Source organism: Pinus tabuliformis, chromosome 1_2 (assembly GCF_031772625.1).
Source record: "Pinus tabuliformis cultivar Carrire ecotype Pingquan chromosome 1_2, CPIR1, whole genome shotgun sequence".
In the NCBI taxonomy this organism is placed as follows: Eukaryota; Viridiplantae; Streptophyta; class Pinopsida; order Pinales; family Pinaceae; genus Pinus; species Pinus tabuliformis.
The window spans coordinates 1128354130-1128426218 of record NC_142298.1 but is presented as its reverse complement, the minus strand read 5'-3'; the positions used below and the strand labels follow the sequence as shown (position 1 = coordinate 1128426218).

Genomic DNA, 72089 nt, shown 5'->3' with positions numbered 1-72089 from the left:
GCAGATTCACATTATATCTTTTTGGGGGATCCTGCTGCCCCTCATTGCACTTAATTTATACATTATATTCCTTTTAGTATTAGATTAGATTTATTAACTAATAATCCCTATCAAGGTTGGCATGTTACAATTGATTATTTTGCAAATCTCAGATATAGGGAGGCTGGTTGAAAAGAACAATCTTACTGCAAGCAGATTTAAGCTTCATTTTGTGAAGCATTGTCATCTCACTCAAATTCACAATTCATTCCCCCATTTTGATCATTTTTCCTTTTTCTCCTCCCTATGCCCCCCATTATGATCTCAGATATAGGGAGGCTGGTTGAAAAGAACAATCTTACTGCAAGCAGATTTAAGCTTCATTTTGTGAAGCATTTTCATCTCACTCCAATTCACAATTCATTCCCCCATTTTGATCATTTTTCATTTTCTTCTCCCTATGCCTCCCATTATTTTTCAGCAACATTTTCCCTATTTTTCCCATTTATAGCAACATTATTCTTTATTGTCCCCGTTGCTGAAACACCAATTTCCATCCATTTTCCCGTTGCTGAAACACCAACCTTTCCCCACTTTTCCCGTTGCTAAAACACCAACCTTTCCCCACTTTTCCCATCGCTGAAACACCAACTTTTACCCATTTTCCCTGTCGCCGAAACACCATTGCTTCTCAAGGAATGATTATACATTACTTTCCATTGTGAGAACCATCCATTGCATTATTCTTATAACTTTGTTCTTTCACTACTTTCTCCTATCATTATACAAGCCTCTCATACAATTACCCTCATATTTCAAAACCATTTTCCATAACCATTGATGATCTATTAGCAACGTATACTATATTTTCTGAATATCAGTCAAAGGTAAACTTGAGGTATGTGTTTGTATGTGTAAATATTATTAAACTATAGTCAAATGAGAAGATTATGAAATTATTACCATGATCTCCATACATTTAAACTCATTATTTCAGCCGTAGTTGGGGGGAATATCAAAATCACATGCCATCATTTCACAACACGCCAATCACCATTGTCTTTTAACCCACGATTACGTCTCATCACCCCATCTCTATCCTATTATTCCACGATCTCATTTGCAAAATTTACTCTGTCTTGGGTGCGATAACTTGGTTTCTCACTGTGCATTTTATTGAAGCTGGTAACTATGGGAGGACCTGGTATTCGACATGAGCTCGGCTCGATAGCTTTATTAGAATTACACCTAGAGGTATATCAGATTTTTCAGCAGGCCGATTGGGTAGATTATTTTCAGAGGCTCCAGGAATTTGATCCACAGCAAGTCCTTGAATTTACACGTAATCTACGGGATGGCTACTCTACTATTCAAGGAGTTTGAATTCCAGTTTCAGAGTATGATATAACACAGTTTTCAGGCCTATCGGCCTCTGGTACTCATGGTTTAGTCGTAAACACATCATTTTTAACGCACAGCAGGACTTTATACTGCCAAGAGAGTAGGTTGAGCCTAAAGGCAGGGGTGTCGCACTTCATTCATTACCACCTCCATGGCCGACAGTTGTGGAATTCGTCAAGCACTATCTCACCTGCGAAGGTCGCTACCAGGTAGTTTATCAACATGATTTTGTCTTGTTAAATCATTTGAGACATGGTCGACTGTTAAATATGTCGTATTATCTACTTGGGTGTCTAAAGAATATGTCACATTATTGTATGCATGCAAAATACCCACTTCTTTTCCTCACCCATCATTGTCTTTTCTAGCTATTAATTCAGAGGGGTTTGGGTCAACAAAATCCTCCCCCTCTTAACAACCCACCCCTAGAACCCCAAGAAGCTGCTAAAATTCTTCAAACAACGGCTAAAATTCCCCAAGAAGCTGCTGAAACTCCCGAAGTTCCTCAACCAGCCCCTGAAAGTCCTCAACAAACTCCTGGAATCCCTTAGCAAGTTGAAAATCCTTCTGAACAGCAACTAGGGAGCATTCCTGATCCCTGAGAAATCCCATCACCCACATCAGCCAATCCAATTGACTCGTCCACCACATCAACTCCATCCCATAATTTAGCAGAATCATCTAGTCCCATTGTCCACATTCCTAGTGATGATTCTGATGATAATCTTCCCATTGCTAAGCTAAAAAGAAAAAGGTAGGATAAGGTTGCTTCCATACCAAAAATACGAACAAGGGCCTCAACCAAAGAAGCCACCATCCCTGATAACCCTCCCCCTCTAAAGAAACCCACTCACAAAAGGAAAACTACTGCTCTCCCTGCCTTTTTACCTCGAAGACGAATGAGGACGTCTACTGAAGCAGCAACTGTTACTACCATCCCAAATTCCCCACCTATTAGCCTAAAACCCCATACCCCACCACAATCCCAAGTCCCTAAATATTTACCTGTCTCACCCTCGAGTACTGAAATGCAAGATGCCCAGGATTTTGTGATATCATTTCTTTCAGAAAATGTAGCTGCCCCACAAGAACCAACTACTGATTCAGCAGCTGCCACACAAGAACCAGCTGCTGATCCATCAAGTTTAGATACCCAAGATGATGTACAACATGTAGCTGCGCCACAAGAACCAGCTACTGATTCAGCAGTTGCTACACAAGAACCACTTGCTTATGAACATAAAATAGACGACCTAGATGTAGCTACCCCACAAGAACCAGTTACTGATTTAGCAGTTGCTACACAAGAACCACCTGCTGATGAAAAGAAAATAGATGACCAAGACGTAGTTGCCCAACAAGAACCAGCTACTGATTCAGCAGTTGCTACACAAGAACCACCTGCTGATGAACAAAACATAGACAACCATGATATTGCACAAACCGTAGCTGTTACGCAAGAACTAGCTACTGAGTTAGCAGTTGCCACACAAGAACCATCTGCTGATATGAAAAATTTGGATGCTCAGGATGATGTAGTTGTTACAGAACCAGCTAATTATTCAGCAGTTGCCACACAACAACCACCTGCTGAGGCTGCAAATGATGTAGCTGCTACGGAACAATAGGCCATTCACTCACTAAAATCAGCTACTGAGACTGCGACTGCGACTGCTACACAAAGCCCAGTCACCTTGGCTTCCCTTCTACAAGAAAATGAGTTTCTAAAATCAAAACTCGAAGCTTACAAGCACGAATTAATAACAGCAAGGGAAGCCTATGACAGAGAGCTTAATTTGTATACTTTAGCTCATGCAACATCCGCAACTGAGAAGAGTACATAGAAAGATTGGTATAATGAATATATGTGCAGCCAATGTGGTAATATTTATCATCAAGCCATTTATAAAATAATTGAAGTTCCACTGCCTACAGCCACCCCTACATCTACTTCTATTGCAATTAAAGAGGAATGCCCTGCTGTTACACAAGAACCAGCAGGGCCTTCAAAGATTTTTGAAAAGGAGGTTAAACCACAAATACCTCGGCCTACTATGATTGTTAAAACTGAAAGTCCTATACTTCGGTCTACAAAAATTGTGTTTACTCAAACTAAACCCCGGCCTACAAAGAATGTCTTCACTCAGACCAGCAGCACTCAAGCACAAATGGATAAATGGAAAAAAGAATATGTTATGTTGCAAGAGAAGATCTTGCAAGAGCACAAATCATCGTGGCAAAATCATATATATGCAAATTGGGAAGTTTTGGAACAGTCTCATGCCTAGAACAAGGAGAATAATTAGTTAAAAACTAGATTACTCCTCATGTTTAATTTGGTTCAAAGATTACTGACCGCCAGGAAACCATCCTCCAATTACTCTCTTTTTCTTACAAAACACTTAGCGTTCTTCCAAATAAAGGCAATTAGAGATGGCAGACCTCATGAGGTATCTACACCTGAACAGTTTGTGAAAACTTTCACAGAAGCATCTCCCAGTGAACAAAATTTACTCTGTGAATTGTACCTCCATAATGAAGCCATCCCTGAGGATAGGAAGCTCAATCTGAACCCTCTGGTTGGTGACATTCAGATTAGGGCCTTTGTCTCTTTCCTTACCAATCAGCTCACGTGGCAGAATTCCTTTCTTTCAGCAAGGCACAATGAAGATAATCGTCTTCTGTGGATTCGATCTGAGCCACAAAATGCTTCCATTTTCATTGCTGAATATCATCAGTTTTTGAAGGAAGCAGGAATGAGTGAACACATCAAATAGTTACAACCAGTGGTCTTAAAAGACTACCAACATTATGTTAAATCTAAGGGAGCTCTTGCCTTACAAGCAAACAATTTATTTTGGCAGCAATCTTCTAAGGAGAGGCAGGAATATCATCCCTTTAGTCCTCTTAATGTTGAAGCAACAATTTCACGGCTACCTAACTATGTCAAATGTGTTTAGTAGTGTGCCGAGAAATGGGTAGGATATCATTTTCATTTCCATCTTCTATGGATGCCAGCACAAGAGTATAGGGTTAATTACAGGTTGTCCAAAAAGGAGGAAGTAGCAGCATGGCAGAGATTATAGAATGTTCATGGTTTCAGAGACCTCGCTGATAGCACCTTCTATACTTACTACCTAAGTAATTTGCATTGCAAGGCCCAGTACTCGGAATTAGATTCAGAGTAAAGTTGCATGAGGAGATGCAACCCTTTTAGTTGGTGGGGATGTTAGGACCTCACATTGTCCCTTTTTGACCATATATTTTGCTATTATGTCATCCTTTTCCAACCTATATTTAAAGGCCATGTTATTTCTTTAATCCATTTTTCCAAAAGGTATACAATATTTCTTCTCATTACTATATGTTTGATTTATTTTACATATAGTTACATTACCTTCATAGTTTATTGGTTGAATCGGATAGTTGATGAAACAGTTATCATTACAGTCTACATTGCTGAAATAGTCTGGAAGACTGCACGGTTATCATTACAGGTTATGTTACTATAACAGTTAGAATAATGCACAAATCCTGTTGCTGAAGCAACCATGATTTGCATTTTTGATTCAACAACAACATAAGAAGATCATCAAAGGAGCTGCTACACTGGCTGTAACGACCACACTCCAAAGTCAGCTTTACCATAACCATTGTAACAACATTTTGTTAATGGGAAAAATGATTTCCCTATTTTGGTATATTGGGTTAAAGATAGGACTTAGAATGTAATCAATTGTAATAGATGTCTCCTCTTTAAAAAGGGGAGACATCTACATTAGAAGGGGATAGACAGACTGCGGGAAGGTCTAGCTGAAGGAAAAGAACTGGAATATTTTTGTAACATGACATATTGATGGATGAATAAAACATTGTTCTGAACATTTCTCTCTAGTTCTCATTTCCTGGGGAATCTTGTGAGAAGGACAGGGCCCACCTTCATCAAAATATTCACCCATTATATTTCTGCAGTGTGTTAAGTGTGTTTCTTATCCATACCTTATTAAAAGTTCTGTTTACTGAATGTTGCTTATGCATTATCGCTGAACTTTGTTTTTCCAATTGATTGCTGCCTTATCTAGTTCATCTACAGTTAATTCATGAGTGTTTTATTGGCAATTGAGTTTACAGAGTGAGTTGGCAAGCATGGTAATCAGAAACAGGTGTTGAAGATTCCTACTTTGGGAATAGGAACCTGTTCTCTGTTACAGCATAGCTAGTGCTTTCCTTTGCATGTTGATTCCTTTTCATTAGATTACTCTTTTAATGAAATTAAGCATTCTTTGGTAATTGTCTGCAATAGATTGTTTTTTTGCTGTAACTCAGGGTGGAGCTTCAGTTTGCTTAAAGCAAGGTGTGACTAGTTTATTTATTACTACAACCTTTACTGCTTTTGAGATTGAGCACATACAGTGTGTAGTTGCCTTTGAAATAAACTGACTTCCCTGGATTGACAATTTATGTAGCACTTAGTTGTTTGAATTAATTAACAATTAAAGTGAACAACAGAAAACAATCAATGAAAGCCCCGCCATCGTAGGGAAATATGGATAGGAAATGACTGTAATGCCACTTGCCTTGGACCCTGAAGCGAAATCGGCCCCAGTGGAATTTGACTAAGTGTCAAAACTTGAGAATTCTATCCAAGTGCTTGAATGAGTCGAGCCACCAAAAGAACGACACATGAGTCAACCTCTCGCCGAAGTCGTGGCCATCAAAGAAAAAGCTAGAGGAGTTACCATTAAAGAGAAGGTCAACACTGAGGGTGAGTGTGAAGAATAGATTAATAGGCATGGAAGGAAAATAAATAGATATGTGAATGTTTTAACGATGGGTGTTTATGTAGGAAACTTATATAATGATATTATTATAGAAAATATTCATTTTGGTTTTAATAATGTATTTCACAGATTCGATTCAATTTAGTTCGTGGTCACTTCCATTAATTGAATAGGTAGAACAATCTAATCAATTGTTTCTCATATATTCATATCTAACTTGTTCAATCATTTCAAAATATAGGTACTCGAGGTTGTATACTTTTTGTTTTTTTACTTTATTTGAAATCAAATGTATTGCAGTAGTAATAATTGTAGAGAGATGCTTAATTGTTAGCACATATGATGTTTGATCTTCCACCATTTTGATAAAATAGATCTAGTACTATAAGTAAAAATCTTTTCAAATTTTGTTCGAAGGGTTGAGGGGGATTTCACCATTTTGAGTACATAGAAGTAGTATTATAAGTAATATTGTATCAAATTTTATTGGACAGTTTAAGAGTGAGAGTAATTTATTATGTTAACACTATTTTAGAAAGTGTTACAGGTTTGATTAAGCCTCACAAAATATTTTTGGGTGGGCATAAGTTAATGATATTCTCATGACACGTTTCCACAATGAATTTAAAGATGGTGTAAAAATATGAAATGTAAGAAAATGAGTTGGATTTATAAATACATGTTTTTTATTTATAAAATATGTGCTTAACTATCTGAATTTTGAGTTTTCTAACTTTTGTATGTTATATGTCATGCAAATGTTTCCATTAGTGCATTATTTGAGTATCTAAATGATGAAAATGATGAAATCTTTTTACCAAAACCAGTGGAATTGTAGAAAACATTTTGTTCTTATACAAAACTATCTTTTGAAAATTTATAGTCTTCTATATATATGCGTGTGCGTGTGAAAGTCATTATATCCTTAAATTGCAAGGCCTTCCATTAATGCAACCTAAAAGGATCTTAACATTGTTCAAACACTCCTCCTTTTTTAAGGGTTTTTGTGAAGCACAAACTAAGTGAGGGAAGGAACTATAAAGAAATAGAGGAAAGGGGAGGAGGGAGGGAGGCAGGGAGGGAGTGTAGGGGAGGGAGAGAGGGAGGTGGGAAAGAGAGAAAGGTAAATATGGAGAGAGAGACAAAGAGTGATGGGGGAGAAAGGGAGAGAGATATTGAGGGAGGGAAGGATAGATGGATGGAGATAGAGATTAAGAGGGAACAAGAGATAAAGAGCCAAAAACATATGTAAATGGAAGTAACAAGAGAGGGGGCGTGGAGAGGGGGAGGGGTGTGGAGGCTACAAGGAAAGATAGAGAGACATAGATACATATGTAAATGGAAATAGAGGGATAGAGAGTTGGGGGGGAGGGAAGGATATAGAGAGCAAGGAGAGAGAATAAAGGAGGGAGATCGAGAGATGAGAGAAAGAGAGAGAGAGAGTAGAAGAAGAGAGATATAGAGAGGGAAGAAGAGAGAGAAAATTGGAGATAGAGAGAAGGGGAGAAAGAGGGGTGGAGAGAGTGAAGGGGAAGAAAGAGAGAAACAATAAAAGATATTTCATTGTTAATTATATTGATATTTTGATGCACAACTCTACTTATCCTCCCCATACATATCAACATAAATAGTTTCCATTTTTCAAAATTATTAACATTGATCAACATATATCAAACACAATTACTCATGAGTAATTGTGTTAATAATATTAAAATTACAATTATCTTAATACAATTTCCATGAAAAAAATAATAGATTTTAAGAAAATTAAAATAAAGGTTCACAATAACATTATGTGCTCTTAAATTAGAAACGTTTTGATAAAACAACTATCACTTTCATATTTTAACATTAATGACGAAATTCGTTAAATGCTAAAAAATAGTTAAGTTTTCCTCCTTGAAATTGGAATTCATATTCAATTCAGAAACTTATAAAAGGAAAATTCCTATATTTATATTTTATAGTTTAGTACTAGTGCCGCTAAAATAAGATTTATTATATTTTAAAGATTTTAAGTTTTATTATTGAAATTCATACATAGAGAGGAGGGTAGTGTAAACTTATTAAAACCAATTCTTTTGATGCTTAATAATTCTCAGATAAGTTACATCTAATCCACACCAATTTTAAAAGTACATAATATCCTTTTTTTTCTTTTTACCAGTCTTTAGCAATAGTTTCATGCCCCGAGTTGAATGGTTTAGTTTTTTGCATTTTGGTGTATAAGATTGGAAACTTTTATTTGTTTTCATAATCTGCAAATTTTTAGCAAGTCGTATTGGAAAATCAAAATATTGTAAAAGAGGGAACAAAAAGACTTAGCAACAACGAAGAATTATCTCCAGAGATGTGATGGAGCTTTAGCTAGAGAGTAAGGAAGTTTTTATTTTTTATAAATTAATTGTGTAGTAATGTCGCTTTTGTGTTTCTTCTTTTAATCAAAGTGATGGATTGGAGTGCATGTAATCTATCGAATATTTGACTAAAATTGGAGTGTTACTTTTACCCCAAAATGGAAAATTATAGGGACTTGGATGGTGATTTGAAGCATTCAAGGATTGATAGTTTTATTCACAAGCCCAAACCTGAGATAACAAATGGTGTGCTTGGGATTTCACAAGAACTGCATAGAAATCGGTTGGTGAATTCAAGATTGTCTACTCTAGAAGATAAGTTCTATTTTATTTTATTATGATTATTATTATTATTATTTTTTATGTAGTTATAGTCACCACAGGTGAGATGTGCTACCCATTTCACTTGAATTTCCATTTTTTTCTTCTAAAAAGACTTTTAGCTTATCACAGTTCCCATATTTACAAAACTAAGACCCTGGAAATTCAAAACTAGCACATAAATGAACTTAACAAGAAAATGATTAATGAAATTAGATTGCTTATTCTGGATGATTGTCCCTCTTTCCACCACTGGAAGGGTGTCACTCTACTCCAGTTCCACCTCCTCTATTGTCATTCCCATTCCTCTTGCTCCGACATTGGATTGTATCGAAATTATTACCGAAAATGCCTTCTTCAATCCTAATAGCAAGCTAATTCTGCACATCAGTCATTGAAATCTAATAGGATGAGTCCTCTTCAAAGATTTGTATGCCCCTTTCTAATGTCTCTAAGTGACTTTAGATATCCGTCATCTACATATTCTTATTAGGAAGCAATTTTTCTCCACTCATATAAACAATTAATGATGCTTGCATTGGAGTGAGTGGTGAGATAATCTTCCCAAATCTTTTATTCCTTCGATGTACCTTTGCACCTTTAGGGGCAATTGCTAGTATTAATTGGAGATTTGTTCAAACCCCCCTGCATATGAAAATGACCTGCAACCACGAAACATAATAATATTTATTGGAGATTTGTTCAACCCCCCTTTCCTCCCCCCTCTGGCCTATATAAAGGACCTGCAACTGCATCAATTCTGGCATCATTAGGCATAGCACTAACATCACAATGTTAGTGTGAGAGCACTCACCAAAGAATGGCCACTCACAAAATTAATTTTATTTTTATCTTAAAATGAATTGTCATCTACTAACAAATATCGAAAATAAAACACCCTCCACTAGAGAATTATGTCATGTGAGAGCTCCCTCCACCAATTGAAAATTAAGAATAAGATTTATTGAAAATTAGAAAGCTATTTTTGAAATTATGGAAAAAATAGAGATATTAAACTTTTTCCGAAACTTTCGTTAAAATTGTAAAAATATAGCTAAATAATGCATAGTCAATTCACTTTGACAGCAAGACAAATGCTATAGTCTCTACAAAACAGAAATAACAAGTGCTACGTAGTAGCTAGTACCTTCGACTTAGTTTAAATATAGCTAAATTGAAATTAAAAACAATGGTATGGCAATAGTGACCATTAACCATATAAAATTTAAAAAATGAAACAAATCCTTGAGTATGTTCCAAGAAAACCCACATGTCCATGAACCTCAATTGATTACACAACATGAATGTACAATTTTCTAAAATGTGCTTTGTTCTCTAATTTGTGATATGCTATATAATAATGTGTAGATATAAGGTTTCAAACTGAATACCAATCAAACTTAACTGCAAATTTCTTTGGACCAAAAATTAAATAAAAACAAATCAATTTTTTAACCAAATATCAACTAAATTAATATGAAAAGAATAATATAACTTTAAAATCTTCTTAAATAAAATAGATATTGATTATCTACTTCACTTTTTTTTGGAGTTGTCTTTAGTGCGACTTTTTGGACTTTCTAATGTTGGAATCTGGTGGAAAAATTTGAGGTGAAATCTTGATTTGTGTTATTTAAACTAGTTTTTTGACTGTATATATGGATTCAACACCCTCGAAAACCCCTAGGGAACTTCGATTGCACATGATTACCCATCAAGCTTGTGATTTCAATAAATTCCTGTCGAATTTTAGAGAAATTACATCGGAAAAAACCCACCGTAAAAGCTTCAAAAAAGTTACACTAAAAACAACTCCCTTTTTTTTTCCTATACGAACTTTAAACTTTCAAAAAAAATGATGAACAATCTTAGTCTGGAGTTTCTCATTGGTGGACAGTTTGTTAAAAACTTTAATGAGCCTTTTACTAAAAGCTCACACTTTGAATAATAATATGAAAGATTAAACTCTTTGTAATCAATAACATTTGAGAGATTTTATTCTTTGTATATGGAAAAAAGGAAATTGAAATATAAATTAAACAATCAAATATGTATATTTAATGATATGGCTAGTGAAAAAAAACACTAAATATGTAATACCATGCCTGTGGCAGGTACAATAATATACCTAGAAAACAAGACCAACACAAAAAAAACACTAGCTTCTACTATGAAATAAAGTTTCTTATTACAAGAACTCCTAATACACTAGTTTCTTAAATATTTAAATATAAATCTATGCTCTTGACAATTATGTCCCAGTGCACTTAATTATTTTCTAAACAAATAAAATTAAATTAACTTTTACAAAACTACATTATTGATTCAAAAATATAACTAGAAAACAAGATCAAGTTTAAACACCAAGCTTTAGTTACAGAACACTCTTAAATGAAGTTTCTTATTACAAAAACTCTAATACACGTAATTTCTCTCTAAACAGACAAAAACTAAATCATAAATTCTACGTACTTTTAGAAAACTAAATATGAAAGCTACATGAACCTAGCATAATCTATATGTAGATCAAAACAAAAATAGTGGAACTGAGAATGCCCACACATCGAAGAATATCCTTGTAACTTTGCTCCCTTGTGCACAAGGTAGGAATAATAATATTAGCCTAATAGTACTTATTGAAAAAAGAAAATGAAATCTCAAAAAATAGCTTCCAGCCTTCGGCCTTTCCAATTTACTAACAATTTAGAATCACTTGATTTTTTTACTAAAGTGGCATTGCTAAAATCTTAGAACATGCACTTTAAGAAACTCTCTCATAATGGTGGAAAAAAATGCTTGAACTGACATAATTTCTTCAATATCTTACAGATAGAAGTCTACATAAAATGCAATGCTTGACAATGACAATTGGTTTTGAAATGACAATTGGCTTCATGCGGTGCTTGACAATGACATTTGGCTTCAGTTACAGAGCAAGCTCCCTAAACTTTCTAGCCTTGGCATTGGTGGACCCTGCCTCCCCTGTGACTTAAATCTAAAAGAAGTTGGGTGTGATAAAACCTTGCATGCATGCAGCAACAGACTTTCACGAACTGAAATTGGTAAATGAATCCTCAGGCAAAATCACTTTATCTAATAATTAAATAAACAATAATAGACAAATGGTTAGATGTTTTGGTCATTAGATAAGTAATTGTGTCCATGAATTTGATAGTGCATTGCAGTTTTGTTTGCTAGTTTCGCAAGTATTGAGAGATATTACATTGTAGTTTTGTTTACTAGTTTGGTGAGTATTGAGAGATAGAGATAGAGCCACACAGTGCCATCAGAAGAACTATGGACTATTTTGAATTAAATTTTATCTAATAATTAAATAAACAATAACAGACAAATATTTAGATGTTTTGGTCATTAGATACGTAATTGTGTGTATGAATTTGATAGTGCATTGCAACTTTGTTTGCTCGTTTGGAAAGTATTGAGAGATATTGAATTGCAGTTTTGTTTACTAATTTGGCAAGTTTTGAGAGATAGAGATAGAGCCACACAGTGCCAACGACCAAATATTGAGTGCGCATTCTCCACATTTTCTGTTCTACATCCCATGGCATCTTCCTCCAAATTGGCATCCACCATTATTTGCCAGCCATTCTTCCCATATTCTACCATGTCAAGCCTTCAATACTTAAAACGGAGTGTATGCTCAAACCCTGAGCTCGCTCCAAAAGAAGAGAAATTGTATTCATTTTTTTAGCATTAAGTATATTTATGTATTTTTTAGATCAATTATTCTAGCATCTTAGATTTAATTTTGAAGTGTTGCTTTTTACACACATGCAAATTGTTTTTGGATTACATGCTTTATTTCTTCATTTTCTAAGCATTGTTTTCATCAAATAGTATCTACAACATACAAATTAGTTATGATTGATTACTTGTCAAAATTGGTTTTCATTTGCTCAAGGTTTAATTAAAAGTCAATCAAAGATTAAGATAGCTTCTCTACAAACATATAACCTAAATTTTTTGGGCATAATTTCATTTTTTTGGTGGGCCTAATGGTTGATAAAATGTGTCTTCTCCTAAGAGTTCATAGGTTCAAACCTAAAGGAGGATCGTGTATGTACATCTTTCTAGAATTAATATTTAAATTATTTCAAGGTGGGGGGCCTTGTCCAACAAACAAGGGTGTCTCATACATCAATTTGGTGTCTCACTTGGTTGTGACTTTAAAATTAGATTATTATTATTATTATTATTACTATAATAATAAAAATGGTGAAAATCAAGATTTCAAACAAAAGAGAAAGTAGGTCGTGCATATAATTTTTTTTTTACCTTACCACCCCTCCCATCTTAGTAGGTAGTTGTACATAACTTAAGAATCCATATGAAATTATATGGATTCTTCTTCCTCAATTAGCGTGATCTAACCTTTCCTTCATAAAATAATTTTATAATACACCATTCTAGAGTCACTGTGAGCACCCTTCTTCTCACAATTGTAAGGTGCACAAATTAGTTGTACAAAATTATCTATGTAATTTCCCTTCTCTGTAAGTTTTATGCATGACTCTTTTGTGGAGTGACTTGTTAACAGGTGGAAAAATTCCTCCTACAACAAGGGATCATTACCCAATCAAGACCTTGCTTAGGCCTATACTTACCAGTGGACTCAGTTGCCACCTAAAGAGATTGCTCCTAAAAAGAGGCTTTTGTTTAAGCTTTCCTAAACCTTAACTGCATTTTTTATTGAAAAAAAAATAGATAATATCCTATCTTAGTTGAAATAGATGACTTTAAATGTTAATACTAAATACGAATAGTGAATTATGAAGTGAAGAAGAAATTCATTCACTAAATATTTATTAAAGCATATGTATGTTGCAACTTATAAAACATTGTTTCATACACTTAGCATATATGTGTCATCAAATGAAAGGAGATATGAAAAAAAAATTAGGTAACAAAAAAGATTTCAATTAAAAACAATAAAAAAATAAAAAACCATAAAACATTCTCAAATTATAAAAAGATAATATATAATTACATATCTAAAAATGTCTTTTAAAATATCAATGAAGAGGAAGAAACCATGATGAGTGAAGCAGAGCTAGAAATGGACCAGGAAATGGCCCAGAGTGAAATAGATCTGGAGGATCATGAACTACAGGAAATATTAGATAAGGAAAACCTAGATTTGGAAGGATTTCTACAACAGGGAACCACGGTGGGGATAGATTCATTACCTCCAGATGAATGCAATAGAATACAACAGTTGTTTCTGTTGAAAACCCAGGAAATGTGGGCAATTAGAGGAAGAAACAACGACGGGCAGGAATAAAGAGGTGTGAAAATGATGAAAGCTAATCCAGGTTTAGAAACCAGAAGTACAGGTAAGAAATGAGGAAGAAAGAAGCAGAAGGAGATTTTAATGGAGTGTGGGAAGCTGATGATAGATTCAGGTAAGATGAAAGACCTGACTAGTTACTCCTTCACAAATCTTTAATTATGAAGTTTACATCTTGGAATATAAGAGGTCTGGGTAGTAAAAGAAAGCAAAGAATGCTAAGTTTTAGAATGAAACAAGATACGCTGGATATAATCTTCATTCAAGAAACGAAGAGTTCCATTTAGAAAATAAAAGCAATCCATAGCAAATGGCTTCAAAGATTTGAGTTTTTAGAAGTTAAAGCAGATAACACAGTGGGGGGCATTCTCACTCTATGGAACCCTCAAAAAGTTAGAGTTTTAGATGTAGAGGCATCCAGAAACTACTTGTCAGTAGTCATTCAACCAGAAGGGGTGGCTGAAACCTTCCTAGTCACTAATGTTTATGGTCCTCAAAGAGTAGAGGATAAACTCAGATTGCTAGAATCCCTCACTGATCTCAGGAACAGACAAAATGGCATCCCCTGGATCTTGGGAGGGGATTTTAATATGATAAAATCTCTTTCGGAAAAGAAAGGAGGAACCAGAGTGCTAAACAAAGATTCATCAGCATTTCAAGCATTCACGGAGAACTTGAAATTGGTTGACTCAGACTCAGAGAATGGCCTATTTACTTGGAACAACAAGAGAGGAGGGGAAGCCCAGGTGGCCTCCAAGTTAGATAGGTTCTTGGTATCAGAAGAGCTTATGCTTATAAATAATGAAATTACTATTGGAAATAATACTGAGAGGGGGGGGTCGAATCAGTATTATCTAGCAATTTAACAAATCTTCTTTATTTGATCTTTGAATTATTCTTGCATATCAGTACCATAAAATAATGAGCATGAACAAAGAAAGCAGATAGTCACACCAAAGAACACAAGATGTAAGGTGGAAACCCAATGTGGGTGAAAACCACCTGCTGCAATATGTCTCTATCTTCTTTCAAATTAGAAACTCCTTTTACAATGATTTTGTACTGGTGCAGTCCTTTACCAGTACGCAGGCTGCAACCTACAGAGAGCTACAACTCTCTCTCGTTTTCCAGTCTCTCCTGGAAGGGAGCTACAACCCCCTACTTCTTTTCATACAAGGACCACTTTTCATAAATTTTCAAACTGGATCCATAAGCATCAATTGATCATCAAGTGTAAGAGAATTACCCAATCAACTGTAGTAACCAGATCAACAATAATAGGACCAAACCCAGAACACAAAAGTGGTAAACAAAGATTTTAAGAGAAGGAAGCACCCTGCTCAACTGCTAGCCTGAGTCTGGACTCACCCTGCTCAACTGCTAGCCTGAGTCCCGGACTCACCCTGCTCAACTGCTGGCCTGAGTCCCTAGACGCACCCTGCTCAACTGCTAGCCTGCGTCCCGGACGCACCCTGCTCAACTGCTAGCCTGCGTCCCTCGCACTGAGTCTATTGAACTGCCTGCGTCCCGGCGCACCTGAACCCTTCTGCGCCTGCGTCCCGGCGCACCTGAAACGTGCGTCCCGGACGCACCTGAACCCTTACTGCACCTGCGTCCCTCCGGGCATAGATGATTTCAAGACTTCAGAAGTAACCCAGACAATCAGATCCACAGATCTGAACATGCGCCAAGAGATCTCGGTCCATTAATAGATTCGCCTTGATTAGATCTAGACCAGATCTCACCTCATAAGATATTCAACAAAGACATACTCAAACCAAATGATCTCCTTTGCTTTATATAGGCAAGCTCCTCCTCAAATCAAGGAACAATACCACGAGCCGACACCTTAAAAACACAATACCGTCGGCTAGATACCAGGAGTAAATCACAAGAAACCCCCACGTGTGCTTTTCTCTGCCTTAAAAAGTGTGCACTGGGTGGACGCACCTTCTGAACGGCTGGACTACGTCCCTGGACGCGGTCTATGCATGGATTACCTGCGGGTACGCACTTTCTGAAAGGTGTACCTGCGTCCTTCTTAAATTTTTCAATAAATTAAGAGTTGATCATCAATCTTTGCTGCTGACATGAAGAACAGTGATCTACCACCTGAATGGGTTGCCATCAAGGACAACACCTGAACAATAATGCCAACAATTACAGCAAGAATTCTTCCATTTGGTGGCTCGGATCACTAGTCGATACAATTGGAAATTAAGGGTTTGGATTCTCCAAGGAACAGACCCTTCAGATTCGAAAAAATTTGGCTCACCCACCCGGACTTCTTGAGTAATATCAAAGAATGGTGGAGTGATAACTTATAGATCCAAGGATCTAAAATGTTTCTCCTTCATAAAAGACTAAAGCATATTAAGAGCAAACTCAAAGACTGGAATAGGAAGGATTTCAGAAACATTTTTGTGAATAAGAAATCTGTGGAAAGTAAAATTCAGGAACTCAACCAGAAGCTGATCCAAGAAGGCTTTAACTATGACATAAATGAACAGTCTGAAAAACTGCACCATGAGTGGGAAAACCTATGTAAACAAGAGGAAATATTCTGGAGACAAAAATCCAGAGTGCAATGGCTCAAAGAAGGAGAGCGCAATATGAGCTTTTTTCATAGATCCACCATGGCCAATAGGGCATTCAACAAAATCTCGGCAATAAGGGATAAAAAGGGAGAGACTCAGAACACTCATAAGGAAATTGAAAAAGTGCTTGTTCAGCATTTTCAAGACATTGCACGAGAAAACAATCCAGACAGGGAAGATTCCATAAAGGAAATTACAAGATATATCCCTAAGCTGGTGTCTATAGAGGACAATATCAACCTAAACATACTGGTTTCTAAAGAGGAGGTTAGCGAAGTACTCAAAGATATGCAGAATGGCAAAGCACCAGGCCCAGATGGTTTTAATGTGGATTTCTTCAAAGCTTGTTGGGATATAGTTAAACTGGATATTTTAAATGTTGTGGAGGATTCTAGGGTTAATAAAACTATCCTGAAAGCCCTCAATACCTCCTTCATCTCCCTGATTCCCAAACAGGACTCGGCTCAAACAACAGATAAGTATAGACCCATAGCTTTATGCAATGTTGTTTACAAGATTATATCCAAAGTAGTGGCTAACAGACTCAAACCCCTCCTCCCTAAACTAGTGTATGAGGAGCAATTTGGCTATGTGGAGGGCCAACAAATTCTGGATAACATTATTCAAGCTCATGAGGTGGTTCACTCTCTCAAAAGAAAAAAGCAGACGGGGATGATCATGCAACTAGATATTGCTAAAGCGTATGATAAGGTCAATTGGGGGTATATCAAGAAGATACTCACAACCTTTGGGTTTGATCACAACTGGATAAGATGGGTAATGGCTCTGGTAACTACTTCTAGCTTTTCTATCTTGGTTAATGGCTCTCCCTTAGTTATCTTCTTTACCTCTAGAGGTCTGAGACAGGGAGACCCCCTCTCTCCCTTTCTCTTAATCCTCATGATGGAAGGACTGGGTAGGGCTATCAAGCAAGCCAAAAACATGGGCAAAATTAAGGGTCTTCAAGTATCGGAGAATGGACAAACTCTTACTCACCAACAATTTGTAGATGATACCATGTTGCAAGGTATTCCCATAGTCAAAGAAGCGGCTGCCTACAAGAAAATCCTCAATGCTTTTGCAAAGGCTTCAGGTATGGAAGTTAATCTCACAAAATCAAAAATATTCTTCTTTAATACTAACATTGCTATTCAAAGGAATATCTCAAGAATCCTTGGCTTCCAAAGGGACTCCCTCCCCTCAAAATATTTGGGAGTACCTCTCACAGACAAACCAATGCTTAAAAATATTTGGGAACCTGTGCTAATTAAGTTGCAGGATAAAGTTAAAAAATGGACCTTCAGAGCCTTGAACTTGGCGGGCAGATTGGTTTTGACAAAGGCAGTTCTTCAATCCATCCCGGTTTTCATGTTATCAGCCCTTCCAGCTCCCAAAGGAGTCTTAGAAAAAATCAGAAATATTCAAAGAGATTTTCTGTGGGGTAAGGAGGAAACAAGGAAGAAATGGGCCCTGGTTTCCTGGGAAAAAATCTGCAAACCCAAAAGCCATGGGGGTCTAGGCTTAGATGATCAGGAGATTCTAAATAAAGTACTAGGAGCCAAGCTTTGGTGGTGATGGGTGAAAGAGCCAAGAGCCCTTTGGGCAAGGGTCTGGAAAGAAAAATATGCCAACCCTTGGCACACTAATAATCTCATCAGAATATCGAGAGATATAAGGGGCTCTCTCATCTGGAACAGGGCTTGGGAGAATAGAAATATAGTGCAACAACACAGTTTCTAGGAAATCAGAGATGGTGAGCAAGCACTCCTCTGGGAGGACAAATGGAAACAAGAACTGGTGTTGTTAAAGGAGGACTTCATAAGTCTCAATTAGTAACAAATTCCCAAGGATTGAACAAATTTAAAGATTTCTCGAACATTCCTTAGGGCCAGGACAAGTGGAGAAATTGGAGTAACATTGATCATAGAAATAACAGCCTCATAACAACAAAAGCAGAAGCACTGAGAAGCATTTTAAAATAGAGGATGATCATGGTCACAGAGGGGCAGGATCAATTGAGATGGGGTAACAACAACAAAGGTACCTTCAACCTCAAAGAGGCAAAGTATATTCTCCTGGGGCTGGAGTCCTGTGTTCCAGAAAAATCTTGGAGGCTACTCTGGTCTCGCCAAGGTTAGATGAAACTCAAGCTCTTTATGTGGCTGGTGCACCATAAGAAAATTTTGACTTGGGAAAATATTAGAAAAAGGGGCATCTTGGGGCCTTCTAAATGTCAACTATATGAAGAGCAAGAGGAGACTATGGAGCACATCCTCAATTGCTGCTCTTACACCACCTAGTTGTGGAATTCCTTCCCTAACATTTTCTAACAATCAGACAGGGACAGAGAGAGTATCACAAATACCCTAAATAATTGGAGGAGGAGCTTTTCGGAGAATGAGGCGCTTAATCGGGCATGGGCTTTCACACCAGGATTCATTATCTGGAATGTTTGGAAAGAAAGAAATAAGAGAATATTTAAGGATGAAAAAGCCAACCCTCAAAAGCTATATGATTTGATTCTAAAGCAGATAAGGGAAACAATCAACACCACAGTGTGCAATATCCCAGAGACTCCTCCCTCAACAATGGAGCTGAGAACACGACAATGAATACACAGAAAGATTGTTGGCAGCCTCCTTGAAAAAACTACCTGAAATTCAATGTTGATGGAGCCTCCAAAGGTAATCCCGGAGTAGCTGGGTTTGGAGGAGTTTTAAGGAATGAAGAGGGAAGAATCATATTAATCTTCCACAGCCATTTAGGTAAAGCAACCAATAACATGGTGGAACTAATGGCGATGGAGTAGGGCCTAGAGATTCTAATTAAAAATCGTAGCTCAAATGTTATTATAGAGGCAGACTCCGAAATCACCATCAACTCTGTAAAAAGAATCAGTTGTGGATCCAAACCGGAGAAAGTCTCAAATCATTGGAGACTAATCTAGGTTTATCAAAGGATTCAAGCTCACCTTCAAGGTTTGGGATCTGTTAGTTTCAATCATGTGCGCAGAAATGCTAACAAGCTTGCGGACATTCTAGCCAACCAAGGGGTGAACAATGAAGATTGCAGGATGGTGAAGAAGTGGCAGGATTTGCCCCAGAATCGTTTAAAGGTTCTTTGCTATAACCAAGCGGCAGAGGACATTCAGGTGGTCCATCGTAGTGGGAGGGTTTCTTGTAGAGGTGAAGTGTCCCCAGCCAATGATTCCTCGGCCTCTTGATTTTCCCTTTGGGTGCCATTGGTTTGTGGATGGTTTTGAGACAATTCTTTTTGCCTCTTCAGATCATTCTCCAGTTATGGTCCTTCATTAGAGTGGAAGTGGCGGGAGAGCTGTTCCTTCAGTTTCCGAATCAGTTTTCCCTGCCGGATTCGCGTGAAGAGCTTGGCTGGTTTCGTTCTTTTGGGGAAAATAGGTAAAAGAATGGCCCTGGTGGATAATGGCAGTTGGTTTATCTCTTCTTCTATAATCCTCAGTGTTTGGCATAAGTTTTCCCCAATCCAAGAAAATGCTTTAGTGAATAATCGTCGGTAGTGGAGTTGGGGGCTTCTGCATCCTAATTCCTATGGTCGGGTGAATATTCAGTAGGTGGAGCGGTATTTAGGAGTTTGCACCGCTTTCCATCAGAAAGTGGTTTCGGAGTATGGGCAACGATTCCATATAAAGAGTGACACATGGTGGTGGGACGGATTCGAAAACCACCCTCATCGCGCCTTAAAGTTTGGTGCCTTATGGCTGTGCGATATCAAGCACAACCGTCCTTTTTTTCTAAGCCATCCGACGGTCTGGATGGATCGAGCAGTTTTGTGGCGCGGAAGTGGTTTTCGCGGCCCCAACAGGCGGGAAGTGGTTTTCCCCGTTCGAGAGCGATCACAATCGTTGAGCTCCACGTGGCGGTGGGGTTAGGAGGAAAACCGCCCTCATCGCGAGTTATCTTCTGTGCTTGTTGGCCGGTTCGATATTAATATACATCGTCGGCTGGCTCTTGGGGTTTCAACGGTTCAGATCACCCGTGTAGGTTTGTGGTCCCAGGTGTATAGGCAAGCAACTCTTTAATACGTTTTTGGACCATTTTGTCTAACCCGAGAGGTTGAATCATGGTTTGAGATCTCGGGCGTTGGAGCCACCTTTTCTTGTCGACCACTTTTAGATTTTACGACTCCATGTCTAAACTCATTTATTTTTCTTCTTTAGAAAGGTTTAGTTTAATGGCAAGAAGCAAGGAAAAATTTTGCTTTAGTTTTTTTCCTTAGTCAATGACCTTGAGGGTTGTGTTGTAACTCTATGTACTATATTTCTTGATTAATGAATGAGAAGGTCTGACTCTTGCATTAGCAAAAAATAAAAATGTATTTTACTCATAATATAATTTAAACAAATAATTTTGAATGAAATAATAAATTGTAAGGAAAAGAAATAATTCATTTTCTTAATAATTATATAGCACATATTAATGGAATAACGTATAAAGGATTATATCAAACACTTCAACATTTAATTTTTAATATTATGTTGTACTCAAATACATTAAGGAAAGTAATTTCACATCAAACTGAATAAAAGATTTAATTCACATTAATGTAGTTATATAATCATTCACACATTCAAATAAAAGTTACTTTAAAATATTTCAATCTTCCATTTTTTTATTTCAAAAATGTTGAGAATGATCATATTAAACACTTCAACATCCAATTTTTAAATCTCATGTGAAGCTCAAATACATTAAAGAAACTAATTCCACACAAAACTGAATAAAAGAATAATAGATTAACTCACCCTAATGCAGTAATATAATCATTAACGCATTTGAATAAGAGTTTTTTCGAGATATTTTGATTTCCCAACTTTTATTTCAAAATTGACAAATAATAAGAAGTTTTGGATTTCCAAATTTTATAATCCTTAGGCCTTAATGGTGCATTTGTCATTGACAGAAATGTTTAGGTCTCAATTATGGAAATTCCAACCCCTCACCGTTCTTCAAAATTATATTCAAACTAATAGAAATATCAAGTCCCCATTACAAGATTTACAACCCCCTTTATAACATTAATAATTGATTTGTAGAAAAAAAAATATTATCCTATTTTTCTTCAAAAAACTCTCTAAATCGATATTAGGTTGTTTATTTTGTTGTATGAGAAGAGAGATTATTTTGCTTGTGAAGAGGGATTTCTCATTATCCCAAATGTTAAAATAATTAATCCTTTTTGTGTCCTCCTCCCTTTTCTTCTTCAAATCTATAATACATTTCTTAGACCTTATGGCATTTAGATATTTGTATAGTCCACTCTATATTTTTCTTCATTAATTGTCTTTTGGGAGGCCTTAAGAAACATTTTCATTTTGTAAAGATAAACCATAGTGAAAATGAAACTAGTGGAAACACATGAAATCAACTATCCAATTAAGTTTTATTGATAGAGAATTTTTTGTTAAATGTATAGCAATCTATAGGGTAACCAATTTATTACAATGCCAAGATATCAGTGTATGAGTCATCAAGATATCGAATATTGAGAATATCAAATTGGCTTTCATATTCACTCATCGCCTTTAATTTAGATTAAAAAAACTCATCTACATAAAGTTTTATTGGATTAGAAAGAAATTTGTTTTCATGCTTAATCATCTTCTTTATTTTTAAATGAAAATGCATCTAGACCGTATCTTTAAATTTTTGTTAAATATTAATTAACTTTGAAAAAAATAACTTTAATAATCAATAACCTTTTTTACTTTTAATAAATTTAAAATATAGCTAGATTAACAAAGTTAACTTTCATACTCAATTAACCCCTTTAACTCATCTACATAATAGTTTTTTAGTAAACTATATAAATATTTTTATATAGCGTTAATAAATTTTTAAAATATAACTAGATTTAAAAAAATTAATTTTCATACTCAATCATCCTCTTTAACTCATGTGCATGATAGTTTTTTAATACACTATATAAAAATATTTATATTACTAAACAAATAATTTTGCATTAATATCATTTGTTTCTCAAAAAAAAATAATGTGGGACAAATAGACTAAAGATGACTAGTTTCCATAATCCACACAATAATTAAAAATATAGCCAAACTTGACTTAAAAAAAATAGGCAACAATGAATTAAAATATAAAATATAAAATATAAAAAAATTATGTTTTTTTCTCGTAAAAAATAAAAAATAAAAATCTATGTTTTTTTCTCGTAAAAAATAAAAAATAAAAATCTCATTAGAATAAAAAATAAATCTATAAAATAATAAAAAAGTATGTCCCTAGCAAAAATGCCCCGTCAATATGAAACGTATCTTACTACAATCGAAAGGAAATCTATAAAATAATATAAAGTTTCTCAAATTGTGTTTTGAATTGCTTAATCATTTTAACAAATAGGTTAATATGTAAGTTTAATAGCTGGGTTCATAACACTTTGAATATTTAAATTACATCATTTTAAATGTTTATTATATTTTAATATATAAAAGTTGTAAGTGGTCAAATATTTATTGGTTTTATAGATTTTATATTTTATATATAATATAAAGTATGGTGAAATTTATTAAATTTAGATATATAAATATGCTGTAATAATTATATTTTTGAAATAAAATTATTATTATTATTTTGAAATTAAATTAATTATATATATATATATAATTATATATATATCTCTATATATATAATTTACTCTCTAAGTTTAATTTTGGATCAAATTAGTTTATCATCTAAAATATTACAATTTTGTTTATTAATTTTTATATTAGATTTAATTTGAAAAAAAAATATTACTTGCTATATAAAATATTAAAATTTTCATTTTTTATGGTTTAATATCATAATTAAGGGTAAGTATTCTCGAAATAGTATTACTTAATCATATTTTTTATTTTTAATTGAAAACTCATCCACATAATATGTTTAAGCTCTTGTGGGATTTGAAAGTAATTGGCTTTCATGCTCAATCATCTCATTTATCTTTAATTCAAATCTTATCCACACAATAGGTTTAAAGTCTCGCTAGACTTGAAAGGAATTGGTTTCCATGCTCAATCATCCCATTTATCTTTAGTTGAAACTTCATCCACACAATAGGTTGAATTGGTTTTCATACTTAATCATCTTCTTTATCTTCAATTGAAATCTCATGATACAATAAGTTTAAAGTCTTGTCAAACTTGGAATGAATTTGCTTTCATGCTCAATCTTCTCCTTTGTCTTTGATTGAAATCTCATAACACAATAGGTTTAGAGTCTCACTAGACTTGGAAGGAATTGACTTTCATGCTCAATCATCTCCTTTATCTTTAATTGAAACTCTAGTCACATAATAGGTTTAAAGTCTCATTGAACTTTGAAGGAATTGACTTTCATAATTAATCATCTCCTTTAACTTGGATAGAAAGCTCATGTTTCAATTCTTCTTAAACTTGAAAGGAATTAACTTTTATACTTATACATCTTCTTTATCTTTAATTGAAAGGCTATCTATACAATATTTTACAAATTTTATTAGATTTCATCCAACTTATAAAAAAAAAAAAGAAATCATAATTAATCACCTTCTTTACCTTTAATAAAACCACATCACACAATAAATTTAAAATTTAACTAAATTAACTTTCATAAATTAGTCCCTTTTATCTTTAATAAAAATCTCATCCACACAATAGTTTAAAATCTCTTGGCTGGACTAAAACGGAATCATAACAATAAATTAAAATTATGACTAGACTTAGAAAGGAAATCCATAAAATAGTACAAAGGAAATCCATAAAATAATACAAAAGTTTGTGACTAGTGTTTAAGAACACCCATATCAATATGAAAAGTTATCAATAAGTTAAAATCTCACTAGAATTGAAAGGAAATCCAAAAAATAGTACAAAGAAAATCCATAAAATAATACAAAAAATTGTTACTCATGTTTAAGAACACCCATATCAATATGAAAAGTTTTGCGCATTTTGCGCATTTTGAATTGTTATATTCAAGGCTTCATAACACTTTAAATGTTTAAATTATCTAGTTCGATGTTTATTATGTTTTTAAAATTAATTAGTATATAAAAGTTTTAAGTATTTAGATAAATGGTTAAATATTTATTAATTTTATATATAATTTGAAATATTATTAAATTTAAAGATTTAAATATATAAATATGTAATAATTATATGGAGTAGTTTTTGTAACAAAATAATTATTGTTATTATTTTAAAATTAAAATTAAAAGAAATTTATTGTTTCTAATATTTAACATATAAAAACTTCTCAATGAGGATTGGAAGCATGAATGGATAGGGTGTTGGGGACAAGCTTGTCACCCCACCGCCTCAAGCAACATTCATGCACATGCATGTGAATGAATTTAACGTGGATGAAGGTGGTGGTTTCTATATTTGGTCTAGATTTTGCTACCAATTAGCTAAGGCAGAGGGTTAATAGTGATGAGTTATTACTCTCTCCAACGTAGGAAGGTCTATGACCGTAAATTTATATTTTTGTTGAGAATCCATTATCCCACAGTTCTAGTGATTTTTCTCACCTCAACCTTAGTTTTAGATCAATCTGAAGACATTTATGGAGCTTTGGTAGCGTCGTTTATCTCTTTGAGAATTTGTAGGATTGTCCTTCTTAAGGTGGAGTCTTCTCAGAGTGGGTAGAACTAGCGCTTCATGACGGTGGTCTTTCATCTGCTTGTTGGTGGGTTGGTTGGGACTTTTCTTTTCTATTCCATTGTTATTTTGGAGTATGTAGAGGTTCACTTCAGTTTCATCCTTCGGCCAAGGTAAGCGACTTTACTGGTGGTACCTTTTTGTGTTCTCTATCTCGATCCCCCTTACTTTTGGAAGCTCAAGTATGTATTTTTTCATGGATAAATGTTTTATTGCTGTCACATTATGTGGCCAAGAAGGGTAGAATAATTTTATTTCCTGAAGCTTTGTTTGGTAATATTTCTCCTTCCCACTAGCACTATTCGCTGCTCGCTCTTTATCTGTAGACATGTTCTCAATTTTTTAACTTTAGTGTATCACTCTTTATATTCTTGCCCTATTATTTCTCTTATATTCGTATCACTCCCCTAGTGTCTATATAATATGAGTACCCAACCTCGACATTGCATGTGTAGTCCTGAAGGTGGATGAAGCAGACGCAAAGGTGAAGGTGGTCATAGAGTTTGGGAAATTTTCAACCTTTTATGCACTTTGGGAAATCCAAGAAAACTATTTTTAATTGAAAAACATGAACCAATAGTTTTGGACTATTGTATCAACTGAAGCCTTCCTTGACTATTGTATAAAATCATGCTAACACCAACACAAAGGAAAATTACAAGGCTCTACTCTCTCTCTCATCCCAACCTGTTACTCTCATATGTAGCCAATCTACTCATTATAGAATATTCCAGTCTCTCATCTATCCTTCAAACAACCATAACATTCTCTTACACTACCCTACAAAACAAAAGGAATATCTTCTCTTTCTTCACTCTAAAATCCCATAGGGGTCTTCTTCTTTTCCAGTGTTCTTCAATGCATACAAAAAGAGTCTAACTATTGAATGTATTTTTGGAATAACCTAGGACAGAGAATACTCGGCCTTAAAATAGTAAATGAGAAACAATAATAGGAATACAACTTTGAAGCTTTTTTCTTAATTTATATTGGATATTTCAACTATGGTTTATCTCTCAAACAATCACATTTTCTCTCAGGTGAATTTCCAATAGAAAGTTTCATTAATATTTATGTGTACTTACTAGCCATGATACACAAGAATTTCTTGCCATTTGTAGCCATTGTTGTCACTCACTGCACTATGAGTTTTCAGTTGATAAAAGTTGCCAAAGATGCAGTGAATTTTGAGGCCATATTCTAGGCCACAAGAGCAGTTAAATCCAAATTGTAACCTTTCCATTTCATAGTTCCTGGAACGAGCTTTCCAACGGTATAAGGAAGTTCAAAAATGGATTTCTAGATCAAAAGATATGGCTTGTTAAGGTTCATAGGGTCTATTTCCTTTTAAAGGGAAGGAGAGAAGGATATCGGAGGTTCGGTGTTCATCGCAATCACAAATTGACGGATTCTCCGAAGTAGTGACAGGGCATGCAGTGAAATCGGCGATCAGCTGATTGCCGATCTCACAAATTGACTATCGACGGGTCCAGAGCTCAGTGAATCGGTGATCGGCGGTGGGCAGTCCCGCATCTCGTAGGTCTCACATATTGGAAAATTGGCGATCAGTAGGCCCAATGGTCCATCCTTTAAGGAATTGTGGGGAAGCGCTGATATAATGTTAAATCGTTGAGGAGGGCCGAAAACCTTTAACGAAGAAAATCAACGCAAAAACAGGGACATGCGAGCCTTTTTCTCTCTCCTCTAGGGGGCCACGTGGCAGAATATCATTGGTCCTCATGGATCCACATGGCAGCGACATCGTCCTGACATGGCAGTACAGAAGACACGTGGCATGCAGATTTGGCATTTTCAGGGGTCCTTTGGGGGCATTTATGGGTGACACGTGTCACCACTCATAGGGTGACACATGGCAATGATGACATCACCCATCGCAATCGCATATCAACAATTGCACAAGTCAAGTCCCTCATCCGTCATAGTCCCTCTAGGCTTGCGATTGCGATATCTAGGGTGATCCTCCCGGATGTGATATTTCATGGGTTCTGTCTTATAAGGATTTCGCGTCCGGACAAGTCGGCCAACGCTATGAAAGAATGTAAAGAGGTTTCTTCTCTCGATTTCGGTATGCAATGCTTTTGGTGGGCTCGACCCCATAGATCGGTGATCACAAGAGTCTAGAGGAAATATAAAGGGAAAGCATAGAAAATTGTCAATATGTTGGATTTTATATAACAAAGAAAAAATCCCTTCCGCAAGTAGTTCAATGGCTCTAGCACCCTCGGGTTAAGCACATTGTTCTAGCCCCTAGTCATATGAAGAAATCATGGAAAGGGGCTAAGGAGGATCGAGACTCGCCTATTTTGCAACATTTCTTTAGCGAAAGGCCAACATTGGAAAGTCCTCCATATTTCCACCAAGAGAGCATCACCAGGAAGATTAGGGCATTGATAGTACAATGCCGGGCTTTAAAATCCTGATGGGTCAGAAACTGTGGCTTTAAGGGAAACAGGTGGCACATTCAAAACTGACATGGGCTGATTTAGAAAATCCCATTGTGACACGAAATCAGGGTCGACCTTGACAGGAATGAAAAGAGGCTTGGTAGCTCAGGAGGATTCAATTTTCAGGCATGGTGTCCCATAATAGAGAGAGGCGACGTACTGCCCAAGGATCCTTTATTTTAGTACTACGACATGAAGTCGATGGTGCCCACTCCCAACTTTAAATAATGAATGGCTCGAGCAGTAAAGGAAGAAATGACGGGAGCCAGCTAAGCAGCACAAGAGACCATAAAATGAGCCCACTGAAACCTGAAGCAGAAGAAATTACAGATATGGGAACTAAGATAGTTTATTAATGCTTGTTTATGACTGTTTACTTATTTGATGTTGTGCAATTTACCTCCTTTCAATGAGTCCATTAATTCTGTAATATTTTTGGGCCACAGAGCCATCCCCAGCTAAGACAACTAGTCAATTTGTCAGCTGAGACTTGACTGAAGATATTTTTTAATGTAATGAATGTTCAATGCTCCTCCTCTATTGATAAATAGAAGGAAGCAAGACTTAACAAAGGTTCAGAAATTCTAAAGAAAAAGCTACATGTAATTTTCAGACTGCATGGCTTTGAAATACAGACTTTTCAGAATATCAAGCAAATGGTGGTGATTCCCCATTCAAGTATTACAATATGTTATCCCTCTGTCAAAACCCATTTTATGTTCATGTTTATTCTCTAAATTCGTGCAATCATAGCTGCTAGAAATATTTCAAGATTCCTCACGTATTCATTTGTATCGATATGTTAGTGTAAGTGTTTGTAACTATATCACATATTCATTTGTATCGACATTGTTAATGCATCTACCTATATGGATTATTGAAATTATATCTTTAAATCTGCGCTACATGAATCATATCATTCAGCCCCTCCTTCATCCATTATATCTACTTGTAACTCAAATAAGTGTAGGAATTCTTAAAGCTGCAAGCTCTATGTGTTGAGCATAGAATTCTTGATGATGTTAGCCCCATATGATGAGTTTCTCATTCTCCTTATCCTCGATCATTGCTCTACAAAATATTATTAGATTGCAAGTCCTTGAACTACTTAACCTCCATTGTTTTATGCATATTTTTGAGATTTGTATATGTGAAGAAGTACTAGAAGATCATGTCTTACTACTTTAGGTGAATGAACCAACCCATTATAGATACATATAGAATATAAGTGAGGTATCCCTTTACTGAGAATCATTTGAGACACTCTAAATTTAGATGTTCCCAAGCACTGGTCTTGTAAGCAATCCGAGGCTGTCTCTGGGAGCTACAAAATCTTCTGGCGCCATTGTCGGGGAACGTATTGAAGGATTTTTCCCCTGGGATACGACAAGTTGAGCACTCTTTGCGTAGGTGAACAAAGAGGTTCCAATTTCATTCATCATCACCTTAGCGACTCCACAAACCCCCATTATTATATATCATCTTGGCTTTTAAAAGGCCTCACACTCGCTTAGATACATCTCAGTAGAAATCCCCATTCGTATCTAACTTGAAGATTAAATTTTAGGAATGTCTGGAAAGAGAAAACTTCCCCTGCCTATGCTACCATCTCACTAGCCTTTGAAGCTTCCTCATCCAGCTCTCAGCCTGTTGTTACTCACTACTCAGGATTTGTTCCTAAGGCCCTGACATACCCTACAATCAGTCTAGCCAGTCCTACCACTGTGTTTTTGGGCCAAGTTTCTCAGGCTAGTATCAATCCCCCTCCATTAATCCAGATGGCTCTTCCAGGTTTCTTGTTAAATAAATATGCACCTATTAATTTACCTCAACCTCTAAGTGCAATGCCTCAATACGACTTAAAGAATCTGCCTAGGTTCAATGGGGAAGATGATAACACGACAGAGAGACACATTCAAACCTTCACTGCCTTTGCTGAGAACCTAACCGTGGAATAGTTGGATGTGGTCATGATACTTTTTGTACAATCCCTTGATGGAGAGGCTAGAAAGTGGTTCAAAGCCCTACCCAATGCCTCCATCACTACCTCGGAGAAATTTGAAAACTCTTTCACACAGAAATGGGGTGAAAAGAGAAACCATGAGTACCTCCTCACAGAGTTTAATGCCATAAAGAAGAAGCCAAAAGAGGATATTTCATAATTTATAAGAAGGTTCAATAAGCAATACAATAACTTGCCAGCTAAGATAAAGCCTCCTCTAGTTGTTGCTTGAGTAGCTTTTTTGGGCGCCTTTGAATCTGAATTTAAACTCAAAAAAGTTCAGGAGAATCAAATTTACCATTTGAGATAAATTGCAAAAACAAGTTGGTTACATGAAAATGGTACATTTCATGGAGCAAGGTCAAAGTGATGGAGCAGCATACCTGAGCCAAATCAACACTTATAGCTCCTACTTCAGCATTTCAAGTTCTTCAAAAGATAAACTTGAGGTAAAAACTTTCATAAGACTTTTTAATTTATTAAAAATTTAGGAAAATGTGAAAAATAACCACTTCAATTACCATTCATGCAATTCATCTTCTCTATCATTGACCCGGCCCTCATCAACCTTTTTCATCTTTGAATTAACCACTCAACCATATTTTCATTTATTGGTCTATCCCTCATACCAAATTCATGCCCTTTCTAGAAGCCTCATCATCAAGAAATAGTGTGCAATATATTCAAAAGTCATCATGCAAATATTATGAGTATGAAAGCTTGGCATGGCAGTGATCCATAGTAGAAGTCATCATGAATGTCTTGAAGTCCCCGAGTTTGAAATCTAATATCAATCTACTAACTTTTGTAAATTTGAATATGATGTGCTTAAGAGCTAGGTTCAAGACAAATTTCAAGTGTTTGGAGCAAAGGTTGATTGAAGACATGCTTGTGAAGGAATGGAAGCATTAGTTGGTGGTAATCACTTTTATTGTGCATAAATGATAGAGGAGTTGTCTTTAGTGCGACTTTTTGGCAGCTTTTCTAGTGGATTTTTCCGATCTAATTTCTCTAAAATCTGGTAGGAATTCATTGAAATCACAAGATTGATGGGCAAACCCTGCATAATAGAAGTGCCCTAGGGGTTTTTCATGGTGCTAAATCCATATATACAGTCAAAAAACTAGTTTAAATAACACAAATCAATATTTCACATCAAAATTTTCACCAGATTCCGGCATCGGAAACTCCAAAAAGTCGCACTATAGACAACTCCAATGATAGACCTCAATGCCTTATTTGGTGATGTTTTGATCCATTGTCTATATATTTAAAAAATAAAATATATGCATGCACTCCTTTCTTAGATCATTTGTTAAAAAAAAAATTGAGGTCATTGAAATCTGCTATGTTTTGACTCCTCTACTAGGTAAGAGATGGATTTAGCGAAGGTATGTGTTGAAATTGTAGCTCATAAAGTTTTTAATAGAAAAAGAGATGTTCAAAGTACTCTGAAGTTTGCACAAACAATATGCCTATAAAATGGAGTATCCTAGAGAGAAAGAGAGAGAAAGAAACAAATATGAGTTCATACCCAAAGATCAAAGACAATGTTGTTTTCACCTTTGTATAAATTGCTGCACATTTTTCTCTTCTATGGGTATGATATCACAAGGATGCTACCTTGCAATGATATATGCAACAAACAAGAGCAAGAGTTCAACACAAGGTAAACAAAAGGGAAACAAGTTCTTTAAATATCATAAAGCAAATGCAACAGGAGTTTAGCAACAACACAAAAATGCTTTCTCTTCTTTACATATTCAGCACATATTCATCAAGGCTCATGCATAGTACATTGATACCCTATTTCAACATGCATACAAAAGGATTTGAGGAACACCTCCAAAAGTATGGTAATAAACATGATTCACATTGAAAAGAATTGAGTTAAGCCTTGAATGTGTGGTTATTACTCCAAGTTACCACAATGATTCAATCATTTCATCAACCTTTTATTCCTCTTGGAATCTCTTCTATGGTTTCATTGTCCCTTGGTTGAAAAATCTTGTATGGTGGAGATGGTTTTATTGGTTCGACTCCATTTCTTGGACATTTTATGGTCTAATTGTAGCACAATTGGGTGACATGGATTCTAAGATGAATACAATAGAAGAAAAATGAAAAAATAGTATATTTTGGGAGAAGCTACTTCTTGGGAGTTGTATTTTACATGGTGTGCATTCATATTTCATTTTCTTTGATGTTTCATTTTCCATTGAAACATTCAACTTTCAGATTTAGGCATCAAAGAAAGGGGTGCTGAAAATTAGCTTTATTCCATGGAGATGAGACTTGGTGTGGATCCATGTTCTGATGAAGTTGGAAAGGAGAAAAGACAGGTGATATAAGAAGAACTTCATCGATAATATTAACCAACATCTTTTAAAGAAACACTCTTCAAGAAAGAAATAGGAAAACCTTGTATAGATAACGAAAATAGGTATATGACTTCATTTTTGAGACTCAACTTGCATGAGGGCATGCAAATATCTCGGTGTGGGGGAGATGTTGAGTCATTGATTTGTCATCATTTTCGCTTGTCTTTAACATTCATTAGGTCATTATTTCCAACCATCCATTGCACCATTTCACTCACTACCATTTTTACCATAATTCTTCATGATGTGTATCTATATGTCTAAGTGGTTAATTAACATAGTTTTCCTTTATTTTTAGTAGATTAAGAAGAATTTTGCATGATTTTAACTAATGACAGTTTAGCAAGTTCAAGTTGTTGCAGATTTGTCAAGTTTCTGTAGCTACCTCCATGGTTGAGGTAGTAGCACCACTCTAGAATGAAATCCAACACATGGACATTGTTTCTAGAAGCTCCAATATGGATTTTGATTGGTCAAATTCCACCCAGCTCACACATGTGGACCTTCAGGCAAAGATGAAGGGAAAATTGCAGCAGTTTTGACTAGTCAACTTCAAATGCTTTTTCTGAGAAAATGCAAGCGAATCTCAGAAAAGAAAAAAAACATGGGTTTTGTTCATAACAGTCCCAATTAAGTTTTTATGACTAGGTTTCCCAAATTCGTTACCATTTGGGAGATATTTCAGGTTCTTTGGAGCCCTATTTTCAGTTGTGTTAGCAAACAATGCACTTATGTCTCAATAAACACTCAGTCAAGAAAACAGAGGTTGGAATGCACTGTGCTTCATCAAATTCGTGGCAACTAGTTGCCCATTCAGTTCTGACATTTAGCCATATGAATTTCCATGGAGTTACACTGTAATCACTATATAAACACGCCATTGAAACATAGAAGGGGATAATTTTGGATGTGACTGCAATATCGTGTTACAAACTCTGTTTTTATTACCTGAATGAAGATGCATATTAAACTTCCAATGCACAGTTAACTAATACCTGAAGTCGAGACCATTTGTTACAGAGGACCCCTGCAACAGAAGAGGTTCTGTTTTATTTTATATTTTCCAATTAGATGCTTTCATAGTTTTGATTTCGTAGATTCAATTGTTATGTTTTTATTATGATATTTCATTCTCGTTTCATTCTAGACGCTTAAATCATCTTTGTCATCTCTTTAATTAGTTTCCAATATTCCATAATATAGGTACTTTATATATTCTAGTTCGTTTCCATGGTTTTTAGCATAGAATTTTGGCTTAAATAGATGAACAATTATTTCTAGAATTGTTGTTTCATTTCTAGTATTTCCTTTTCAATTACAATAGATGTTAAGCCGATGTAAATTTATTTTCTTTTGAAGACAGATTAAATCTCTTTTTGCATAGATGTTTATCAGGGATTAGATTTTCCTTCTTTCATCTAAGCAATAAAAGATTTCTTTCAAATAGATTCTTTCTTGCAAATCGAGTAGTTTATTTTTCGTTTGTAATTTAAAGATTCTTTTTCTGAGTTTAAAATTGTAATTGCTTTCTAATGATTTCAATAATTTAACAATTTGTTTATTTTCATTAATGGAGATTTCATTCACATAAAAATTTCCAAAAGACATAAAAATATTGAAGTTTTTTTTTTTTTTAGAATTTAGTTTTTCTTCTTAATTCATTCTTAGCAAGTAAATTGGTTAAGATTTAAAAATAGATTCAACTCACTTAAATTAGAATTCAGTTTAAATCATCATGATCTTTTACATTTCATCAAAAATAACAAACAAAACATAAAACGACAATCATCATAATAAACTGAGAGTAAGAATGGATTCTAGCATATATAGTGCATTACACTTCATAAGTTTACCAACTTCAGTTGATAATTTATGCTTGCAATTTAAGAACATTAAATTGACTAAATAACTAGCACTGAAATACAAGCTCAGGAAAATCAAGATGGAGAAGGGCGGCACAATACCACAGTACTTGATCGGGTTCACCCAATGTCGGGATGAACTTGGGAGTGTTGGTGTAATAGTTGTCGAAGATGATCTGGTTGGCCTAGCACTTGTAGGCCTTCTCAAGAGTTGACACGTTAGCTACAAACCATTTAGCTTGTTTCAAGTTTAGTCTCAATAGGTTCTAAATTCAAACTTGATAAGAAGTTGTTCAAGGTGGATGATGATTGTCAAATAACTTTTTTAATAAAAAGTATTAAAAAAAAAAATTAATTATGAAAAAAAAAATCAACCTTGTAATTCTAAATGAAAAATTGTAATTTAAATATAATTAATTTAATGCATATTTGATTTTATGTAATTAAAAATAATTTATTATATAGATTAATTTAATATTAATTCATAAATTAACAAAATTGTTGTTATTATTATGGATATATATCATAATATGTTTTTATTGTCATAATGTGTTTAGTGTTTGTTTCTTGGTCATATTCAACTATAAGGCATTTTGTATTCCCAATGAGGTATCATTAGAGTATTATAAATATTATTCTTCATTAACTTCTATAGATATTTGAATTCCAAGAGCGGTTTTGGCGGGAGCGATGGAGCAACAAGCAGGTGAGTATGGGTAGGTAGTTGCATGCCTGCAGCACATTGACGCAGCTAGCTGTACCATCTGCGTACATGTCTACCTCGAGACAGGGCAGATTATAATACCCCTTCCCTGTAACAAAGGTTTTTTTACTTAGTTTTTTTTTACAGTGCCCGCTTTACCTGCACTACGGTTTGGAGTTTTGACCTTGGGTTTCAAGCCGTTTTGTCGACTTGTTGCTCCATCTCTTAGCAGTTACCACAGGCGGTTGGCGATACCTTGCCCCTGACAGCGATGGACCTCGATTTGGTGGATTACTCAGAAGAAACGTTAGCGGAGGGATTTATCTAGACCAACCAGCATTCAACTAAGCTTGGGGAGCATCCGTTTAGCAATGAATTGCATGAGGCAATCTCGGTCTCCCTTCTCTCTCAGGCCCATCTGACCACCAGGTGATCTTGTCAGACGACCCCCCTACTTGGCTGTCCCTCTCCTCTCCCTCGCCGTCTCCATCTTCCCTAGGGTTTGCGTAGGGGTGCCTTAACCCTAACCCTTCGTCCCCTACCCCTGGTCACATTTCCCACCCCCCTCTGTCTGCTTACCCCTCCGCTCCTCCTGCTCCATCTTCCACTTTGAATCCCCTGGTTTCGCCGTGCTCCTCCTCACCTCCCTCTGGCTGTTACACCACTGTTCCCCCCTTAATGGATGCACTCTTGACGACACATCCCTTCCCCTGGTAAATCCCCCTGAATCGAAGCACACCCCTGACCATCGAGGAGACTCAGTGGCCGAAGTTAGGGCTTGCAAGAAGACCAAGTGCTTCTGGAACAAAGCGGTCGATACTTTTCTCAAGCTCGAGGAGGATATCCGGCTCGGTGATACTATGGACTTCGCAGACAGGGTGCTAGTTGGAAGAGTCCGGGGACGAAATTATATAGCGGCTCGCATAAAAACATGGACTTCGGAGGTCTGGGGGCATCACCTAGCTGACCTGCCCACAGTACAAACCTTTGTGAAAGGATGGTTTTCCCTACGCTTCTCTAGACCAGACCACACGAATTGGGTACTATCGTCCTACTGGCATTTTGAGCATGCTCCAGTCCTCCTAAAGCATTGGTCTCTGTTGTTCGACCTGGACACAGAGCAGCTCGGTGTTGGTCCGATATGGGTTAGATTACCGGGACTCCCATTACACTTCTGGTCTGAAGACATTTTCAAGCGTATTGGGAACTCAATTGGCACATATATGGAATCAGATAAATCCTACTTATCCATAGGCAAGATGGCTTTCACTAGAATTCTGGTTCACATGGGCACCAAGGGAGGACTACAGGAATTCATCACCGTACAGTGGAGATCATTCACCCGGAAGCAACCACTGGACTATGAGGGCATACCCTATAGATGCTGAAGGTGCCATAAATTCAGACATGTATACAAGGATTGCCCCCTGATCACCAAGAAGGGCCAACAACCGAAGATCAATGAATAGGAAGCCCATCCCCCTCGGGACATTCCTCAACTAGCTACAGAAGTGGAAGACCAGCCACAACACGTCTCGACCGAAGTAGACATTACACATGAGAAAGAATCAAGGAAGAAGAGGGAGAAAGCTCCTCTCCGGCCTCCCTCCCCACCTATAACAAGACAACGAGCGGCTATAGGGGACGCACACTCCACGGGTATGTCAAATTATCCTCTCTCATCTGTTTTTTCATCTTTTGTTTCTCTTGGTTTGCCATCCCTATTTCAGCAAGACTAGTCTATGGATTTTTTGGGTTCTACCTTCATTTCCCCCCTCTTGCAGCCCCCTGGCTCCTCTACCAGCCGCCCATGGTTCAACACTACCCTATTTATTCCCCCCCTCCTGCTTACTCTTTCCCTTAACCTTCCCTCTCTGATGATCCCTCTCCCCCATTACCCTCCCATCCCCTTCTGGAACCCTGTTACCCCCTTCACTCCCTAATGCGTTCTTAGGGCCTCGACATCATAGGTTTTGAGGAGGTGTCTCCTCCCCCCCCCCCAAAGCCTGACGGTGTCCCTCTCATCTTTCCAAAGCCAAGCATTAGGCTAGGGAGGAGATCACATCTGGCAAACAGAAAACCATTAATTGGGCCCTTAAAGCAGAGCAAGCCCCTCCCCCTCCATGAACTGCTCTCCTTTAACTGTCATGGGATGGCTAGCCTAGATAAAAAACTAGCCCTTAAGCGCCTATTTGCCACAGAACTTGTAGACATCATTTTTCCACAAGAAACCCTTGGTCCTGCTTGCACTATTACTCACTTACTTGAATCCTGGCTATCTGGCTGGTCATTCCATTCCCTTGATGCCTCTGGCAAATCTGGGGGTTTATCCTTGGGCATATGTAATCGTACCATCAAGACTCTGAGGGTCTGGGGAGGTCGAGGATACTTGGCAGTGGATATCTACTCTCCCACTCTAGAATCGGAATTCAGGATCTATAATGTATATGGCCCCTGTCAAGACATAGCCGCTTATTTTAGATCCTTGTTTAATTCTGCCCTCCTGCAATAAGATAATATCATCTTAGGGGGAGACCTCAATTTCTCCCTGGGATATGTGGAATCTTGGGGAAATCAAGCTTAGTTGGATGCACTATCCGTCTTCTTTGAAAATCTCCTAGAGCCTCATAGCTTTATTGACATCCCCTCAGCCAAAGTGCAACCCACCTGGAGGAACAATAGAACTGGGGAAGCAAGCCTTGCCAGACGACTCGACAAATTCCTGACTAAGGAAGACTTGGTCAATAGGGGAGCCCGTATTAGACAATGGGTGAGTTCAGGTGGTCTATCGGATCATCGACCCATCTATCTTGAGTTGCAGGATGTAACAGACAAACCCAAGGCCCCATTCAAATTTAACTCCACTTGGCTACGGGATATGGATTACATCAAATTGGTGACTGATTTTTGGAAGGCAAACCCCTTAGGCTCATCTGGGAACCTCAGCCAGGACTTTGCACATAACATGAAGGAGCTGAAAGGCCTATCCAAGGCGTGGGCAATTAAGAAGAATGAAGCGGATGATCTGATCCTCAGATCATCAAAGGAAGAAATCTTATCTTTTGAGGAGGATATAGGAGGCATTGTGATAACCTAGGAGCAAAGGGATAAGCACTCCACAGCTCTGCTGAAGAGAACACATATCTTAAGAGACAGAGAAGAGAGCCGGTGACTCTAAAGTCAGGCCATATGGCTGAAGGAGGGGGGCGAAAATACAAAATTATGTCATAAACATGCCAACGGGAGAAAGGCCATTAATACCATATGGGAGCTCCAAGACTCTCAGGGATGAACCACTCAATCCTTTAGAGAACTGGCTACATTGGCATGCGCTCACTTTCAAAATATATATAGGGCTCCACCCAATGCTACCCTTGTAGAATTAATGCATATCATGTATCTCTTCCCAGGCTTCGTAGATCAAGATATGGAACAAGAACTCCTACGAGAGGTTTCACTAGAAGAGCTCGAAGCCACACTAAAGTGGCTAAAAAAAGATAAGAGTCCAGGGCTAGACAGCTGGACAGTGGAATTTTATATAGCTTTCTTTGAGGTTTTAGGAATGGACCTCCTATGGCTAATAGAGGAAAGCAGAAGAAGTGGAAGGATCCCGAGAGGCCACAAGACTACCTTTATAGCCCTCATCCCCAAAGCTGACAAGCCCACCTCTTTTGATGATTTCAAATCAATCTCCTTATGCAATTGTATATACAAGATCATAGCCAAGATTATCGCCAATTGCATTAAGCCTATTCTATCCCTCCATATATCCCGTGAACAATTTGCCTTTCTACACAACAGGCAGATACATGAGGCGATAGGCATTGCACAAGAACTCCTTCACTCTATATAGCTCAGGAAGTTGAAAGGAATGATAATGAAGATAGACGTATATAAAGCTTTTGACAGGGTTAACTGGCTATACCTCTGTATCCTTTTTACCCACCTGGGATTTCCTTTCTCCTTCATCAAGTGAATCATGAGCTGTATAACCGATGTACCTTACAATGTTCTCATAAATGGATCGGCCTCCCCCTTTTTTCACGTTGAGAGGGGACTCAGGCACTACTGTTCCTTCTTATCATGGAGGGCCTCAGTCGAATTATAAGAGAAGAACACAGACATGGAGAATCAGGGGCATCAAAATATCTGATTCAGCTACATTGACTCATCTGCTCTTTGTGGACGATGTTCTCATTTTTCTCAATGGTGGCCTTGGCGATCTCACCGCCCTCCACCTTGTTATGGGTACATTTCAAAAGGCCACCGGGATGGTGCTGAACGAATCCAAATCCACCATAACATCACCAGGTTGCTCCCAGAACGAATTACTTTTTGCCTTAAGGATATTCCCCTTTATGACTCATCGTATAGAGGAAGGTTTAAGATATCTGGGTTACTGACTGAAGCCATTTGGCTATAAAATTGTAGATTGGATTTGGCTCATTTCTAAAGTAGAAAATTGTTTAAACATCTGGTACCATAAGTATCTATCCAGAGCTGGCAGGCTAGTACTAATCAAAGTTGTTCTAGAAGCAACGCCTGTTTACTGGATGACCTTGGCCTGGATCCCCAGGGGCATTCTGAATAGGTTACAAAATATATGCTACTGCTTTCTATGGAAGGGGAAATAGATAGGAAGAATATTTTCTTGAACTAAATGGGAATCTCTGGCAATGCCTAAGCGATGGGATGGTTGGGGAATCAAGAGATTGGATACATTTTCCAAAGTACTTGCAGCAAAGTTGGGATGGTAGCTACTCAATAATTGCAGCCTTTGGACGAAGGTTGTCACTTCCAAATATATCATCCCCTCAAACCCACTTGATTGGATCAGGTAAGGTCACAGATCTAACGGGAGCATATCAATCATCTGGAAGGCGGTAACAAAGGCTATAGATCTGATAAGAAACGACTTGACATGGAGGATTCGATCTAGTTCCCTGGTGCGCATAGGAGAAGATCCCTGGGTGGGTTGTGGCAACATACACAGTCTTCCAGTTGATTTGAGACTTCATTTAGCAGAACAAGGTATTACTCATATATGTCATATTGCGGATAATGACCGATCCTCATTGACACAGCAGGCTTGGAGATTTGGAGCAGCACTAAACATTCCCCCACCCTGGCAACAAGAATGGAGACACTACATTTTTGCGTTAACGGAAGCCCATATCAAGATATTGGAAGGAGATGATAAGCTCGTTTGGGCTTTTAAAAAACATGGTTATTACGCCCCTAAGACTGGATATTTAGTTCTTTTGGATCCCCTTAAGCCGGTTGCCCCTGAGTCGTGGTGGAACCTTTTATGGAAATTAAAAGCACCCCCAAGATCGAAGTTTCTTATGTGGTCTATACTAAACAACAAAGTCCCAACAGGTGCAATCCTTATGAAAATATCTTTCTTAGGGCCATTCTGGTGCCACCTCTACAAAAACAATAATGAAGATACTGGACACCTCTTTCTGTACTATCCTCTTGCACAAGGGCTATGGAATGGCTTCCTCGCATTGCTCCCCATATCTAGCAGATGGCACGGCAACAACTTAAAGGAAGCTTAGGAAAACTGGTGGAATTAATCCAAGGGAAAGGAAAGGAACATACCGCTGGTCATAAGCTGGGCACTATGGATAGCCAAGAAGAAAATCATCTTCCAACAAAATTCCCCCCATTGGCCTTCCATTTTGAACAGAGTATCCACGGAGTACCACATGATACCTACAGAGGCCACTCAAATCCAACATAGGAGAATTGAGGTAGAAGTCATCAATCACTCCCTTCCATGGGCCTACTTTGATGGCTTAGCTCAGGAATTGGGATGTGGAGGAGGAGATGTACTACATTTATCAGATACCCACTCTTTTAAAATAAAAATGGGGTTGGGTAGGGGAACAAACAATTATGCCGAGCTTCTAACCGCCAAATACCTTATACAATATGCATTACATAAACATTGCACAAATCTGCAACTTTTTGGTGATTCAAAACTGGTTAACTAGATCAACAAAAAACACATCTGCAATGCATATACATTGAAGCATATTCTAGATGAGATTCATAGACTTATCATGTCTTTTGACTCTTTTACTTTTCATCATATTTACAGGGAGCAGAACACCGTTGCTGACCACTTATCCAAAGAAGCAGTGATCAAGGATGACGACACTTGGATGATTTGCGAGGAAAAGGATGGTGCAGTTTATCAGCACTATCACAGACCTTTTATAGATCCTGAATCTATCTTAGCAACACTGCTAGAACATAATTTCATTTTTGATGCTTATCTTTTTGTTTATCTGTAAATAATTATCAGAACTTATCACTCCCTCTCTGCGAAGAGGTCAAACAGTTTACTTATTTTTTGTTTTATATCCATATACTCCCTGCGTGGAGGAATGCTCAAAGTTTCTTCCATTTTTGAACAGGCAAAGCCATACTTAAGTAATGCTTATGCATATGCAAAATGTAATTTTCTCCTATAACGAAAATTACGACTTTTTACACGGGAAAAAAACTTCTATGGATATTTGGGTTTTACCATTTAAATTATTTGTTTGCTTCCTCTCTTTATGTTTATTAAAAAAATAAAATTTATTTAATATTTTTCTTAGGAGTTTAAATATGATAAATTTATTGTTATATATTTATGCATACGCTCATGTATGCATATTCTTATGGTCTTTCATGGTATCAACACCTATTTTCTAGATCTAAGATTGTTATGTAGATTTAATTCCCTGGATAAAATTCGTTGTATTTACTTTTTTAACATTAAGTATATTTAAGGTATTCTTTAGATATAGTATTTTAGCACCTTATATTAATTTTGAAGCCTTGCTTTTTACACACATTTAAATTGTTTTTCGATTACATGCTTTACTTCTTCATTTTCTAAGTATTATTTTCATCAAATATGCCATTGTGATTGTATCTAGAGCATACAAATTAGTTAGGATTATCTAGTTGTCAAAATTGGTTTTCATTTGCTCTAGGTCTAATTAAAAGCCAATCAAATATTAAGATAACTTATCTACAAATATATAACCTAACGTTTTTGGGAACATTTTTATTTTTTTGGTGAGCTTAATGGTTGAGAAAATGTATCTTCTCCTAAAAGTTCATAGATACAAACCTACAGGAGGATTGGGTATGTACACCTTTCTAGAATTAACAGTTAAATTACTGCATGGTGGAAGGGACATTGTCCCATAAATAAGGATGTCTCACACACCAATTTGGTGTCTTACTTGGTTGTGACCTTCAAATTAGATTATTTTTTTTATTATAAAAAATATAAAAATCAAGATTTCAAACAAAAGAGAAAACAAACGTTGCATAATTTTTTTTTGCCTCCCTGCCCCTCCCATCTTAGTAGGAAGTTGTACATCGTAACAATCCATATGAAACTAGATGGATTGTCCTTCCTCAATTAGCATGATATAACCTTTCCTTCATAAATAAATTGTATGATACACCATTCTAGGGTCATCGTGAACACCCTTCTTCTCACAATCGTAAGGCGCAGAAATTGGTTGTAAAAATTTATGTTTCTAATTTTCCCTCCTCTATAAGTGTTATGCATGGATCTTTTGCACAACAACCTGTTGATAGGTGGAAAAAGTCCTCCTACAACAAGGGATCATCACCCAATTAAGAATCTGATTAGGCCTATACTTGTTTGGTGTACTGATGTCCACTTGTATGTGGACCCAATTGCCACCTAAAGAGATTACTCCTAAAAGGAGATTTTTGTTTAATCTTTCATAAATCTTAGCTGCAATTTTATTGAACATAAATAAAACTAGCTAGTATCGAGAAATATTTACTTGTGATTTGAAGTTGATTGTTTTGAAAGTCATGTCATGAATAACTTTTAAAAGAAAGAAAATAGTTCCTTGTTTGATGTTTCTATGTTACCAAGGGGGGGAAGGGTGGGCGGCGTGGGGGGCGTTTAATGCTAAAGTCACGGGTTAAGAATTGTTTTTGAAAAAGAAAACACAAAATGAAATGTTGGGTGGCATCTCTAAATCAATGTCAAGTGATATTGAATGAAATCAAATCAAAGAAAAAGGTAAGTATTTTCAAGTAAAATCGAAATAAGAGGATTTTTTCAAAGTGAATGGACAAATGAAACACACGAAACACGTGATGTGGGGTCGTGTCGTTGGCTAAACCAACTACCATGTAGTGAAGGTATCAATGACGAAAATGTCACACACTTCGACTTTGTTACCCACTAAAATAATTGAATTTAATTAAAATTTTATTCATGCTCTTCTTATTTATGTAAAGGATCGACAACCGCATGAATTCCAATACTATTGGGTAGAGAAGTAACATAATAGTACCAGTGTCAAAGCACGTTGAAAATATGCAAAGGACCTTCTTCTCCCACATATATTCTATCCTCGACATAGTAAAAGGTCCACACAAGGAAACATAACATTGCTAGCATTAGAGCACCCCTGCAATATGCAAATGGCCCTCTTTTCCCACACATACTCTTTCGCATAGTAAAAACTATGCACAAGGAAACATAATAATATTAATTGGAAATTTGTTCAGGCTCTGTTCTCCCCTTCTGCTCCCCTCCTTTGCCTATGCAAAGGCCTTGCAACCATGAAACATAATAATATTAATTGGAGATTTATTCAACCCCTCTTCCTCCCCGTGGCCTATGCACAGGACGTGCAACTGCATCAATTCTAACATCATTGCGCAAAACACTATCATCATAGTGTTAGTATTAGCGCACTCACCAACGAAATAACCACTCACAAAATCAGTGTTATTTTTATTTTAAAATGAATTATCAAGTACAGACAAATACCGAAAATAAAATACCCTCTAACAAGAAATTATCTCCTATTAAAACTCGCTGTGACCATTAAAAATTAGAAATAATATTGATTAAAAATTAAAAAAAAAAAAAAAAAACAAAAAACAAAACATTTTTAAAAAACTTTCATTAAAATTAAAATAGGAATAAAAATAAAGAAAGTCAATCCTCTTGGACATCCAAACAAATGCTACAGTACTAACAAAAGCAGAGAATAATAAAATAGTTGATTGCCGGATGTTTCTATGTCCGGTGTTGGCGGAGTTTTTAGCGTTGAAGTAAAAGATCGTTTTTGAAAAAGAAAACACAAAAAAAACTAAGTTGTAACTAGGAAGTTGGGTGGCATGTAACAATCGGTGGCAAAGCATTATTCAATCAAATAAAAGAAAAAGAATAAAAAACGAAGCCGAAAGAAAAGGAATCAATTTTTTTTAAAGCGAAATGGACAGACAACCACGTGATGTGGGGCCGTCTCGTTGGCTAAACCAACTTCCGAGCAAAGCGTAAAGAAAAGAAATCATATTTTTTTTAAAGCGAAATGGACGCATGAAACAGACAAACAAACACGTGATGTGGGGCCGCGTACCAACTAGTGAATGCTGGCACCGACGACGAAAATGCCACACGCTTTGGGCTCCATTACCCACTAAAACTATGGACCGTTTTTAATTAAATTTTATATTATAATTAAATAAACAATAATAGACAAATGGCTATATGTTTTGGTCATTAGATAAGTAATTGTGTCCATTAATTTGATAGTGCAAGTATTGAGAGATATTGCATTGCAGTTTTGTTTACTGGTTTGGCAAGTATCTAGAGATATAGATAGAGCCACAGAGTGCCAACGGCCTCAAAAGCAACTGGTGTATTGAGGTGATTGAGTGCGCATTCCGACTGGTCTTTATGAACTTCCCGACAACAATATTTGATCCAGAATCCACAAAATCAGCGACTGCAAGTTGAATTCAGGTACCCTTATGAACTTTCCGGCAACAATATTTGATCCAGAATCCACAAAATCAGCGACTGCAAGTCGAACTCAGGTACACTTTTGATTGTTTTTTCCGTTTCAGCTTATGCCCATTACCAGAATTTCGCACCCGTATGCATTTTCTGTCTAGACTAAATATTTGTAATCCTTTTACAGAATTGTTGTTACGGGTTGGGAGCATAGAAATTCCCAAATATTTTCCCTTCTAAGGTTGAATTCCTCAACACGCCTATGGAAAATATGGAAAATCGATGACCCAGATTGTATTAGTCGAGCTGGGGAAATATAATTTGGTTTTTTGAATGAAAATTATGGCAAAACCAGGTTTGGGCAAACTGTGAAAACACTTTCGCATACTGTATATTCTAGGGTTTGCTGTTCTGCTATTTATTTTTCTTTCTGACCGCAAAAACCTTGTGAAATCCCCTCTTTTCCTCGTTGGTGATTCTTCAAAAGCCTCTTTTAGATGGAGCTCGGAGAGATTTGAATCCAACAGTGGCTCAAAATCATCACACAAATGGATATTCAATAGAGATAATTCAGTTTCGGATATAGACCGCAACAGGTTGAGAATTCCTATTCAAAACCCATCATAACCAAGCCTTAATTTTTCAGGAATTTTGGCTAAAAGCCCATCAGATAAATAACAACACCCTGTAATAGAAAACTCGTTAGAAACAGGCCTTGTGGTGCCGAGTGGTTTGGAAACTGTGCAGAATGTTCAGTCTGATTCTTTATGTGCAGGATTGAAAGAACACACAGGATATGGAAGCCCACAAGCAGTGCACATCCGGGGGAATTTTTTGAGTACATATCATTTTTCTACTGCACATGCGATAAGTGGCCCATCTTTGGCTATGTCATCTTAGCTCTCTGGCTCGTCGCGTTATTCTATATGTTGGGTAACACTTGGGCATATTACTTTTGTTGTTCTGTAGAGAAATTGTCCGGGCTTTTGAAGCTACCACCAACAGTGGTCAGAGTGACTCTTCTTCCTCTTAGAAATGGAGCACCTGATCTATTTGCAAGTATTACTGCTTTTATGGGGGCTGATGTTGGTGAGGTGGGACTCAATAGTGTTGTGTGCACAGATTGATCGCCGAAGCTTTATACGAGATGTTCGTTTCTTCCTATTGACCCTTGCTTCACTTTCTCTGATTCTGTTCATTGGAAAGATTAATTTGTGGGGAGCACTGGCTTTTATTTCAATATACATCCTATATGCATTCACTCTCGCAGCAAATGAGTTTATGAGGAAACAAACTCGGAACTTAAAGTGGGATTCAATGACACCCATGTAGTCTTTCCCTAGAAGTACTATTCCTCTCGGTTGTGAAGATGAAGATGATTCCATGTATAGTCCTCTTTTGGATTTAGAGTCAACTACAGGGTTGGCTGCTGGTCATGGGCTTTTGGAGACTTCATTGCCTTAGTGGATGTGGGTGTCAAATGTAGCTATTCTCTCAAACCAGGGACTGTCAAAGACAGTAGAAGAGACTAGGCGACTGTGGGGATGGCGTGAGGACAGTGAAAATTATCAAACGAGGTGTTCTTTATTTGGCTTTCTACAGTGTTTTGTTGAATGGTCATTGACAATACTAAGACAACCGACCCTCCCATAGTGGAAGATGACTGATGGTAAAAAAGGTTGCAGTTGCATCTGTAACATTGTCACCAATTCGGTTGCAGCTGCATCTGTAACATTGTCACCAATTCTTTTGGCTCTGCTCTGGAATATTCAAGAAGTCAAGCCCTTGGGTACTGGCAAGGTAGCATATGTTGTTGGAGGAATTTTGGCTGTTATATTTGGAACCATTTGATATTTTATAACCAAGACAACACCCTCCACGGACATTCTTGTTTCCTTGGGTTGTTGGAGGTTTCCTGGTTTTACATCATTGCAACTGTTGCAACTGAGTTGGTGGCTCTGTTGGTTTCCTTTGGTGTAATTTTTGAGATAAATCCATCAATCTTGGGCTTGACAGTGCTGACCTGGGGAAGGAATTCAATGGGTGATTGGATGAAAAATGTTGCTTTAGCATTGAATGGAGGAGATGGGGTTCAGATTGCAATGTCAGGATGCTATGCAGGACCTATGTTTAATACACTTGTTGGATTGAGAGTGCCTTTGTTGCTGGGATCCTGGTCAAAGCGACCTGCTGCTTATATTGTTCCAAAAGATACTAGTTTGTTTTACACCCTCGGATTTCTTGTCACGAGGCTTCTGTGGGCATTGGTGGTTTTTCCCAGTGTTGCGGGGGAGCGCCGCACACCCCCCCCCCCTCTGATCCCGCTCCCAATCCATGCTCCGGGCGGGAGCAACTCGGGAGCGGGTTGGGAGCGCGCTCCCTAAGAAAATTTCGCTCGCTCCTTGTCTTTTTGGGAGCGTTTTGCCTTTTTTGCAATTTTTTTAATTGTAGTAATGTTCGAAATGCAATTTTTTTTTAAAGAAACAAATAAATTTTGAGTGGGGCAGCTTATTGATCAAGTCTACGTCCCTAGTATTGATATGCTATTCATGGTAATATTAAATTCTTAAAGTAAAAGGATGAAAATGAAGATTAATGAGTCATCCTTTTATTTAAATTTTTAACATTACCATGAAATGACTCAGGATGTTTGAGAGTGGTTCCAGCCTGGATTTCATATGGAGAAAGTAGAATTTTAGATTTCATTCAAAATCCAGCAGACTTATCAATTTTTCAGCATTTCAGGATTGGGGGATTGCAATGTTTCCATTGAATTTTGTCATGTATTAGGGTATGGAACTGGTATTTAATCAAGAGCACCAATCCCTCTATGTACCTTGATGTTAGTGACATTGGTTGTCGAACTCCTCTATCATGACCCTCCTAAAAATGTACGCATCACTCAAACAAAATCTTGATTTGACATGCTATGCTTTTCTATCTTATGTTAATTCTTAGAGGGCGATAGAGGTAATGACAAAGATACCTCTGGATATTAATGCTTAGAAAGTGATATTAATGACAAAGACCCTGATTTTCCAACAAGACTAAAAAATTAGACATTTCTCGTGGTGGCAAGAGGTCCAAGCATAAGAAATAGATAATATATTTAATTCTCTTTTCTAGTTTCTAGTACTTTTTATAACTATTGACTCTTTCATATTTATTATGATATTTTTTTAAACAATATATGACAATTTAAGTTTGAAGTTGGCAATCATAACTCATTAGTAATGAATTATGAATATGATGCTTCATGAAAGTTGAAAGTTGTTTCATTTCATTTCATTTTATAACATTTCATTTCATGTTAGATATTATTTGTTGTAATGGTTACACTTAGCTTACAAGCACAACTTTGGTGATCAATGATGATAAATGTTATATATTGAATTTTGAAAGCTTGAAACTTTAATATTGATGAATCATGAGACTCAATATGTTTTATGTTACTATGTTACTAACTTGTGGACGTGGTTGATGAAGATTATAACTTCTAGATGATTGTTGTTTTATGGTTCAATCTATGTTTTTTATATCTAATTTATTATTCTACATGTTTTTGTTGACATATATGTACCAAAATATAAAATATATATATATTATATAAAAAATGCTCCGGGATTTGCTCCCAAACCGAGAGCTTCTGAAAATGTCACTCCCGCTCCCAAGTAACACTAGTTTTTCCCGTGAATGATATGTGCCCGGAGAAGTTGTTGGGAATTATCCTTTTAACTTTATATTCATCATTCCTTCTACTGAGATTGAGCAGTGCTTTTGGGCTTCTTTTGCTTTTAAGTTTGTATTAACCTTAGACATGTCCAATCATCAGATTGATAATTTCAGTTCAAGAAAGCATGCCCTAATCATTGTCTCTGTTTCTCTGGGGGTTTGGTGTGCTCACGGTTGCGAGTACTCTCAACCTGGACGCTAATGGCTGGAAGATTGGTCGATATCAATATTTTTCTCTTCGCCACTCAAAATGTCCATATTGGAAATTCCACTTCTCAGATTTCTTTCTCTCACCCAACACGATGTTTCTTTGTCAAATCTGGGGTTTTACTCTTCATTATCAGCGTCGTCATGGAAATTTTCTCATGGTGTGATTTGGACACAAGGTGATTTGGTTTTACCAGAGAGTTGTCTCTTATGTTTTTGGAGAGGATTCAACACTAGACTTCAATCGGGTCTTGCACTCGGCCTCAGGACGAGGCGATGACCGTTATACTACTACCAGGTATCAAGAAACAACCTCAGAGAGGCCTCGGCGTCACTCACCTTGAGTATCTTTTTTTTGATGCAGTTCCTAATGGGACGTATCTATCGCCTGCTGAAATCTCATATATCTTGAAATGTCAGAGTGGGAGCAACTATTGTTGTATATTCTGTAGTTTTTTTGGAGTATTTGACTGCAGAGTTTTTGGAGTTGGCAGGAAACGCAAGGAAAGATTTGAAGGTCAATCGTATCACTCCTAGACATTTGTAGCTTGCTATTCAAGGGGATGAAAAACTTGATACTCTGACCAGTTTTCTGCAACTTCCAGGGTGTTATTGTGGCCTCCTCAAGATAGTAACTTGAGTAACACATACCCCTCCCGTTATTGCGCTGATCGTAAGCTAGAACGTGTTATATTCGAAGGAATTGAAGCAAGTCTTGTCCTCACCTTCTATATTCGAAGGAATTGAACAAGTCTTGTCCTCACCTTCTATCACCTACATATTTCAAATCTTAGATTCAAATTCTTATACTTATAAAAGGTAGAGTTTTGTCCTCACCTTCTATCACTTACATATTTCAAATCTTAGCTTCAAATTCTTATACTCATAAAAGGTAGAGTTTTTAGACAGTCCAAAACAAACAACCATCATCTGTCCAAAATAAGAGCCATTTATAGCGTTGAGAATGTTCAAGTAACAGAGTTTTAGATCATTTCACCTAAACCATACATATAACAAAAGCAAAAATAAGCGTTATAACATGGCTCAATTAAGCTCATATATAAAATAGCTTCCTTTTTTCAGATTCACTAAAGCGACTTCAAATATTATTTTCTTTTGTTGTTAAGTACCTTGTGGCGTTCTTTTTACTTTTGATCTGCCTCTCTGTCCAAAAATTGAGCTATTTATGGTCTCCAGTCTATAAAAACAAAGCTTTAAATCATATCAGCTAAACATGCTTAAATACAAGCAAAAAACAAAAATAGGCATCATAACATGGTCAACTAGTTCACACACAAAAATTATGCCATTTTCAGATTTGCTGAAGCTGTTCTGGTCTAATTACCTTCAGTTATTGGGACAAGACCGTCTCTGGATTCCTGAAGGCAATCTGGTTTAGTACTCTAAATATATGAATATATTCAATATTGAATCTTGTGCTTGGTAAGTTATGTCCACCACTTTGCATTAAAATTTTGATGTTTGATGTGTGATCCCATTTTATGATATTTAATAGGCAAGTAAAGGATGAACAGGGTTGATAGTAATGTGCATATCTTGTATACATAGGTACCCCTATTGAGGAGGCATTACAGTTGTATGGAGACCACAAAAGCCATGTCAATAAAAGAGGTATCCTGCATGCACCATTGCTGAGAGTATCATGACCGACTTTACATTATGAGATTTTATGACTTAAACTACTATTTTCTTTTGTATTATATAACTATTGGAATCCAGTGGCGCTGTGTTGGGTACTGAAGTAAGACACTCGTTTCTTGCGGTGAGAGTACGACTCTTTTTGGATTTAAGAGATCTGTGGTTTGAGTCTTTTGAATCAGTGATCGGAGAATCCACAGTATGAACATTTTTACACCAACGTTTCAAATCCCAAGTGGGATCCATCATCAGGGATGAAGAATGATGATAAAAGAAGAGCAATAAGGCAGAATAAATACTAATGAGGAAGAAAGATTGTTGTCCCGACAGTTTTTAAGGAAATGCAGATCTGCCGCTCTTCTTGTTATCCTCACTCTACATATTTCGAGTAAAAGGATTTCACTCCAAGTATCCCCTCCGTATAGGGATAAGATTTTGGATTTAAGAGATCTGTGGTTTGAGTCTTTTGAATCGGAGAATCCACAGTATGATGGATCCCACTTGGGATTTGAAACGTTGGTGTAAAAATGTTCATACTGTGGATTCTCCGATCGCTGATTCAAAAGTACGACTCTTGCCAAGGTCCATCTAAGTCCAATAAAATGTCGAGAATTGCAAAGGATACACTTGTATTATACTCTTTATTCTAAACTTGTGAAGTTTGTCATCCAAGAAATGTGAGAGGTTTCTTTTTTCTCTTTTTAGTATTTTGATTCATACTTTCATCTTAAAAGGGATATCCACCTAGAGAAGCTTTAATAGATGTATACAATTTTCTAGGTATCAAGTATACAACATTCCAATAGATAATATTTATATTGGACATTCAATCTTATGTAAAACAAGTATTGCATTTAAAATTTGTTTTTTACAAGGCAGTTAAAACCATCTAGCTTATTTGTCATGGCTTCCACAATTGTCAAACAATTTCGTTTCCAATTTGAGTTTAAAAGGTCTATTCTATCAACAAGCTACCAAAGACCAATGTTCTTTTTTTGTTAGTAATTTCCACTGCAATATTGGAAATTGTTTCAAATTTTAACAGATATTGTTTGTTAATCAATTCTTACAAGATTTTATTTTTATATCACGCGAGCGATGGTATCACTTTTACCAAAAAATTTGAAAGAAACATTGCTCTTCTGTATTGAGGTCGAATCATCTATTATGAGATTTTCTTTGGATATCACCAGCCATAGTAACAATTTAACCAAAAAATTTGAAAGAAATATTGTTTTTCCATAAATTTGTAGGTGGGAGCCCTACGGTCATACATGATGCCCAATCCCTATTATAGTTTTTTCAAGGAGGAAATAACATTTTACCACCAAAATAGGTTTCTATTTATCTTTTTATAATCATAGTGATATTTAACCTCAATTCTTCCTTTGCCTCGTTCTTTTTGTTTTTTTTTCTCCCTTCAAATGGAATTTCAATTTTTCTAATATTTTGTATATTTGTGTTGCGGTATATTTAGATTTTTTCATTATGAGAATTTTGAGGTCTAAAATGAGCCTCCTAGGGAAATTATAAAATAATAATGGAAATAATAAAATAAGATTAAATTACATCATCAAATTTTAAAGGGAAAAAATAAAAACTATTTTTTCAACTCGTATTTTCAACTTATCTCTTAATGGATTCATTCAAATTTCGAGTGGAAATATTCGTTGGATGCAGAATTTGATTCTTCGTCCAAGGAGCACTCATGTTGCATAATTTCGATGGACCCTACTACACGAAAAATGAGAAATACATGAAAAACGTGATTGCAATCATGTTTTTTCATATATTTCTCATTTTTCGTGTAACAGGCTTTCATCAAAAGTATGCAGCATGGGTATTCCTTGGATGAAGAATTAAATTTTGCATCCAACGAGTACTCCCACTCGAAATTTGAGTAAAACCTTAAGATCAGTTGTAAATATGAGTTGAATAAATAGTTTTATTATTTTATTATTTTTTAATCTTTTTACTTTTTTACTCCAAAAATGGCGAATCATCCCCGATGGTTGACATTATCATTTTGATTCTTATTGGTTCTTATAAAGTTTCTTTTGGTTGTACATTTTTCTTAAGAGGCCCATTTTAGACTTCAAAATTCCCCTAACGTATACATATCTTGAAAAGAACAAACACTTTTAAATCTTAGACATCAAATCTAATTGTTGGCCGAGGAAGTGAAGATATTCAATGTTCTTCTAAAGTGATTTGTTATCTTTTAAAAGTTTAGATGGTTCAAACCGAAGGCTAGCAGTAGCAGAAATACTCTAGTCTTAACGATTTTCAATTTCAGGTTTCCGTTTACTCAATTTGAGAAAAGCTAAAGTATTTGTAACACATCCTACCACTTGATTAATAGACAAGGGCCGGAGATGCTGTGAATATCGATTAATATGCCTTACTATTTTTGAAAAGTAGATATTTTGCATGTATTATATGTAGCCATAAGTGTTGTCATAAAGAAGGCTCACGAATTGTCATCACTGGGCCTACGGAAAACAAAACCCTAGAACAAAACAAGAATAGGACCATCTACCAGTGATGTTTGCATGAAATTCTTTTGAGTGTATACAATGCCAAAAATGCTCAAGTTTTGTCCATTTATGCTTTTTGGGAGTCTAGCCTCGCTGTAAGTTTCCAACTGATTCACTGGATATTTTTTCATGCTGCAGAAACCAGGGCAACTTTATCAACCAACAGTAAACTTGGTTCGTAGATTACTTTCCTTTGTAGATTTTGATGACGTGAGGGACATGATACTCCCAGCGTATTATGAAAATACTGATTTCAACACTATGGGTGTAGTCCCTTATACTGAAAATATGTCCTCATTCTCTACTTTTACTAGCCATTGCAGGACTTCTGATTATATTCCTACAATGATGGTGGATTGGTCATTTATTGATCCCAAATGGTATAGTGAATATCATGGGAATTATCTTGGCCTTCAATGCATTAAATGCCACATGATCAATGCTTTAATGGGTCGACTGGAATGAGTGAATTACACTCAATAAGATATCTGCATCAAATCCAGACTGAAGATTATCAGAATGTTCTAGTGTTTTATATAAGAAATTATGGGCCTTCAAACATGGAGAAAGCTTCAATGGAAGATGCTAAATCTTGGCTTCTTGAATTTCTTAGGAAAGAGCGTGGAAGAAAAGGGTATCTTATTTCTGTTATTTATTAAGAATTCAACAAGGTCGCTGGTAAAGTTTTAAATCTCAATTATTTGGGGTTTCCTAAACTAGCAAAACTTGAAGAATTTAGGGACGTGATGTTGGTAGATAGGGTGTCACCCAGTGAGGTTTTATATTCCCTGTAGAAACAAAACATTAAAATGAAACTATAAAATCTTTTTGAATCTTCTATTCATTCGACGTTCCTTTGCACCTCTTGGTGTAATTGCTAGTTACTCGTGATTTGAAGTTGACCATTTTGAAAGTTATGTCATGAACAACTTTTAAAACAAATATGTGATGTTGGTAAGAGGGTGTCACCCAGTGAGGTTTTATATTCCATGTAGAAACAAAACATTAGAATGAAACAATAAAATCTTTTTGAATCTTCTATTCTTTCGGCGTTTCTTTGCCCCTCTCAGTGCAATTGCTAGTTACTTGTGATTTGAAGTTGATCGTTTTGAAAGTTATGTCATGAACAACTTTTAAAACAAATAAAATAGTTCCTTGCTCGATGTCTCTATGTCGCCAAGAGGGGTTTTTAACACTAAAGTCACATGTTAAGAATAATTTTTGAAACAAAAAACACAAAATGAAACGTTGGGTGGCATGTATGAATGAGTGGCAAGTGGTATTCAATGAAATCAAATCAAAGAAAAAGGTTAGTCTTTTCAAGTAAAATTGAAAGAAAAGGAATATTTTTTTTTCCAAGTGAATGGACGATGAAACACACTAAACATGTGATGTGGGGCCATGTTGTTGGCTAAACTAACTACCAAGTAGTGAAGGTACCGACGACGAAAATGCCACACACTTTGGGCTTCGTTACCCACTAAAATAATGAAATTTAATTAAAATTTTGTTAAGGCCCCCCTCATTTTATGTAAAGGATCGACAATCACATCAATTCCAATACTATTGGGCAGAGTAGTAACATAACATTACCAGTGTTAAAGCTCCCCCAAAATATGCAAAGGACCCCATTCTCCCGCACATGCTCCATCCTTCGCACAGTGAAAGTTCCAGACAAGGAAACATAACAATGCTAGCGTTAGAGCACCCTCACAATATCCAAATGACCCTTGTTTTCCTGCACACTCTTCTGCACAGCGAAAACTTTGCACAAGGAAACATAATAATATTAATATTAATTGGAGATTTGTTTAGGCCCCTTTCCTCTCCGTGGCCTATGCAAAGGATGTGCAACTGCATCAATTCTAACATCATTGGGCAAATCACTAACATCCCAGTGTTAGTATTAGAGCACTCACCAACAGATTGACCACTAAAAAAATTAGTTTTATTTTTATTTTAAAATGAGTTGTCAAATACAAACAAATGCAAAAAATAAAACACCCTCCACTAAAAAATTGTGCCCTAGAAATTAGAAAACTATTTTTTGAATTTATGCAAAATAAATAAATATATATATATATATATATATATATAAAACAAATTGTGTCTTGAAAATTAGAAAACTATTTTTTGAATTTATGCAAAATATATATAAACAAATGCTATATATATATATAATTAAACCAATAAAAACAACTATTTTTGAATTTATGCAATATATATATATATATAAACAAATGCTATAATATGTATATAAAAAATTAAACAAATAAAAACAAATGCTATAATTCTACCAAAAACAATAAAATAGATTATTGTACGATGTTTCTATCGTTGGTGTTGGATGAGTTTTTAAATCATTTTTCAATGAAAAATTAAAATCAATTTTATTAAATGAAAAATTAAAATAGTTTAACTAGCTGGAAGAATTGTTTGGAAAGCTATAGAAATTTCGGTGACGTTTTTGATGGCGCTGAATCTATTTCTACCGTCAAAAACACGATTCAAACCCTGCCTCTATAAGATTTTTTGAAATTTTTTCACCTAGCTGGTAAATCCATTTCTACTATAAAAACATGATTTTTGAAATTTTTTCGTCTGGATTCCGACTAAAATCCATTTCTACTATCAAAAACACGATTTTTGAAAAATTTCCCCTGGATTCCAGCCAATCTCAGCAATTCCTCAACTTCGGTAGACAACTCCTTTTTAAAAGCGAAATGGATTTATGGAACAGACAAAGGCCATGTCCTTGGCTAAGTTGGCTAAACCAACTTAAATGAGTCATATTTTTTTAAAGCAAAATGGACGCATGAAACAGACAAACACGTGATGTGGGGCCTGTCGTTGGCTAAACCAACTAGTGAAAGATGGTACAGAGGACGAAAATGCCACACGCTTTGGGCTCCATTAACCACTAAAACCATGGACTGTTTTTAATTAAATTTTATCTGATAGTTAAATAAACAATAATAGACAAATGGCTAGATAAGTAATTGTAATTGTGTCCATGATTTTGATAGTTCATTGCAGTTTTGTTTGCTCGTTTGGCAAGTATTGAGAGATATTGAATTGCAGTTTTGTTTACTGGTTTGGCAGGTATTGAGAGATAGAAATAGAGCTACACAGTGCCAACGGCCTCAGAAGCAACTGGTGTATTGAGGTGATTGATTGCGCATTCCCCATCTTTTCTGTTCTGCATCCCATGGCATCTTCCTCCAAATCAGCATCCACCTCCACAGCGGATGGCAACACCTACTACGCGTTCGATGTGTTCCTCAATCACAGAGGCTCTGATGGTAAAACGTTTTGTTGGGTATTTTTGGATGGGGAAAATACCAAAAACCAAACAGGCAAACACCACAGAGCCAATGCTCTGTTTCCACTGTTCCAGGATCTTTGCAGAGAACCTCTTTCAAAAAGAATAACTCAGAACAGAGTATTACACAGTCATAAAATCATTTCAATTCATTAAAACAAAAACACTGATACACATTCATCCTCTTTGCTGAGAGGGATTCACCACAAAGATACATTCAACAAAACACTACTCTGTTTTCACCCTGAGAATTTACTGAGCTGGGTAAAATTCTCATTTACATTCACTGACTGTGAAAACACATTACTTACTGGTGTAAAACTATTTTTACACATACTGCTGTAAAAATATTTTACACATACTTCTGTAAAAACATTTTACATATGCTGCTCAAACTAAACAAAACATTATTTGCCCCAAAAACTTACTGCACATTACAAAATGGTCAACATAATCTATGCACTGCTGTGCATTTCCTCTTGCAAAAACAAAACACCAAAGCTCAACACAAAGAAAATACATAAGCTCCACTGCTCTTTTTCATGCACTGCTGTGCACTCTTTTCTTTCGCTCTCCCAAGCTCTCACAACACAATGAGTTTCATACATCCTTCATTACATATTACCATGCTATGTAAAACACGCGATTTGATTTTTTTTCACACAAAAAGGTCAACTCCTTCATTACATAACGCAATTACCTTGCGTATACATTATGTCCAAATGACCATACCTCCGTATATAAAAAAAACATTAAAATTAAAAACTACGTTGACCATTTAATAACCCCCTGCAAATACCATTTAATTTCCTTTTACGGCGGTCAGCGGGAATCCTAACACTCCACGCAAACCTTGAATTGACGTTGGTCGTATGCAGGTGTGCAGCTTCATTGATGAACGGCGGAGGACGCGCGAGGAGATCGGACGGCTGGAGTGGATATCGGAAGGCAGCTTGTTGCTGAGCTTTACCTCCCGATGGGTCAAAGTTGCCTACGTCAGGCGAGAACCACGTGCCTGCACCAAAACGCATCGGAGGTCGATATACAGAAACTGCTTTTCGTTTGATAGCGGTGCGATATGCTTCTGGGCGGTTTTGTGGTTTCACTGCAGTGGTTTTGGATGCAGCGTGCTGACTGAGTTGGCTGCCATCGCTGTCCCTGTCCGCCTGCAGTTAAAATTAACATTCCAACACTCCCCTTTAATTTCAACTGCTGGGCATTCAATCTTACCCAAGCACTTCCTCACATGGAGGGATTCACTAACTGCTGTTACAAGAATATCTTCCTCACATAGAGGGGTTCACCAATCTTCCTCGCATAGAGGGATTCACCAACTGCTTCTGCTGCAGTTCATAAACAAACAAAGTTGTCTTCCTCTTAATAGAGGGATTCACCTGAAACTGTGCTTAAGAGCACCTTCCTCATGACAGAGGGATTCACCATTACAATGTGCTGAAGAGCACCTTCCTCATGACAGAGGGATTTACCAAACTATGCTAAAGAGCATCTTCCTCTCACGGAGGGATTCACCAATGACTATGCTGAAAAGCATCATCCTCTTGATAGAGGGATTGACCAAATGACTGCTTCAAATGCAGTTCCAAAACAAACAATCATTGCACTGCTGTGTGTGCAAACTCATTACAATGTTCTCTTATGCTGATGCATATTCTCTGCTGCACTGTTGTGCCATCTTCTTTACTGCGTCTACTCCACACTGCTGTGTCTACACTTGCTGTTGTGTTGCTGCACTTCACTTACATTTCTTTGCAAACTCTGCATTGCTGTGCCTTCCCTTTCTCACATTCACACTGTTGTGTGAGAATTCTTTACTTGCGCACTTATGCGTGCTTCCCTTCTTCACAATGGGAAAACTTTTCTTCACGCTGCTGCGTGCTCCCCTTCACTCATTACAATCATACTTCTGCTGTGTCTCACTTGCATTTCAGATGCAACCAACACACTCACTGCTGTTGCATTTCAATTCAAATGAACAACAAATTCATTACATTTACCTTTACTGCTGTAAGGAAAATTTCTTTTGCATGTGCTGCTGTTCAAAACTTCTTGCTGCTGCATTGCCTCTGCAATTTTCACTGTCGCTGCCTTTTGTTTCATCATACTGCTGTGCCCATACTCTTGGCATTTCATTCTCCACACAAAAAAAAATTAACACGGGCTGGTGCCTTTTCTTTTTTTTACATTGCTTCACACAATCTTCATCTTCATTTTTTTTATTTTCATAATGCACTGCTGTGCAATTCCTTTCGATTTTCTGCTGCCACACATATTCTCATTCACCCATGTGCATTAAAAATTTGCTGTCCCTATTTTTCTTTATGCATCTCTGTGCATGTTGCATTGCATACAAAAAAAAATTACATTTTTCACTGCTGTGTATTGTACTCACTTTGCTGTGAGTATGTTCTCTCACATTACATAAAAGAGAACTACATTCCATGCTATGCATTTCAATGCATGTGCACCACAAAAAAAAATTTCCAAACTGCTGTTTTGTGTTCTATCTTCCCACTGCTGTGAGGGTCTCCATGCTTTGCATTTTTCTTTTATCTCGCTGCTGCTCTTTACATTTCAGCGCTGCCATCTTTTCTTCTTTATGCATTTCTGTGCATATTGCATAAACACAAAGCAAAAACATTGCTGATTTCATCACTGCTGCATATTACCTTTTAGAGGGATTAACCAAAAATTTCATTTGCAACTGCTGCGCTGCAATACATCCTCCATCAACAAATGACTGTTAATACAGTTCAGCAAACAAAAAAAAATTCAAGCTCCCCTTTAGTGTATGCTTTATCTTCTTTCAGCAAAGTTTTCTTAAAACAAACTTAGATCAACTAGGGAGCTCAAGGGGCTTTCAGGCTGTATTTCCTTCTTTCTCCATACTTGTGTAACTTTCTTCTTTTGCATGGGTCTAGCTTGTGTAAGAGCCCATGTTAAGTTACATTCACGTGCCATATGCCCAATGTTATGACACTTAAAACATTCTACATTTTTCATGAATAACATTTCATGATTTCTTCTAAAATTGTTTCTTGGAGGTTGTCGTAGACCACAACATCTATCTCCATGAAATGTTCTACAATCTTTTGCCATATGACCAAAGTTTGAACAAGCATAACAATAACCATAAAATGAACTTTGGTACCTGGAAGATGGAGGTTTCCTTGATGTACTTCTGAAGCCTTGCTGCCTTGAGATCCTTTGATGATCACCATTGCCTCTTGCCTTTTTGCCATCAGCTACATTTCTTCTTGGAGCTGGATTTCTTCTATTGCTGCCTTCATTTTTCTCCTTGCCTTTGCTGGAACTAGGAGCATCACCATCTCTTTCTGGCTTCTTCACATCTCCTTTGTTTAAAGCATCCTCATCCTTGTTTGAGGGTTCGCCTACATACCCAAGTCCTGATTTATCAAATGGAGATCTGTGATAGCTGAGCATGTCATCCAGAGCTTGAGAGCTCTTCATTATTTTGTTCAGCCCTTCAACCTTCTTCCTGAGGAGGACAATCTCTTCTTCTAACTTTTCACATTCATTATTTTTCTTTGCTAGTTGTCCCTCAGTTTCTTCCTTGCTACGAGTAGCTTCAGCTGCTACTATTTTGAAGGAGATAATATCTGTCTTTACTTTGGAAATTTCTTCATCTTTTGCTTGACTGCTCTTCATTTTCTTTTCAGCTCCTTGTGCCTGCTTCTTGGCTTCTTGTAGTTCAGACTTAAGGGAGGAGACCTCTACCTTGTACTGTCCAATCTCTTCCACAAGTTTGTTCACTCTCTTGTGTCTTTGTTCAAGTTCACTTGTCAAGACATCTGCTTGCTTCTTTGCACTATTCAGCTGACTTGTCATGGATATGACTTCTTCATAATGTTTCTTCTTGCATTGGTCAAGCTCCTTCTTGAGCTTGGCAAGCTCTTCGTCCCTTTCTTTTACTTGAAGCTTGATGAGGTCAAGCTTTTCATTCTCAGCTTCTATGATGGGTTCTTCTTGACTCATTGTCATGGTCAGTGCTCCCTTTGCATGAAGGTCATGCAGTCTGTCCCATATATCTTTTGCTGATGTATATTTCCCTAGATTCTTCTTCACTGAATCAGGGAGACCATCCAAGATTAGTTTTACTGCTTGTGCATCATACTCCATGGATTCTTCATCCATCTTGTTGTCATCAATCACTGACTCCCAGACTTCAATCCCCTCAGACATTAGGAAAGCCCTCATCATTATTTCCCATACATCAAAGTTTCCATCAAACTTTGGAACCTCAAATACAATGCTTTCAAACAGATTGCCTTCTAGTTTAGTAGAGGAGGGAGACACATTTTTAACAGGCTTGGAGGCTTTCTTCTTTGACCTTGCCATTCTTTTCTAGGCTTCAAATACTTGACTGTGTTTTTTTTAATCACTGACTGTTCCTTCAACAGTATCACAGAAAAAAAACTTGAGAAATACCTGAATCCCTTTGGCTGAAACTTCACACTGCTGGAGAAGCTTTCTCTGCTGCAACAAGAATCTTTCCTTCAGCTTCCTTGACACTTTTAAAGAGCCTGAACCAGCTCTGTCACCATCAAGGAGCCTGGACTAGCTCCGATACCACTGTTGGGTATTTTTGGATGGGGAAAATACCAAAAACCAAACAGGCAAACACCACAGAGCCAATGCTCTGTTTCCACTGTTCCAGGATCTTTGCAGAGAACCTCTTTCAAAAAGAATAACTCAGAACAGAGTATTACACAGTCATAAAATCATTTCAATTCATTAAAACAAAAACACTGATACACATTCATCCTCTTTGCTGAGAGGGATTCACCACAAAGATACATTCAACAAAACACTACTCTGTTTTCACCCTAAGAATTTACTGAGTTGGGCAAAATTCTCATTTACATTCGCTGACTGTGAAAACACATTACTTACTGGTGTAAAACTATTTTTACACATACTGCTGTAAAAATATTTTACACATACTTCTGTAAAAACATTTTACATATGCTGCTCAAAATAAACAAAACATTATTTGCCCCAAAAACTTACTGCGCATTACAAAATGGTCAACATAATCTCTGCACTGCTGTGCATTTCCTCTTGCAAAAACAAAACACCAAAGCTCAACACGAAGAAAATACATAAGCTCCACTTCTGCGCTTTTTCATGCACTGCTGTGCACTCTTTTCTTTCGCTCTCCCAAGCTCTCACAACACAATGAGTTTCATACATCCTTCATTACATATTACCATGCTATGTAAAACACGCGATTTGATTTTTTTTCACACAAAAAAGTCAACTCCTTCATTACATAACGCACGAGCTATTACCTTGCGTATACATTATGTCCAAATGACCATACCTCCGTGCATATATAAAAAAAATATTAAAATTAAAAACTACGTTGACCATTTAATAACCCCCTGCAAATACCATTTAATTTCCTTTTACGGCGGTCAGCGGGAATCCTAACACTCCACGCAAACCTTGAATTGACGTTGGTCGTATGCAGGTGTGCAGCTTCATTGATGAACGGCGGAGGACGCGCGAGGAGATCGGACGGCTGGAGTGGATATCGGAAGGCAGCTTGTTGCTGAGCTTTACCTCCCGATGGGTCAAAGTTGCCTACGTCAGGTGAGAACCACGTGCCTGCACCAAAACGCATCGGAGGTCGATATACGGAAACTGCTTTTCGTTTGATAGCGGTGCGATATGCTTCTGGGCGGTTTTGTGGTTTCACTGCAGTGGTTTTGGATGCAGCGTGCTGACTGAGTTGGCTGCCATCACTGTCCCTGTCCGCCTGCAGTTAAAATTAACATTCCAACACGTTTGCCAGCCATCTTTACGATCGCTTCACGGATCATGGATTGCGAGTCTTCCTGGACAGGGAAGAAATGGAGAAGGGAGAAGAATTAACACCTCAGATAGAGGGTGCTATTAGAGCTTCCTCGGTTAATATAGCTATGTTTTCTCCCCAATATTGCCAATCACACTGGTGCCTGAAGGAGCTGCTGCTCATGCTGGAGTGCAAGGGGACGAAGGAAACGAAGGGTTCAACTATTCTTCCCATATTCTTCCATGTCGAGCCTTCAGTACTTAGATGGACGGATGGAGAAAAGGGAGTGTATGGTGAAGCCCTGAGCTCGCTCCAAAATAAGAAAAATAGAGATGGTCAGCTACGATACAAGCCGGAAATCATTGGAGAATGGAAGAAGGCTCTCCATGACGTAGCAGAAATTAGCGGTTACGAGTTGGATGGGAAGTCGTCGTATAATGGGTTAGGACTCATCTCTCCCTCTTCCTTTGTGATCGTTTTTTCCATTAGTCTCATTCATATAGGTATGTCATACTTTATCTACATTTCTTACTAGTAAGTTTATTTTTGATATTATTCAGTGATGAGAGTAAGCTGCTGAAAGATGTCGTCGAAAAAGTGCTGAAATTAGTTCCAAAACCGCCCCTGTATGTCTCCAATTATCCGACTGGATTGGAAGAGAAAGTTCAAGATTTCAAAGAAAGATTACAGCAGCATGAAAGTGGGAAGGCTAAGGTTGTAGGAATTGTGGGACTTGGGGGGATTGGTAAAACGACCCTCGCAAAAGAGTTCTATAACCGCGAGAAAAAAGAGTATCGTCGCTCCAGCTTTGTATTTGATGTCAGAGAAAACGACTCTAGAAGAAAACTGCAGAAATTGCAGAGACAACTTATTAAGGAGTTGAGTGGGAAGGATACGGAAATAAACAGCACTGCCCAAGGTATCCCTCTTCTTGAAAAACATCTCCCACATTGGCACGCACTTATCATTTTAGATGATGTGGATCGCATAGAGCAGCTGCACGCATTGCTTCCGGTTTTACCAGCCAAGGATAGCTTAATTCTAGTAACATCCCGTGATAAAAGTGTACTTCAAATTATTGAAGATCCATTTATTTACACTCTCGAAGGCCTCAGTCTACAACACTCCGTAGAGCTCTTCTGCCGGCACGCCTTCCGTCTACCTGCTCCTCCTGATGCAGCATTTGAGCAACTGGTAAATAAGTTTGTGGATGCCTGCGGTAAATTGCCATTATCTCTTTGTGTCATCGGGGCGCTTCTCCATGGGAAGAAGCCTAAGCACTGGGAAGAGCAATTGCGTAAAATCCGCAAAATTCTTCCCACGCAGATACAAAAGATACTGGAAATTAGCTACGAGAGTCTGGATGATGAAGAAAAGAAGTTATTCTTAGACGTTGCCTGTTTCCTCGTAGGAGAAGATAAGGATACAGCCATGATGATATGGGAGGAATCGGGGTGGGCAGCATCGCTGGGTCTGGAGACTCTACGGAACAAGCACCTCGTGGAGGTGGAGGTGGAGGTGGACGGTCTGAATGTGCTGTACGGGTCTCAGAAGGACGATTTTCCAGGAGGATGGCTCCGAAAGTCTTCTAGCGAATGTATGGTGGAATGCATAAGAATGCATGACCACCTGAGAGACATGGGCAGATATCTGGCGGACAAAGAACCTTCGCTTCGTCGTATTTGGAGCGTAACTGAAAACCTTTCGGACCTGTCGCCTGTACGTATTGAAGTTTTAGACCGACTTTCAAAATAGTGTTGTGATCTGTCAAATTTTGAATTCCTAAACTTTGCAAAATGTCAATATTATTTCTAACAGTTTCCCGATAACAATTTAGGTGGGAGGAATAAGAGATTCCGCCGAACGCGATCGTCGAGTCCGTGAGCTGAAGGGCAGGGGGTTTCACAATGACGGTTCTCATGTGGAAGGCGTATTCAACGTTGAGCAGCCACCGCAACTCATATTGCTCCACTGCTACAACTGTCCGGACTCCTCCTTTCCTCCAAATATTTCAACAGAGAATTTAAGATTTTTACATATAGAGGGAGGCAATCTGAAAACACTGTGGCATCTTGAATCCCAGGTAGGTAGTCATGTAATTGATTGACAGAAGGTTGTTTTTATTTTCCTTTATTATTGAAATTGCTTTGCTGTTTTAACATACCACGATGCACGAAGTTGAAATAGAGGGAGCATTGCAGGCACCTCGGGAGCTGACGGAGTTGTACATCGCTGGTCGTAGGCTACCAAAGATTCCACAGTCCATAGGGCAGCTGCGGCGCCTCGAGAAGGTTGTCCTCCGGCGATGGGGCTATGGAGAAGTGCCGTTCGAGACTTTGCCCGATGAATTCTGTCAGCTGCAGTCTTTGAAACACTTGGAATTACACGAGAAAGGTTTGAAGGCATTGCCAGAGACTTTTGGGGACTTGAGCAGCCTCCAACATCTTAATTTAACCGACTGCCTTTGTTTGGAAAAGCTCCCAGATTCCTTTGGGAATCTAACCAATCTCCAGCATATTGACTTGTCTTCCTGCCAAAAATTACGGACCCTCCCAAATACTTTCGGAAATTTAACACGACTTAAATTTATGAGTTTGGCATACTGTCCATTGACCACACTAGGCGAAGCCCTGGGGAACATCACCACACTTGAACACTTATATCTTAATAATGGGGGAGGAAAAGGCTTAGCAGAATTGCCTCCCCAACTTACATCTCAACAGTTCTTGCAAGAATTGTATATGTCTTTGCGATCTTCAGAATTGCCAGAAGCTATCGGAAACCTAAGTAATTTGAAAATTCTGTCCATAAACAGCTCTGAATTGGAAATGCTGCCACCTTCGTTCGGTGCTCTAAGGAGCTTGGAGGAGTTGGAGTTCTGGAATTGCCGCTTCAAATGTTTCCCTGATTCTATTAGAATGCTGACTCAGTTGAAAAAGTTAAAATTCGGTTATGTGGATCTTAAATGGTCAAAGATTGTTGGATTGCCAACAACACTTGAAACATTAGAGATTGTTAGGTGCAAGTGCAAAGAAATGGAGGAGCTGTCTATGAACATAAATGAATCTTTGGAGCATTTGAAGATAAATCACTGTGAGGGGCTGAAGCGCATACACGGGTTGGCACAGCTGACAAAGCTTCAAAAGCTGGACGTTCAAGCTAACGAAGATTTAGAAGAGCTGCCCGGCATTGAGGGTTCCCAGTCTTTGAAGGTGGTATATGCCTATAATTCTCCCAAACTGAAGCGGGAATATGAGATTTCACATAGAGCGTGTAGATATCGTTTCTACCCATGGGACGTGTAGATATTATTTCTAGTGCCGCACATAAATATTGTGGACTTAAAATCGAATGTGTTAGGGTTATTTACAAAAGTTGTATTTGGTTCTTTCCCATGTCATTCTGTGCACTAGATCAAGCAATCTGTTTGTCTATCACGTATGGCGTTTTAATCAATTTAATGTTTTGATCACATATTTGTCTTCATTATTTCCAATGGAATCATATCTGGGTGCTTTATCTTTCCCCGAATCCACACCTGTCCTCACATCAAACCTCTTATATCTATTTTCACTATGAGGAAAATTGTGAATTGTGATAGCATACCAGCTACCATCTATTTGGTTTGTGTCAAGTTTAGTCTCAACAGGTTTTAAATGCAAATTTTTTTTGATGTAAAGAGAAAAGTGTCTTGTTAAAAATTATATAGTAGAATTTTTATCAATATTATTAAACCAACTAATGTAGCTTATTATAAAAAAATTATTCACGTGAAAATTATAAAATTTGATTGGAAGATAATTTTTTCTAATAAAAATTTAAAAAATATATATAAAAAAACTCAACCATATAATTCTAAATAAAAAATTTAAATTTAAATATATTTAATTTAATTTATATTTAATTCTATATAATTAAAATTAATTTGTTATATAATTCAATTTAATATTAAATTTATAAATTATTTTGTTATTATTATTTATATTTTATAATATGTTTTTATTGTCAGAATGTGTTTAGTGTTTGTTTCGTAGTTATATTTAACTATAATGCATTTTATATTCACAATGACGTATCATTAGACTATCATAAATATTATTCTTCATTAGTTTTTATGAATGTTTGGGTTTTACTATTTAAATTATTTGCTCCCTCTTTTTATGTTTATTAAAAGTATTATATTTTTTTAATTTTTTTTAGGAGTTCAAATATGATAAATTTATGGTTATATATTTATGCATATGTTTATTTATGTTTATGGTATTTCATGGTATCCACGTTTTTTTTTTCTAAATCTAAGCTTGTTATTTAGATTTAATTTTTTTGGATAAAATTCATTATATTTACTTTTTTAGCATTAAGTATATCTATTGTATTTTTTAGATTTATTATTCTAGCATTTTAGATTTAATTTTGAAGCGTTGCCTTTTACACACATGCAAATTGGTTTTGGATTACATGCTTTATTTCTTCATTTTCTAAGCATTATTTTCATCAAATAGTATCTAGAGCATACAAATTAGTTATGATTGATCACTTGTCAAAATTGGTCTTCATTTGCTCAAGGTTTAATTAAAAGTCAATCAAAAATTAAAATAGCTTCTCTACAAATATATAACCTAAATTTTTTGGGCATAATTTTGTTTTTTTGGTGGGCCTAATGGTTGATAAAATGTGTCTTCTCCTAAGAGTTCATAGGTTCAAACCTAGAGGAGGATCGGGTATGTACACCTTTCTAGAATTAGCATTTAAATTCTTGCAAGGTGGGGGGCCTTGTCCCACAAACAAGGGTGTCTCGTACACCAATTTGGTGTCTCACTTGGTTGTGACCTTAAAATTGAATTATTATTATTATAAAAAATGTGAAAATCAAGATTTCAAACAAAAGAGAAAGCAAGTGGTGCATATATATTTTTTTTACCTTCCCACCCCTCCCATCTTAGTAGGTAGTTGTACATAGTAATAATCCATATGAAACTATATGGATTCTCATTCCTCAATTAGCATGATCTAACCTTTCCTTCATAAAATAATTTTATGATACACCAATCTAGAGTCATTGTGAACAATCTTCTTCTCACAGTTGTAAGGTGCAAAAATTGGTCGTACAAAAATATCTATGTAGTTTTCCCTCTATAAGTTTTATGCAAGACTCTTTTGTGGAGCAACCTGTTGACAGGTGGAAAAATTTCTCCTACAACAAGGGATCATCACCCAATCAAGACCCTACTTAGGCCTATACTTGTTTGGTTTAGCGATGTCCACTCGTATGTGGACCCAGTTGCCACCTAAAGAGATTGCTCCTAAAAGGAGACTTTTGTTTAAGCTTTCTTAAATCTTAACTGTGTTTTTTATGGAACATAAACAAAACTAGCTAATATCCTATCTCAGTTGAAAGCGATGAATTTAAATGGCAATACTAATGACGAATAGTGAATTATTAAGTGAAGAATAAATTCATTCACTAAATAATTATTAAAACATATCTATGTTGCAACTTATAAAACATTGTTTCATACACTTAGCATCTATGTGTAATCAAATGAAAGAGATATGACAAAACAATTTAAGTAACAAAAGAGATTTCAATTAAGATTAAATCATAAAACATTCTCAAATTATTAAAAGATAATATCTAATTATATATATGAAAAATGTCTTTTACTCATAATATAACTTATACAAATAAAATGTTGAATCAATAAGGAAAATAAATAGTTCATTTTCTTAATAATTATATAGCACATATGAATGGAATAACCTAGGATTATATCAAGCACTTCAACATTTAATTTTTAATATTATGTTATACTCAAATACATTAAGGAAAGTAATTTCACATCAAACTGAATAAATGACTTAATTCACACTAATGTAGTTATGTAATCATTCACACATTCAAATAAGAGTTACTTCAAAAGATTTCAATCTTCCAACTTTTTTTTTTCAAAAATGTTAAAAATGATCGTATCAAACACTTCAACATCTCATTTTTAAATTTTATGTGAATCTCAAATACATCAAAGAAACTAATTTCACACAAAACAGAATAAAAAAATAATAACTTAATTCACCATAATGCAGTGATATAATCAATCACCCATTTGAATAAGTGTTGCTCTGAAATATTTTGATCTCCCAACTTTTATTTCAAAATTGATAAATAATAACAAGTTTTATAATTCCAAAATTTTCCAATCTTGGGTCTTAATGGTGCATTTGTCATTAACAAAAATGCTTAGGTCTCAATTATGGAAATTCCAACCCCTCACAAGTTCTTCAAAATTATATTCTTAATAGTGCATTTGTCATTGACAAAAATGCTTAGGTCTCAATTATGGAAATTTCAATCCCTCACAAGTTCTTCAAAATTATATTCAAACTAATAAAAATATCAAGTACTCGTTACAAGATTTACAAACCCCTTTATAACATTAATAATTGATTTCTAGAAAAAAAAAATCTTATTTTTCTTGAACAAACTCTCTAAATAAATATTCAATTGCTTATTTTGTTGCATAAAAAAAAATTTATTTTACTCATGAAAAAAGATTTCTGATTATCTCAAATATTAAAATAATTAAATTTTGTTATCTGTCTTCCTCCCTTTTCTTCTTCAAATCTATAATACATTTCTCACATCCTCCCTTTTCTTCTTCTTCAAATCTATAATACATTTCTCAAATTAATTTCTTAGACCTTATGACTATACAAGGTCCATTAATTACAAGGTACATTAATTAATCCGAGATTGAAAAGGCCATATTTCTCACACGATAATTGTAATTAAAAAAGATTAAAAATCTCACTAGAATCGAAAGGAAATCTATAAAATAATATATAAGTCTGTCCTAGCAAGAATGCCCTATCAATATGAAACGTATCTCACTAGAATCGAAATGAAATCTATAAAATAAACACAAAAGTCGGTCACTAGCAAGAATGTCCAATCAATATGAAACGTTTTGTGTTTTGAATTGCTTTATCTTTTTAACAAATATATTAATGCGTAAGTTTAATAGCAGGGTTCATAACACTTTCAATATTTAAATTAGATATTTTTAAATGTTTATTATTTTTTAATATATAAAAGTTATAAGTGGTGAGATGGATTATCAAATATTTATTAATTTTATATATAATATAAAGTAGGCTTAAATTTATTAAATTTAGATATATAAATATGATCTAATAATTTTATTTTTGAAATAAAATTATTATTATTATAATCTTGGTTTAAATTAGTTTATTATTTAAAATATTACCATTTTGTTTATTAATTTTTATATTAAATTTAATTTGGAAATAAAAAATATTATTTGCTATATAAAATTTAAAATTTTCATTTTTCATGGTTTAAAATCATAGTTAAAGGTAAATAATATTCTCGAAATAGTATTATTTAATTATATTCTTTATTTTTAATTGAAAACTTATCTACACAATATGTTTAAACTATTGAGACTTAAAGTAATTGGCTTTCATGCTCAATCACCTCATTTATCTTTAATTCAAACGTTATCCACACAATAGGTTTAAAGTCTCGCTAGACTTGAAAGGAATTGGTTTTCATGCTCAATCATCCCATTTATCTTTAACTGAAGCCTCATCCACACAATAGGTTGAATTGGTTCTCATGCTTAATTATCTTCTTTATTTTCAATTGAAATCTCATGATACAATAAGTTTAAAGTCTTGTTAAACTTGGAATGAATTTGCTTTCATGCTCAATCGTCTCCTTTGTCTTTGATTGAAACCTCATAACACAATAGGTTTAAAGTCTCACTACACTTAGAAGGAATTGACTTTCATGCTCAATTATCTCCTTTATCTTTAATTGAAACCCTAGTCACATAATAGGTTTAAAGTCTAATTGAACTTAGAAGGAATTGGGTTTCATACTTAATCATCTCCTTTAACTTGGATAGAAAACTCATGTTTAAATTTTTCTTAAACTTCAAACAAATTAACTTTTATACTCAAACATCTTCTTTATCTTTAATTAAAAAGCTATCTATACAATATTTTACAAATTTTATTAAATTTCATGCAACTTTAAAATAAAAAACTTTCATAATTAATCACCTTCTTTACCTTTAACAAAACCACATCACACAATAAATTTAAAATTTAACTAATTATCTTTCATACTAAATTATTCCATTTTATATTTAATAAAAATCTCACCTACACAATAGTTTAAAATCTCTCGGCTGGACTAAAACGGAATCATAACAATAAGTTAAAAATCTCACTAGACTTAGAAAGGAAATCCATGAAATAGTACAAATGAAATCCATAAAATAATACAAAATTGTGACTAGTGACTAAGAACGCCCATATCAATATGAAAACTTAACAATAAATTAAAATCTCACTAGACTTGAAAGGAAATCTATGAAATAGTACAAAGGAAATCCATAAAATATTACAAAAGTTTCTTACTAGTGTTTAAGAACAACCATTTCAATATGAAGAGTTTTGCCTATTTTGAATTGTTATATTCAAGGTTTCATAACACTTTAAATATTTAAATGATCTAAGTAGACGTTTATTATGTTTTTAAAATTAATTAGTATATAAAAGTTTTAAGTGTTTAGATAGATGGTTAACTATTTATTAATTTTATATCTAATTTGAAGTATTATTAAATTTAAAGATTTAACTATATAAATACGTAATAATTATATAGAATAGTTTTTATAATCAAATAATTATTATTATGAGTCTTAAGGGTTAGCTTAATTGGTTGAGTCTTCCTTGTTAAGTATTTCGCCGATCGGGAGGTCACATGGTCAATTTTTCTCGACGTCCTTGGGGTTAGGCCCTACTAGTTTGGCCGATGGGTTTTAAAAGATTCCCTTCGAGGTTGATCTACCCAGATTTTTCCAAGGGGAAAAAAATAATTATTGTTATTATTTTAAAATTAAAATTAAAAGAAATTATTTTTTCTACTATTTAACATATAAAAACTTCTCAATGAGCATTAGAAGCATGAATGGGTAGGGTGTTGGGGACAAACTTGTCACCCCACCGCCTCAAGCAGTATTCATGCACATGCATGCGAATGAATTTAACGTGGATGAAGGTGGTGGTTTCTATATCTAGTCTAGCTCTTGCTACCAATCAGCTAAGGTAGAGGGTTAATAGTGATGAGTTATTACTCTCTCCAACGTAGGAAGGTAATTTCTGTATGGGGTTGTTATATTCTTTCCACGACTAGCTACCCTAGTTAACCAGGGGGTTAGAGGGGGGGTGGAGCCCCACCTTCGTTGCGCTGATTGTGCAGCAGGGGGGTCACAGGGGGTTTGAGGGGGGGAATTTTTTTTGGATCCTATATTAGGTGGGCAAACCTACCTATGGTTTTGTGCATGGTTTTCACACATGGTTTTGGGCGTGATGGTTTTCGGTCCATGGTATTGGATGCTTCGACATGTATATATATGTATTGTAGCATGGAAAGGAACATAATGAAAAATCAAGCTAGTAGTCCCAGTTTTGGGATCTAGGGGAAAATATCTGTGCATATGTGTTTTATGTGTTATGCTCTCACATTGTTTATGTTATGTTCTTAGAATTCGTATGCAGGTAATTTATGTACGGGGTTAAAACCTACATTTGGTATCAAAGCTGTTTGGCTTCAAGGGGACGCCTTTGTTGCTAAGGGGTTTCGCTTGGGCCTGTGGTAGACCCTGTTCAGTGGGAGATCTGCGGATCGATTCTGGTGGTGAAAGAAGATGGAAAGCAATGGAAAGATAGAGATCGAGAAATTTCATGGTCAGAGTTTTGAGTTATGGAAACTCAGGATTTATTGGTAGATAAAGATCAGTGGATCACGGTAGATCCAGGTACTAAATCAACGAGAGTGTCTGATGAAGAATGGAAGAAGTTGGATTGGAAGGCAAAGAGAACAATACGATTGTGTGTCTTAGATTCAATATTGTTGAATGTATCAGGGGAAGCTACGGCTAAGGCTTTGTGGGACAAGTTAGGGACTTTTTACCAATCTAAGTCTCTGGTGAATAAACTATTCCTACGGAAAAAGATGTATAAATTGAGGATGAAATATGGAGGCTCGGTGACAGAGCATCTGAACGCATTTAATAATGTGGTAAGTCAGTTATTATCTGTTGATATTAAAATTTCAGATGAAGATAAGT

General features: G+C 36.2%; 2 protein-coding genes and 2 pseudogenes across 7 annotated transcripts; all 4 read left to right on the top strand.

The window, feature by feature from the left end:
* The first annotated feature begins 44419 nt into the window (after positions 1-44419).
* Positions 44420-56078, top strand: LOC149210121 (uncharacterized). 6 transcript variants are annotated; one of them, XM_089396628.1, is made up of 3 exons: positions 44420-44719; positions 50145-50207; positions 55874-56078. In XM_089396628.1, exons 1-3 carry the CDS (start codon positions 44654-44656, stop codon positions 55934-55936), a joined length of 192 nt encoding a protein of 63 aa, XP_089252754.1. In that variant the 5' UTR covers positions 44420-44653; the 3' UTR covers positions 55937-56078. The 6 variants fall into 6 exon arrangements, 3 of the variants coding, with proteins under 3 accessions (XP_089252754.1, XP_089252752.1, XP_089252753.1); XM_089396626.1 differs by lacking the exon at positions 55874-56078 and adding an exon at positions 52910-54026; XR_016252933.1 differs by lacking the exons at positions 44420-44719; positions 55874-56078 and adding exons at positions 47834-48873; positions 49070-50018 and having other exon boundaries at positions 50145-50644.
* On the top strand, positions 44979-46951 carry LOC149210123 (cation/calcium exchanger 4 pseudogene; annotated as a pseudogene).
* On the top strand, positions 46296-47020 carry LOC149210122 (cation/calcium exchanger 3 pseudogene; annotated as a pseudogene).
* A 5536-nt stretch (positions 56079-61614) lies between the features above and the next one.
* Positions 61615-65401, top strand: LOC149210120 (disease resistance protein RUN1-like). Its single transcript, XM_089396625.1, has 4 exons — positions 61615-62370; positions 62490-63648; positions 63767-64012; positions 64131-65401. The coding sequence occupies exons 1-4, from the start codon at positions 61988-61990 to the stop codon at positions 65232-65234; spliced, it is 2892 nt and encodes a 963-aa protein (XP_089252751.1). The 5' UTR covers positions 61615-61987; the 3' UTR covers positions 65235-65401.
* The last annotated feature ends 6688 nt before the right edge of the window (positions 65402-72089 follow it).

Coding starts and splice junctions, on each gene's coding strand:
- LOC149210121 (XM_089396626.1), top strand. CDS start 44,654: ATGAACTTTCCGGCAACAATATTTGATCCAGAATCCACAAAATCAGCG. Junction 44,720..50,144: donor CGACTGCAAGTCGAACTCAG/GTACACTTTTGA, acceptor TTGTATACATAG/GTACCCCTATTGAGGAGGCA. Junction 50,208..52,909: donor AAGCCATGTCAATAAAAGAG/GTATCCTGCATG, acceptor TTCATGCTGCAG/AAACCAGGGCAACTTTATCA.
- LOC149210120 (XM_089396625.1), top strand. CDS start 61,988: ATGGAGAAGGGAGAAGAATTAACACCTCAGATAGAGGGTGCTATTAGA. Junction 63,649..63,766: donor ACCTTTCGGACCTGTCGCCT/GTACGTATTGAA, acceptor ATAACAATTTAG/GTGGGAGGAATAAGAGATTC. Junction 64,013..64,130: donor TGTGGCATCTTGAATCCCAG/GTAGGTAGTCAT, acceptor GGAGCATTGCAG/GCACCTCGGGAGCTGACGGA.